General features: G+C 45.6%; 3 protein-coding genes across 4 annotated transcripts; 2 read left to right on the top strand and 1 right to left on the bottom strand.

The window, feature by feature from the left end:
- Nucleotides 1-14,541: 14,541 nt before the first annotated feature.
- LOC103225268 (dnaJ homolog subfamily C member 8) lies at nt 14,542-44,245 on the bottom strand. 2 transcript variants are annotated; one of them, XM_073007628.1, is made up of 10 exons: nt 44,123-44,245; nt 39,855-39,956; nt 30,221-30,277; nt 25,551-25,617; nt 24,957-25,051; nt 23,298-23,369; nt 19,604-19,695; nt 17,764-17,839; nt 15,962-16,043; nt 14,542-15,359 (listed from the first exon to the last, which is right to left on the bottom strand). In XM_073007628.1, exons 1-9 carry the CDS (start codon nt 44,198-44,200, stop codon nt 15,984-15,986), a joined length of 699 nt encoding a protein of 232 aa, XP_072863729.1. In that variant the 5' UTR covers nt 44,201-44,245; the 3' UTR covers nt 14,542-15,359; nt 15,962-15,983. The 2 variants fall into 2 exon arrangements, with proteins under 2 accessions (XP_072863729.1, XP_007977977.1); XM_007979786.3 differs by lacking the exon at nt 15,962-16,043.
- On the top strand, nt 41,512-41,875 carry LOC119620086 (small ribosomal subunit protein eS27-like). Its single transcript, XM_037986801.2, has one exon. The coding sequence runs from the start codon at nt 41,549-41,551 to the stop codon at nt 41,801-41,803; it is 255 nt and encodes an 84-aa protein (XP_037842729.1). The 5' UTR covers nt 41,512-41,548; the 3' UTR covers nt 41,804-41,875.
- A 4,747-nt stretch (nt 44,246-48,992) lies between the features above and the next one.
- On the top strand, nt 48,993-51,058 carry ATP5IF1 (ATP synthase inhibitory factor subunit 1). The gene is made up of 3 exons (XM_007979785.3): nt 48,993-49,195; nt 49,286-49,377; nt 50,795-51,058. The coding sequence occupies exons 1-3, from the start codon at nt 49,109-49,111 to the stop codon at nt 50,934-50,936; spliced, it is 321 nt and encodes a 106-aa protein (XP_007977976.1). The 5' UTR covers nt 48,993-49,108; the 3' UTR covers nt 50,937-51,058.
- Nucleotides 51,059-70,728: the final 19,670 nt, after the last annotated feature.

Genomic DNA, 70,728 nt, shown 5'->3' with positions numbered 1-70,728 from the left:
GCGCCAAAAGTAGCTGAGAAATTTTTGAAGAACAAGGGCATATATATGAACAACAAGGAAACCTGAAAGGACTTTTCATATTACATGTCAAGTCTTACTTTAAAGTCACAGTATTAAGACAGAGTGGGGCTGGGCGTGGTGGCACACACCTGTAATCCCAGCATTTTTGGTAGGCTGAGGCGGGCAGGTCGCCTGAGGTCAGTAGTTCAAGATCAGCCTGGGCAACATGGTGAAACCGTATCTCTAATAAAAATACAAAAATTAACCCAGGGTGGTGGCACGCACCTGTAATTCTTGCTTCTGCAGAGGCTGAGGCAGGAGGATTGCCTGAACCTGAGAGGCAGAGATTGCAGTGAGCTGAGATCGTGCCATTGCACTCCAGCCTGGGTGACAGAGGGAGACTCCATGTCAATCAATCAATAAATAAACAAATAATAAATAAAATACAGGGTGGTATTTTTTTCTTTTGTACAGACGGGGTCTCGCTATGTTGCCCAGGCTGGTCTTGAACTCCTGAGTTCAAGTGATCTGCCCGCCTCGGCCTCCCAAAGTGCTGGGATTACACGCGTGAGCCACCTCGCCTGGCCCTCAGAGTGATATTATCATAGCAATTCCAAAACCCATGCTCTTTTCCCTGTGGTATTCTTCCACCCACACTATCCCCCATTTACTAATGAGAAAAGGGCTACTCACTGAAGTAAGGAGGAATAAACAGAGCAAAGGAACAAAACAGAGATCCCGTAAATAAAGAGCTCATCTATGGAAACTTGACAGACAGAGTTGCCATTACAGATCAAGAAGAGTAGATATTAGCTACTAATAGCCACTAATAGTGCAAGTTATTAGCCATCCATTAAGGAAAAAATAATAATAAAATTAGATCTCTCATATCATATCCAGAATTAAATTCCAAATGGAATAACAACCCATGAAAAACAAAATATGCAAAGTGTTGGAAGAAAATAGAGTTGAATATCTTTATGATCTAGGGGTGAGAGAAAAAAAATTTTTTTTTTTTTGAGACGGAGTCTCACTCTGTCACCCAGGCTAGAGTGCAGTGGCGCTATCTCAGCTCACTGTAAGCTCCGCCTCCTGGCTTCACGTCATTCTCCTGCCTCAGCCTCCCGAGTGGCTGGGACTATAGGTGCTTGCCACCATACCCGGCTAATTTTTTCTATTTTTAGTAGAGACGGGGTTTCACTGTGTTCAGCAGGATGGTCTCAATCTCCTGACCTTGTGATCCGCCCGCCTCGGCCTCCCAAAGTGCTGGGATTAGAAGTGTGAACCACCATGCCCGGCCCCCCAATTTTTTTTTTTTAAGACAGAGTCCCGCTCATCACCCAGGCTGGAGTGAAGTGGTGCAGTCTCAGCTGACTGCAACCTCTGTCTCTGGGTTCAAGCGATCCTCCCACTTCAGCCTCCTGAGTAGCTAGGACTAGAGGCACCATGTATTTTTTGTAAAGGTGGGGTTTCGCCATGTTGCTCAAGCTGGTCTCAAACTCCTGGCCTCAAGTGATCTGTCCACCTCGGTCTCCCAAAGAGCTGGGATTACAGGCGTGAAGCACCATGCCCAGCCAAGAAAACTTCTTAAATTAAGACATGGAAATTATACATAATAAAGAAAAGCTGGACAAATTTGACCATAGAAATTTGAAAACTGTTTACATTAAAAGACACTGTAAAACATGAAAGCCAGGTGCAGTGGCTCACACCTGTAATCCCAGCACTTTGGGAGGCTGAGGCAGGCAGATCAATTGAGGCCAGGAGTTCAAAACCAGCCTGGGCAACATAGCAAGACTCCATCTCTACTAAAAATACAAAAATGGCCAGGAGCGAGGCTCACACCTGTAATCCCAGCACTTTGGGAGGATGAGGCGGGCAGGTCGCTTGAACTCAGGGGTTCGAGACCAACTTGGACAACATATCGAGACCCCGTCTCTACTGAAAATACAAAAACTAGCCTGGTGTGGTGGAGCATGCCTGTAATCCCAGCTACCTAAGAGGCTGAGACATGAGAATCACTTGAGCCCAGGAGGCAGAGGTTGCACTGAGCCAAGATTTTGCCACTGCACACCAGCCTGGGTGACAGAGGGGGACTCTGTCTCAAAAAACAAACAGTCTGGGCACGGTGGCTCATGCCTGCATGCCAGCACTTTGGGAGGCCAAGGCATGTGGATCACCTGAGGTCAGGAGTTAAAGACCAGCACAGCCAACGTGGTGAAACTCTACTAAAATACAAAAAATTAGCTGGGCGTGGTGGCAGGCCCCTGTAATCCCAGCTATTCGGCAGGCTGAGGCAGGAGAATCACTTGAATCCTAGAGGTGGAAGACTCTGGGAGATCGCGCCTTTGCACTCCAGCCTGGGCAACAAGAGCTAAACTCCATCTAAAAAAAAAACAAAAAACAAAAACTGATGAGGAGTCACAAAACAGGAGAAGATATTTGCAACACATGCAACAAAGAATTTTCAGGTGTTATATAATGTAAATTTTATAAGTCAACTGAAGAAAAACCCAATAGAAAAATGAGTCAAGAAAGGAATAGGCAATTCACAGAAGGAAAAGCCCAAATGACCAAGAAATATAAAAATATAGTCAACATTTCAGGAAATCAGGAGCCTAAGTTAAAACAATCACCACCCACCTGAATGGAAGAAATTCAAGTCTGGCAATTCCAAATACTGGAGAGCATACAGAACAATGGAAACTCTTACTACCCTGCCAAAAGACAGTGCAACTGCCACTACTGTTTTGGAAGTTACTTTCATAATAAATGCTTGCCAGATGACATGCCAATTAAAAGAAAAATAAAATAATAAAAAATAATAATTGTATAATAAAGTTGAAAATGTGCACATTTTTCATAGGTATTTACCAAAAATATTAAACACAGAAATAAGGAAACAGACATTTGTATGGTTCTTCATACAATACATATATTAAAATGAAAATATATATTAAAATGAAATATATTTTAAAATGAACATATATTAAAATGAAAAGAGCTGTACATATATTAAAATGAAAAGAGCTGCATATAATAACAAGGATAATAAACATAATGCGGCCAGGCACAGTGGCTCACGCTTGTAATCTCAGTACTTTGGGAGGCCGAGGCAGGCAGATCACAAGGTCAGGAGTTCGAGATCAGCCTGTTCAATATGGTAAAACCCCGTCTCTACTTTTTAAAACAAAAATTAGCCAGGCATGGCGGCACACTCCTGTAGTCCCAGCTACTCAGGAGGCTGAGGCAGGAGAATCGCTTGAACCCAGGAGGTAGAGGTTGCAGTGAGCCAAGACGGTGCCCCTGTAATCCAACCTGGGCAACAGAGTGAGATTCCATTTTAAATAAATAAATAAATATACATAAACATAATGCGATACTAAAAAAGCATATTGCAGAGGATAAATTATATTTTTTGATACAAGTTCATGTATTTGAGACAAGCTCATGGACTTCAGGCTGGAGTGCAGTGGCATGATCTCGGTTCACTACAACCTCCACCTCCTGGGCTCAAGGCATCCTCCCACCTCAGCCTCCTGAGTAGCAAAGACCACAGGCGCACACCACTGAGATGGAGTTTCACTCTGTCGCCCAGGCTGGAGTGCAGTTGCATAATCTCGGCTCACCACAACCTCCGCCTCCCAGGTTCAAGCGATTCTCCTGCCTCAGCCTCCCAGGTAGCTAGGATTACGGTCATGCACCACCACACCTGGCTAATTTTGTATTTTTAGTAGAGATGGGGTTTCTCCATGTTGGTCATGCTGGTCTCAAACTCCCAACCTCAGGTGATCTGCCCGCCTCGGCCTGAAAGTGCTGGGATTATAGGCATGAGCCACTGTGCCTGGCCAGATAACATTTCTTAACACATTATTATGTTGGAGAATGCAATACACATGCATCCATATATAAAGACAAATTCAGGATATGATTACCTCTGAGAAAGGGGGTGGAATGAGTGTGGATACACAGGAGGCTTCTTCTTTTCTTTTTTTTTTTTTTGAGACGGAGTCTCGCTCTGTCTCCCAGGCTGGAGTACAGTGGCGCGATCTCAGCTCACTGCAAGCTCCGCCTCCCTGGTTCGTGCCATTCTCCTGCCTCAGCCTCCCGAGTAGCTGGGACTACAGGTGCCCGTCACCATGCCTGGCTAATTTTTTTTTTTTTTGTATTTTTAGTAGAGACGGGGTTTCACCCTATTAGCCAGGATGGTCTCGATCTCCTGACCTCGTGATCCACCCACCCTGGCCTCCCAAAGTGCTGGGATTACAGGCGTGAGCCACCGCGCCCGGCCAGGAGGCTTCTATTATATCTGTAATATTTAACACTGCAGTGGATACACAACTGTTTTGTAATATTATTCTACAGACTATATTTATCTTGTATTCTATAAGATAAATACATAAGCCTGAGATTGGCAAAGAGAATCTGGAGAATGAGAAAGTGAAAAGTCCAGGAATATACCACATCATCTATCAGGCCTGCCATTAAGTTGTAATAGTTAAGAAGGGGTTGTATAGACAATACCAAGGACAGACAATAGTGCAAAAGAACAGAATAGAGAAAGAGTCACGAGAGGAAGGGGACTGCTCTAAAACCAGAGGTCTCTGAGAGCCCAAAAGTTACTTAGGCAGCAAGTTCCCAGGGAGACTGCTGGGGATGGACAGCCCCGAATCTTCTCTTCCTCCTCACCACAACCTCAGCTTCTCTCTTGGGCTCTCTCTCCCTCTCTCTCACATCTTTCCTCAAACTCTAGGAGTTTAAATCTCACCTCTGCCACTTCACAACGGTGTCACCTTGGACAAGTCCCTGGGCCTCCCTGAGCCTCAGAGCCTTCATCTGTGAAGCCCCGCCATCCTCACAATGGGATTAGGCCAGTAAAGGACAACGCCTGGCCACTATCATTCTCGTCTCTCTTCTCCTCTCCTCTTCCTCTTCCTCTCCCTCATCCTTTCCCTCCCTTGCTCAGGGCTGAGTCCTGCTGGCCCTCCCTCTTCAGCTCGGGAGCAAAGCAAGAACTGCTCCGCTCCCTGTCTTGTAAGAAAGGTCGCCTTGGCATGCACCGTATCCTGAGAGGAAGCCTCAGAGATGTGGCCAGGCCTCGCGGGGGAGGCCTGACAGGAAGAACAATCCAGACCAGGAAATTCAAAGGAAGAGAGGTCCCTAGAGGTTTAGGGCAGCAGAGGACTTAAGTTGGAAGAAGCCTAATTGAGGCCACTGGCTTTGCCTGGGCAGGGGAGGGCCTGGGAAAGCCCACAGAGCCTGGGCACTCTTTATAGACTAGAAAGCTATGACATTGGTATGAAATGTAACTGTCATAACCAACTAACTCAGTGGTTAAAAGAAAGGTCTCCAGCCGGGCGCAGTGGTGTACTCCCATAGTCCAAGCATTTTGGGAGGCCAGGGCCGGTGGACCACTTGAGCCCAGGAGTTTGAGACTAGCCTGGGCAACATAGTGAGACCTCATCTCTACAAAAAGAAAAAAGAAAAAAAAGAGAGAGAGAGAGACAGACAGAGAGAGAGAGAGGTCTTCTAGAGTAACTCAGGCTTCCTCCAAGAGGGAGACAGGGTGGTTGGAGAACAAGGATAGGAGAGTATCTTTTCTCTATGTACTTTTTTATATCTATTGAACTTTTAACTTGCTAATTTGTTACCTCTCATTTTTTTTTTTTTTTAATTAAAAAAAAGAAGCACGAGGCCAGGTGCGGCGGCTCATGCCTGCTGCAATCCCAGCACTCTGAGAGGCCAAGGCAAGAAGATTGCTTGAGTTCAGGAGTTCAAAACCAGCCTAGGCAACATGACGAAACCTTGTCTCTACAGAAAAATATAAAAATTAGCTGGTCATAGTGGTGCGTGCCTGTGGTCACAGTTACTCATGAAGGGACTGAGGCGGGAGGATCATTTGAGCCTGGAATGTCCAGGCTGCCGTGAGCTGAGATCGTGCCGCCGCTGCCCTCCAACCTGGATGACAGAGTAAGATTGTGTCTCAATAAATAAATAGTAAAACATTTAAAAAAAAGAAAGGTGGACTCTGGGACCAGACTCACCTAAGTTTAAATTTCATTACAGCCTCTTAGCTGCGGTGCATTAGGCAAGTTTCTTAACCTTTCTGAGCCTATTTCCATAGCTGTAAAATGAAGATAATAATACCTACTTCATAAAGGTTTTACACAACTGCATAAGGTAATACTTATGGCCAAGCATGGTGGCTCACGCCTGTAATCCCAGCACTTTGGGATACTGAGGCGGGCGGATCACCTGAAGTCAGGAGTTCGAGACCAGCCTAACCAACGCGGAGAAACCCCATCTCTGCAAAAATACAAAATTAGGCAGGCATGGTGGCACGTGCCTGTAATCCCAGCTACTTGGAAGTCTGAGGCAGGAGAATCGCTTGAACCTGGGAGGCGGAGGTTGCAGTGAGCCAAGATCGTACCATTGCACTCCGACCTAGGCAATGAAAGCAAAACTCCGTCTCAAAAAAAAAAAAAAAGATAATGCTTGTAAAAGCCTTGAGCATGGTGTTTGGCTCCCAGGAGGCATGTAGTAAATGCTGGTAGCTGGGGGTTTTTTTGTTTTTGTTTTTGAGACAGAGTCTCCCTCTGTGCCCAGGCTGGAGTACAGTGCTGGGATCTCAGCTCACTGTAACCTCCGCCTCCTGGGTTGAAGTGATTCTCCTGCCTCAGCCTCCTGAGTAGCTGGGATTACAGGCACCTGCCACCACGCCCGGCTAATTTTTGTGTTTTTAGTAGAAACAAGGTTTCACCATGTTGGCCAGACTGGTCTTGAACTCCTGACCTCAGGTGATCCACCCATGTTTTTATTATCAGTGTGCTCTAAGTCCTAGGGCTATAGGAAGCAGCACTGAAACAGCTGGGAGCGCTAGCGTCTCCTGTCATGCTCTTTGGTGCGACTGGGACCCCTGGCTCAGCTCTGCCCTTCTTGCTCCGCTGTGTGGCCCTGGCTGCCAGTGCATGAGCTCGAGAGGGTGAGAAGTGGGAATGGGATTACTGACCGACTGACTGAACAGTAGGGCGGGCGCATCTGGGGGAAGGGGAGTTCTGTGATATGTACAGGTGGTTGCATTGCTCTCTCTCTCTCTCTCTCTGTGTGTGTGTGTGTGTGTGTGTGTGTGTGTGTATGTGTAGGAAGATATTTGTGAGACCTTGCGGAGTGAGTTTGTTTGCAGTGAGTGGGTGGAGGGTCTTCCGGGTTGGGGTGTGCGTCTGTCCGTGCGGTTGTGCATGTTGTGTGTCTGTAAGGATGTTTTCTCCTGGGTTAGGATCTGCATCACGTGAAGCAATATTGTCCATTGGTGCCGTTCGTGTATATGTATAGGGAGGGTCATGGGTTGTATCTGTGGATGATGAGGGTCTGTTGTGTGTGGTGAAGGGGTTCTGCGGGTGACGCGGATGTATTTTGTGTGGTGAGTGAAGGGTGCCGCGTCTGTTGGTGAGTGTGTGTAAATGACCCTGAGGGGTGGGAGGCTTGTGCTGTGTCTGTGGGCAACAAAGACGGGCCATGTGTCGAGGCGGTGCCAACAGGAGGGAAACCAGACATTACCTAGCTCTGCGGACCCTTCCAGAATCTGAGCAGCCTTGAGGATTCTGCAGGGCAGCTAGACAAAGCGGCCGAAACTGAGCCCTTCCCTTAGATCACCAGCCTCTTACCTGAGAAACAGCAGGGATGGTGGTCCAGGCGGTGACAAAGAGGCTGAAGCAGATGGGGGGGCGCCTGAGAGCATGTTTCCTGGACGGCTTCTCGGGGAGCTCCTGGATGACTTCTCAGGGAGCTCAGGAAGCAGGTAATGAGAGGAGAGGAGGCAGAGGACGGGCCCAGACGCAGGTGTGTGACTCACTCTGCTCTACCCTCCAATGAGCAGCAGCAGGACGAAGGATTAGGAAAGGCCTGCCCCCGGACTCTGCTGGGTGGGCAGGGCAGCTGAGACCAGGAAGCCAGCTCCTGAGGTGCGGCCCCAACACCAAAGTTATCGGGAATACCCACATCCAGCCAGGCACACCAGTTCATCCCACAGTACTGGGCTGGACCCCTCTGACGCTGCGCCCCTCTGGGAGGAAGGGCTGGGCTTGGGCTGGTAGAGGAGAGAGGAACTGGGTCCTTTGACTGAGGAGGAGATGAGCCCTGACCTAGAGAAGGTCCCTGCCCTGTCCTCAGGAGTCCCCAGCCTGGGGAGATGGGGCACAGCCCTGTCCTCAGGAGTCCCCAGCCTGGGGAGATGGGGCACAGCCCTGTCCTCAGGAGCCCAGGCTTCAGTGGGTCCAGCCCCGAATCCAGTGAGCCCCAAGTTGATGAAAAAGACCCAAAGCTGCTTTCAGGGGTGAAGGCACCCCTGTCTGAGGGGACACACAGCCAGTTTGCCCACAGGAGGCCAGTACAATGGGTGTGACAAAGCCCTGCCTACAGGTGCCCTCAACAGAAAAGGAGACAGACCTGCCTTCAGAAATGCCCAGCCTCTATAAAAGAGAAGATTCTGCCTTCTGAAGCCATATCCGGCTAAGAGGGAGACAAAACTATCCCTGTCTCGATAGCCACCAGGCTGAGGGAGAAGACAAACCCTTGCACTGAGAAGTCCCTTGTCTGACCAAGGCAAAGGACCAGAGTTCTGGCAAAAACCTCTAGGACTGCACCCGGGGCTCCAGCTTTGCACGTTCTGCACTGAAAGTCACTCTATTTCTATTAATACCTCTCCCCACCACCCCCCACCACAACCAAAATATTGGGCTTAGCAGGGAGCAGAGGTGTCAGGCCACAGAGGAAAGCAAACTGGGCCAAGGCATAGGTGGACATTCTCAAATACCAACTCTAAGAATCTGCCAGATCAGGGTTTAATCATCACCTCTGGTCCTCAGCTTGAGCCCTGCAGTGAATGTTCTCTGAGCCTGTTTCCTGAGTCTGTAACAGCGACACATACTCCCTACCTCACACTTAGCATGATGAGTGGTACATACCAGGAGTTCAGTAAATGAAAATCACTTTATTTACCCAAGCTCCTGTCGAGTGTCCCAGGGTTAGAGGTCAGTTCCTTTCCTCACATCAGACTCAGTTGGAGAACTTGTTAAAAATAAAGTTTTAGCTGGGCACAGCTCACGCCCGTAATCCCAGCACTTTGGGAGGCTGAGGTGGGCGGATCACCCGAGGTCAGGAGTTCAAGATCAGCCTGGTCAACATGGTGAAACCCCATCTGTACTAAAAATACAAAAATTAGCCAGGTGTGGTGGCAAGTGCCTGTAATCCCAGCTACTTGGGAGGCTGAGGCAGGAGAATCGCTTGAACCCAGGAGGCTGAAGTTGCAGTGAGCTGAGATCACACCATTGCACTCCAGCCTGGGTGACAAGAGTGAGACTCCATCTCAAAAAAAAAACTAAAATTAATTAATTAAATAAAGGTAGGCCAGGCGTGGTGGTGTATGTCTGTAATCTCATCATTGTAGGAGGCTGCGGCAGAGGATCACTTGAGACCAGGAGTTTGAGACCAGCCTGGACAACAAATCCAGACTCCATCTCTACCAAGAAAAAAAATTAGCCAGGTGTGGTGGTTCGCACCTGCAGTCCCAGCTGTTTGGGAGATTGAGGTAGGAGGATCGCTCAGGCCCAGGAGATTGAGGCTGCAGTGGGCCATGATCTCACAACTGCACTCCAGCCTCGGTGACAGAGCAAGAACCCGTCTCAAAAAAAAAAAAAAAAAAAAAAGATTCTGATACAGCAGGGCTGGTGATGGGGCCAGGAAGTGAAATTTAACAAGCACCAAGGTGACTGCAAGGTAGCAGCCCATAGAGCAATACAGGCTTGGAGGGACTCTGGAGGAAGCCAAGGAAAGGAGAGTCCAATTCTTCAGAGGCTGTTTCTAGCTACACTTGCCTATCTCCCACCAGGGGACTGGCAGCCCTGCTAAGCCACAGGTGTGTGGTTAGAATAATGGCATCACTGACAGAACCCTAAGCTCTACCCACCTCTCCACCTCTTGGAGGACTGGCTGTCCCTGCCTGATGGCTCCAGCCCTGGCTAGGTTAAGTTGGGAGATTGTTAAAGATCCAGCTGTCTGTCTCCCTACCACACACACACATACCCTACCCTGAATCGGAATCTTCTGGGAGATCAGAAAATGTTTTTGTAGGCCAGGTGCAGTGGCTTATGCCTATAATCCTAGCACCGTAGGAGGCTGAGGTGGGAGGATTCCTTGAACTCAGGAGTTTGAGACCAGCCTGAGCAACATAGACCTCGTCTCTACAAAAAATAAATTAAAACATTAGTGAGGCATGGTGGTGCACACCTGTGGTCACAGCTACTCAGGAGGCTGAGGCAGGATAGTTTGAGCCCGGGAGGTTGAGGCAGCAGTGAGCCATGATCATCGTGCCACTGCACTGCCACCTGGGCAACAAAGAAAGACCCTGTCTCAAAAAAAAAAAAAAAAGGAAATGTCTTTTTAACAAGCTTCCCAGGTGTGTCCTCAATCTTCAGCTCTTTCATCCCTTTATTAAAGCAGGGAACAACCAGCAGGAGTGGGGCAGGGAGGAATAGCCACTGTGCACCCCGCCGTGCTGGGCACCTGGCTTCCCTGACCTCAACCTTCAGGATATAACACACACAATAGAGTCAGGATTCAAACTCCAGTCTGTCTGACGCCAAATGCAGGCATATTGTCTCCATTTGGAAGGTTTGCCTCCTTTTGCTTTTTATCATGAACAGAATCTCACTGGTTTGCAGAACAGGAATGGAGAAGGTGTTTTTACCCTTATTTTACCAGACGAGGCAGCTAAAGTCCAGAGAGGGGAAATGACTTGCCAGAGACACAATGCTAATGAGTGGCAGAGCAGAAAACTCAAGGAGGTGGGTGACTTCATGTCCCTTTTACACTCATTTCACAGTGCCCTTGTCGAGCTCTGAGCCCCCATTTCTAATGTGAGAAGCACTGATAACCTCCAGCAAGGGGCAGATGATCCAGATGTGCTAGGTTGAGGCTGGGGAGAGGGGAAAGGAAATGGAGAGGGGCAAATCCTGTTTCCTTGAGGTTCCACCCTCAGAGCAGGCCCAGACCCATCCACAACGTCCCACACACTTCCTCCTACTGCCACTGGGGCCCCAGGGAAGCGGGAGGGGCCAGAAAGTGAAGCTGGCTGTGGCTGCTCCAGGAAGCAGCTGAGAAGCCACAGCCATAGGGTGTGGGGGTTCAGGTGCCTGGAATGCCAAAGGCAACAGCTGATGCTTTCTTTCAGTGGTTACAATTCTTTTTTTTTTTTTTTTTTTTTGAGACGTAGTCTCTCTCTGTCGCCCAGGCTGGAGTGCAGTGGCACAAGATCTTGGCTCACTGCAACCTCCACCACCCGGGTTAAAGTGATTCTCCTGCCTCAGTTTTCCAAATAGCTGGGACACAGGCACGTGCCACCACACCTGTGCCACCATGCCCAGCTAATTTTTATATTTTTAGTAGAAACGAGGTTTCACTATGTTGGCCAGGGTGGTCTCAAAATCCTGACCTCTAGTGATCCGCCTGCCTCGGCCTCTCAAAGTGCCCGGATTACAGGCGTGAACTACCGTGCCCAGCCTACACTTCATTTTAAAGGTGCAATTCCCACTTTACATACTAGGATGCTGAGGCTCAGAGTTGATGTTACCGGCCCACATGCTGGGTTTCTAACCATACCTGGCTGGCTCCTTCCACCTCACCTCTGTCCACAAAGGTCCTCTTGCCAGCCAACTCCACAGCTGGGGAGCCTATCTGCTCCATTATTTACAGAAAACAAGAAAAGTGGCTCATCCAGCTTTTCATTTTTCTCTGGGCCCTGGCACTCCTCCAGCAAGCCTTCCCTACTAGTGAGTGCCCCTTAACCTATTCATGGATGAAGGGGTGGGAGAGGATGGCACTGCCATAGCCACAGCCCTGCCTTGGAGGCCAGTCTTGACTGTACTGCCTCAAGTCAACACCCAGCACACACCCCTCTCCCCAGCCAGGTCATCACAGAGATTGCTCCAAGCAGGGTTATGAGAATGGGCTGGGACCATTGCTGATCTGTCCAGTGGGTCTGTCACTAAAATGCGCCAGAAAGGAAGTAGGAAAACTTTGGTCCATCTAGGAAAATAGGATGTACTGACCGAAACCCAAATTCCTCAATATGCCATTATGATCTCCCTGGTCTCATCTCACCTCACGTCTGTGCTCCAGGCATAACAAATGTTGTTCAGTCCCATGAATGGGCTATTCTCTTACCCTCTGGGCCTTTGCACACGCCATTCCCTGACTGAAACACCTTTCCCTCAAGTCCCACCCCTTCTGTGCCAGACACTGTTCATTGTTTCCAGCAGGCATTCTTTTTTTTTTTCGAGGCGGAATTTCACTCTGTCGCCCAGGCTGGAGTGCAGTGGTGCGATCTTGGCTCACTGCAAGCTCCGCCTCCCGGGTTTACGCCATTCTCCCGCCTCAGCCTCCCGAGTAGCTGGGACTACAGGCGCCTGCTACCATGTCTGGCTAATTTTTTGTATTTTTAGTAGATACAGGGTTTCACCGTGTTAGCCAGGATGTCTCGATCTCCTGACCTCGTGATCTGCCCGCCTTGGCCTCCCAGAGTGCTGGGATTACAGGTATGAACCACTGCGCTCGGCCTTTCCAGCAGGAATTGTTTCATCTTTGCCAACTTTTATCGGAAACACGTGCCCAGTCCCAAGGAGGAAGGCTTGGTGTATTGCCTGTCTGTTCTTCACAGCTCTCCCAGCCAAACTTACCAAGAGGTGTCCATGTGACCCATTTTCTAACCAGTGACATCTTCTGGGAAAAATTTTGCTTCCTGGATGATTTATTTCTGTTTGGTAGTTGTTATAAGACGTGGTGCTAGAACCTTCTTGCAACTGTGAGATGCCTCCAGAGAGGACGGAGAAGCATAGCAAGAGCCTGTTTCCTTGGAGGTATTACTGAACGAATGATTCCACCATGAACAATACCTGAAACCCCGTCTCCACTTATGGAAGTAAAATATTCCTCTTTTTGCCCGTTGTTCCTTACAGCCAAAACATTCCTAACTGATGCATCAGCCCCTGGGTTCCAGCTTTTAAAATGGCCACTTTCTCCAGGAAACATTCCCTGGCTGCTAAAAATGAGATCAAGGTCCCCCTTCTCAGAGCAGTGGACACAGTCTCCTTGCCCGTGTGCCCCAGCTGTGAGGCAGGCAACAGGGGTCCTGCGGTGTTCACCATTTTATTTCTAAACCAGCACATTTGTTCAATGAATAAACACACCTGACATGATTTGGATTTGTGTCCCCGCCCCAATCTCATGCCCAGTTGTAATCCCCCATGTTGGAGGAGGGACCTGATAAGAGGTGATTGGATCATAAGGACCGCCCCCTTTGCTGTTCTTGTGATAGTGAGTCCTCCTTGTCTATCAGTATCTCGTGATAGTGAGATCTGGTTGTTTAAAAGTGTATAGCACCTCTCCCTGCGCTCTCTTCCTCCTGCTCTGGCCAGGTAAGACGTGCCTCCTTCCTCTTCACCTTCTGCCACAACTCTTAAGTTTCCTGAGGCCTCCCCAGCCATGCTTCCTGTACAGCCTGCGAAACCATGAGTCAATTAAACCTCTTTTCTTTATAAACTACCCAGTCTCAGGTAGTTCTTCATAGCAGTGTGAGAACTAACACCCATAGCTAATTGCTGGCACAGCCTCCTTGAGGGTAAAGGTAAGTTTGTAGATGGCTGAACTGAACCACCACCTCTTAATCTCTAAGGAAGGGGTGTGTGCACCCACATCCTGGACTGAAACGGGGGTCGCTTTGCTTTGCCTGGCTAGAAAAGATAATCACTGCCCCCCTTGGCAGGACAGCCTGCATTACCTCACGGCATGTATCACTTTTGCAGGGCAACTAAACATTTCCTTCCTCTGCCTTGGTCCAGTTTAGCCAGAGGAACACCTACCCACCCACCCACCCACCCTCCTCTGTGCTCTACTTCATGTGTGGTTTGGACGTGCTCAGCTGTTCCTGGAAGGACAGTAAGACACCCAAGCCTCTGTCCTCTCCCACAGAGAAAGGAAAGTTGCACTTCTCATGGTACTAAAAGACACGGTGCCTTTCGTAGTCATGGTGCCTGTTTACTCATCTACAAGACATTGCAAAAAGCAAAGTCTAGTTTTGAGTCACCTAGTTTCCTTTATCTTCACATTTCAAGTGTCACCTTCCCACTTCTCACTTTAGGCCCCTCCCAAGGGCTGATTCCGTCCCTGAAAGCAAGTAGGACGTCTAGGCATAGACTATGAGCTGGACGCTTTCATATATTACTTCATTTAATCCTCAAAACAATCAGTATCTTCATTTTACACAGAAATAATACTATATTGGCAATACCCAAGGAGCACTGTGGCAGCTACCTTGTATATGCCATGGCAAATCCTCCCTAAAAGCTGCCACAGTAATTTATATTCCCATTTTGTAGATGAAGAAACTAAGGTTCAGCCAGGTCTGTCCAACCCCAAAGCATTTTGGGGTTGGGCCAAGCCAGATAAGGGACCCACAAGGGAGAGTACAAGGAAGAGTACATCAATGGCTTGGGTATAAAAATTTATTATACATAAAGAATATTACCACTAACAAATGCAGACAGGCTAGGACATGGTACTGGGTGGAGGACGGCTAGCTCTTTGGAAAGTGAAAGGTTTGGGTGGCGTGGACCTCATGCCACGCTGATTGGTCAGTAGACGGGGGCACATGCCAAACACTGCAGGGCATCAGGGCATCAGATGCCACCGTGTGCCCACAAGTGTTCCCTGTCTCATCTGGGCCTTCAAAGGGAGCACACCCAGAAGCAAGCAACTGAAGTGAAGGGGCTTCCTAAGGTGCCCCTTCCAGGCTTGTCTCTGAAGTCACAGCAACACCATTTTAAGCAGTATGTTTAATCGGATGATTTCCACAAACTATCCACGAAGTTTCTAACCATCACAATTCAGTGAAGTACAAAACACTGAGTTACAGGCTGTGGGAAGAGAAGGCAGCACCAATGGTGGCACCTTCTAATCCTGGTTGTTCTAGGGGCAGGGAGAGGGGAAGGTCTTTTTTTAAACCAAGCCCCTCATTTCAATGTACAAAAGAATTACTCTGATCAATATTAAATTGTATTGAAAACAAAATGGACTAAAAAGCAAATTCTACTCTATGTTGGGGTGGAAGTGGGAGGAAATAATGAGTCCTTCGAAGCAGGAAGGGAGATAGCAGGGGGAAGGTTCTGTGCCTGTGACCTGGGTGGTCACTCACGCTGCTCCATTTTTACTTTTGGTGGTCTCAGGAAGGTCCGATTTTTCTTCTCTTTCTTCCCCTTTGTATTGGCTTGGAAGTTTCGCCAGCTGTCCACACGACCATCTCGACTTTCCTAAGTACAAAAGAAGTTTGAGGTGAGGAGACCACTTAACGAGTGGAAAGGCCTAAACCTGCTCTGCCATCCATCCACCCTCCTGTAGCCCAGCTCAGTTCAGTCCCCTGGAATAATCCAAGAGTAGAATAGAGCTGGCCAGGCGCAGTGGCTCATACCTATAATCCCAGCACTTTGGGAGGCCGAGGCGGGCAGATCACCTGAGGTCAGGAGTTCAAGACCAGCCTGGCCAACATGGTGAAACCCTGTCTCTAATAAAAATACAAAAATTAGCCGGGCATGGTGGCAGGTGCCTGTAATCCCAGCTACTCAGGAGGCTGAGGCAGGAGAATCGCTTGAACCTGGGAGGCAGAGGTTGCAGTGGGCCAAGACCAGGCCACTGCACTCCAGCCTGGACAACAAGAGCGAGACTTCATATCAAAAAAAAAGAAAGAAAAAAAAAAAAAGAGTAGCATAGGCTGGGCATGGTGGCTCACACGGCAGGTGGATCACCTGAGGTTGGGAGTTTGAGACCAGCTTGACCAACATGGAGAAACCCCATCTCTACTAAAAATATAAAAACTTAGCCAGGCACAGTGGCGCATGCCTGTAATCCCAGTTACTTGGGAGGCTGAGGCAGGAGAATCACTTGAATCCAGGAGGCGGAGGTTGCAGTGAGCCGAGATCACACCATTGCACTTCAGCCTGAGCAACAAGAACGAAACTCCGTCTCACAAAAAAAAAAAAAAAGAGTAGAATAGAGCTTTCTTCCCACTCCCATGAGCCCAAGAAAGTGTCACAGCACCCCTAGAAAGCAGGATGAGTTGCAGGATGAGAGGAGGACAAAATGAGTAATAATCATCACAACACCGAGGCCCTATTTCTTGGGACCTCAAGGATAGACGTTTAGCATATGGTATTTCTTTTTTTGCTTTTTTTTTTTTTTTTTTTTTTTTGGTGAGATGGTGAGATGAAGTCTTGCTCTGTCACCCAGGCTGGAGTGCAGTGGCGCAACCTCAGCTCACTGCAACCTCCACCTCCCAGCTTCATCCCATTCTCCTGCCTCAGCCTCCCGAGTAGCTGGGACTACAGGCGCCCGCCACAAGGCCTGGCTAATTTTTTATATTTTTAGTAGAGACAGGGTTTCACCATATTAGCCAGGATGGTTTCGATCTCCGGACCTCGTGATCCACCCGCCTCGGCCTACCAAAGTGCTGGGATTTCAGGCGTAAGCCACCGTGCCTGGACAGCATATGGTATTTCTAATCTTCCCCAAACCCGACTATGGTATGTACTGCTACCAGTGCTTCACAAATAACACTGAGGCTCAAAAAGGTTAAATGATTTTCTCAAAGCCATAGAGCTAGCTAGCAGTACAGCTACTCTTTCCACTACATCTTTCTGCTGCCCCCCAAAACTTGGATGGCTGCTCCAAAGCCAGTACAATGCCTAGCCAGTTGTGTAGGGATGGCCACTAGGACCTCTACCTCATTACCATTTTTTCTCCTTCCATACATAAAGTGGAACAGAAACAAAGTCATCAACTCTGATTAGCCAGCCCCTAACCATGAGTCCTAAATCCTATAGAAGAAAAGACCAAATGTTGCCACAATCCTTCTGGCCAGCCACCTGAAGGATATAACCAGGGTGTCAAAGAAGAGTCAAGTTCAAAAGTTCTAACTCTCTCTGTAGGCAGGACACTGGGGCCACAAGAACTTCAGCGTCTACTAACAAATCTCCAAGCAGGGCAATACTCTATGTTTACCCCCTAAATTAAAAGTGCAATCCATTTTTCTTGAGCCCACTGGGCAGCTGTGCCTACTACAATCTAAAAAACCATTCAGGGTCAAACTGTTAGTGTGCTGTAAAAATAAATTAAACAATAATTTTAAAAAATAATTTTTTAGGCTGGGCGCGGTGGCTCACGCCTGTAATCCCAGCACTTTGGGAGGCAGAGGCGGGCTGATCACGAAGTCAGGAGATCAAGACCATCCTGGCTAACGTGGTGAAACCCTGTCTCTACTAAAAAAACAAAAAAATTAGCCGGGCGTGGTGGCGGGCGCCTGTAGTCCCAGCTACTCAGGAGGTTGAGGCAGGAGAATGGCGTGAACCCGGGAGGCGGAGATTGCAGTGAGCCGAGATAGCGCCACTGCACTCCAGCCTGGGCAACAGAGCGAGACTCTTGTCTCAAAAAAAAAAAAAAATAGTAATAATTTTTTAAAAAGTCATTCTGGGATCCTCATTGCCCTGGCCAAGGCTACAGAGCTTACAGGAGGCTGAGCCAAGACCAACCTCATTCTTCACAGCTCCCACTCTTCCCCACGTATCCCACTTCCCTCTGACTACCCAACTCAGTCCTGGAGTGCCGCAGGCACCAAGTTGCCTTATTCTGGAATTAGAATCCCTGGCCACCTTAGAAATTTACCTCAAAGTTTTTCTGCCACTCTCTTTCCCGTTTGGCTTTTTCTTGAGCTTCAATCTCTTCTTCCCTTTGTCGTTTCCTAGGAGGAAAACCAGATCATATTATTTATATGATACTTATAGACTGAATTAACCATACAAGATGGCATCTCCCCACAGAAGCAAGCATATATAGTAAATCAGTTCCCCTAGAAGTCTACAAAGATGGCTGTCTGGAAAGGGCCCAAAGCATTTTCATGAATGTCTCATTCTAAAACACGCAGATCAGACTGTGGGCATGGCTGTGGGGAAAGACATAAATATCTCTGTTACACAGATAAAGTAACCAAAGCCCAGTCAAGAGCAATGTGAGGTTTTGGGCTGTTTCAGTGACAAAGCTATGTCGAGAACACAGGCCACCTTACTTCAGCAGAATGACCATTATAAACCCAAAGTTCTCAAGATCTCTGGACAAAACCCTATCCCAAAACAAAGACATTTCACACAACCTCAACTAGCAAATTTTAGTTACTGGTACATACCAAACAACAATATAAGATACATAGAGAAACAAAACTCGGCCGGACATAGTGGCTCACACCTGTAAGCCCAGCACTTTGAGAGGCTGGGGTGGGTGGATCACGTGAGGTCAGGAGTTCGAGGCCAGCCTGACGAACATGGTGAAACCCCCTCTCTATTAAAAATGTAAAAATTAGCTGGGCAGGAGAATTCAGGCAGGAGAATCATGTGAACCCAGGAGGTAAAGGTTGCAGTGAGCTGAGATTGCACCACTGCACTCCAGCTTGGGCAACAAGAGCAAAACTCTAACATTTCTGATGTTCAAGAGAAATCATATTTTAGAACATTAAACATTTTGTTACCGATGACACTGTACAGTACTATACACTCACCAAAGCTGCAGCCACTAGTCCCACAAAAGGTTCTGGCCTCAGTAACAGTGGCCTTAACAGCTGCTTATTTCACTCCAGGACGTCAGGAAGAACACACATAAGGCTCTTGATTATAAATAATCTCCCTGAGAGTGTGCGGTGGCTCACGCCTGTAACCCTAGCACTTTAGGAGGCCAAGGCAGGTGGATCACAAGGTCAGGAGATCGAGACCATCCTGGCCAACATGGTAAAACCCCATCTCTACTAAAATACAAAAAATTAGCCGGGCATGGTGGCGTACACCTGTAGTCCCAGCTACTTGGGAGGCTGAGGCAGGGGAACTGCTAGAACCTAGGAGGTGGAGATTGCAGTGAGCCAAGACTGCCCCACTGCATTTCAGCCTGGCGACAGAGCAAGACTGTATCAAAAATAAAATAAAAAATACACTCCCTAAGGACAGAGCTATTCAATAATTCCCAAAAGTCAAAGGAAAAAAAACTTATTACCCTGGTGATTCAAAGGCTTGATTGTGGCCAGGCACAGTGGCTCAAGCCTGTAATCCCAGCACTTTGGGAGGCCGAGACGGGCAGATCACGAGGTCAGGAGATCGAGACCATCCTGGCTAACCCGGTGAAACTCTGTCTCTACTAAAAAAAATACAAAAAAACTAGTCCTTGCTACTGTAGGGACTGCTACTCTGGAGGCTGAGGCAGGAGAATGGCGTGAACCCGGGAGGCAGAGCTTGCAGTGAGCCGAGATCACGCCACTGCAGTCCAGCCTGGGTGACAGAGCAAGACTCCATCTCAAAACAAAAAACAAAAAAAATAACAAAAGCCTGATTGTTTTTTGGTAACTATTTTTATAGTCTCTTAAATGATATGCCACATAATTCCTTCATTAGGAAAATCACCAAAGACCAATGTTAGTTAATCTAGGGATTTAAATATGGTTTAAAATGAATATACTGATATGTACCTTTCATGCATCTCTTTGGCTTCTCTCTCTTTCCTTTTAATTTCCAGCTCAGCAAAGAGTTTCATTGTCTGTTTATATACAGCTTGTTTGAACTACAAGAAAATCAAGAACAAAAGAAAATCAGAGTAAATATTTTTACCAGCAATTTGAACCATGTACTTTCACTGGGAGCCCAAGATAAAGCAGATTAAAACCTGGCACAGGCTGGGCACAGTGGCTCACACCCGTAATTCCAACACTTTGGGAGGCCAAGGGAGGACAATTGCTTGAGGCTAACAGCTTGACTAGCCTGGGCAACATAGTGAAACTCTATCGCTACAAAAAAAAAATTATTTAAACTAGTGCGCAGGCCAGGAGTGGTGGCTCACACCTATAATCCCAGCACTCTGGGAGGCCAAGGAGGGCAGATCACCTGAGGTCAAGAGTTCAAGACCAGCCTGGCCTGAACATGGAGAAACTCTGTCTCTACTAAAAATACAACAATTAGCCAGGCATGGTGGTGTGTGCCTGTAATCCCAACTACTCGGGAGACTTAGGCAGGAGAATCACTTGAACCTAGGAGGCGAAGGTTGCAGCGAGCCAAGATCATGCCATTGCACTCCAGCCTGGGCAACAAGCGCGAAACTCCCATCTCAAAATCAAACAAAAATTAGCAGGGCATGGTGGTGCACATTTGTAGATCTGGCGTTTCAACAGGGGGAGGCAGGAGGATCACTTAACTCCTCGTGAACAACATAGTGAGATCCCATCTCTACAAAAAATATTAAAAATAAAACATTAACCAGGTATGGCTGCACACACTTGTAGTCCCAGCTACTCAGGAGGCTGAGGTGGGAGGACTGCTTGAGCTCAGGAGGTCAAGGCTGTAGTGAGCCATGACTATGCCACTGCACTCCAGCCTGGACAACAGAGCAAGACTCTATCTCTTTAAAAAAAAAAAAAAGTGTATTACATGGTAGTCTTACAAAGATAGGAACAGAAGCTATTATTAATTATTATTATTGTTTTTGTCTCAATCTGTCACCCAGGCTAGAGTGCAGTGGTGTGATCATAGCTCACTACAGCCTCAAACTCCTAGGCTGAAAAGATCCGCCCACTTCAGCCCCCAAAGCACTCGGATTATAGGTATGTGCCACCAGAGGTTATTATTAGAATGCATAATATCCACTAAGGTGGGAGGATCACTTGTGCCCAGGAGATCGAGGCTGCTGTGAGTTAAGATCACGCCACTATACTCCAGCTGGGGTGACAAAGAGAGACCCTAGCTCTAAAAAAAATTACCAAAAAATAAATGAAGGTAAATGTCACACCAAGTTAATGAAATTATAATCCCCTCCCTACCAGTTTTTAATCCTTTATTTTCAAGAGTTCTTAAGAACAGAGCTTATGTTATTCTACCTTTAAATATTTTTCTCCAGATATAATATATTTTAAATAGACATGTAAGTACAAAAGTCATCTGCCATGTAGATTGAATAGTGCCTAAATTCTAAAATCAGACACTGGAGCAAAGAGTGATATATGCAGAGAAAGGAAAATAAAGAAGTCCCTAAATTTCTGTGACTTTTCTTTTATCCTGTTACCTACTAGACACTGCTCACTAAAAGAAATGCTTCAAACTCCAGTCCCTAATAAAGACAAACATCAAAGCTATAAAGGAGTCTGTAATGAATAGCTCAATATCTTTAAAAGCTCCAAACACTGGATAGACAGACACTGGTGATTTTACATTTTTTATATTTCTCTGCTTTTTCCAAATTTTCTATCATTAGCATGTGTTCTTTTATAATCAGGAAAAAAAAAACAACTGAAGAAAGTTGGGCCAGGTGCGGTGGCCCACACCTGTAATCTCAGCACTTTGGGAGGCCAAGGCAGGCAGATTACTTGAGGTGAGGAGTTTGAGATCAGCCTGAGCAACATGGTGACATCCCGTCTCTACTAAAAATACAAAAATTAGCCAGGCTTGATGGTGGGCATCTGTAATCGCAGCTACTCAGGAGGCTAAGGCAGGAGAATCACTTGAACCTGGGAGGCAGAGGTTGCAGTGAGCTGAGATCGCACCACTGCTCTCTAGCCTGGGCAACAGAGTAAGATCCTGTCTCAAATACATAAATAAATGTATATTTATACATTTTAAGTTCAAATAAAATGTTTGTTGTTGTTGTTATTGTTTTGAGACAGAGTCTTGTTATGTTGCCAGGCTGGGGTACAGTGGTGCGATCTTGGCCTACTGCAACTTCTGCCTCCCGGGTTCAAGCGATTCTCCTGCCTCAGCCTCCCAAGTAGCTGGGATTACAGGCATGCGCCACCATGCCCAGCTAATTTCTGTATTTTTAGTAGAGACGGGGTTTCACCATGTTGGCCAGGATGGTCTCGATCTCCTGACCTAGGGATCCGCCCGCCTCAGCCTCCCAAAGTGCTGGGCTCACAGGCGTGAGCCACTGCACCCAGCCAAATAAAATGTTTTTTAAAAAAATTAAAATGAGGCCAGGCACGGTGGCTCACGCCTGTAATACCAGCACTTTGGGAGGCCGAGGCGGGTGGATCACCCAAGGTCAGAAGTTCAAGACCAGCCTGGCCAACATGATGAAACCCCGTCTCTACTAAAAATATAAAAAAATTAGCCAGAGGCTGGGCGCGGTGGCTCATGCCTGTAGCCTGTAATCCCAGCACTTTGGGAAGCCAAGGCAGGCGGATCATCTGAGGTCGGGAGTTCGAGACCAGCCTGAAAAACATGGAGAAACCCCGTCTCTACTAAAAATACAAAATTAGCCGGGCATGGTGATGCATGCCAGTAATCCCAGCTACTTGGGAGGCTGAGGCAGGAGAATCGCTTGAACCCAGGAGACGGAGGTTGCGATGAGTCGAGATCACACCATTGCACTCCAGCCTGGGCAACAAGAGTGTAACTCCTTCTCAAAAAATTAATTAATTAATTAATTAAAATTAAAATTAAAAATATGTGACAGCTAGGTACAGTAGATCACATTTGTAATCCCAGCACTTTGGGAGGCCAAGGCGGACAGATCACCTGAGGTCAGGAGTTTGAGACCAACATAGAGAAACCCCATCTCTACTAAAAATACAAAATTAGTTGGGTGTGGTGGTGCATGCCTGTAATCCCAACTACTCAGGATGCTGAGGCAGAATCACTTGAACCCAGGAGGCAGAGGTTGCGGTGAGCCGAGATTATACCATTGCACTCTAGCCTGGGCAACAAGAGTAAAAGTTCATCTCAAAAACTAAAAAATAAAAAAATAAGGCCGGGTGTGGTGGCTCATGCCTATAATCCCAACACTTTGGGAGGCAGAGGCGGGCAGATAACCTGAGGTCAGGAGTTTGAGACCAGCCTGACCAATATGATAAAACCTCATCTCTACTAAAAATACAAAAACTAGCCGGGGGTGGAGGCATGCACCTATAATTCTAGGTACTTGAGAGGCTGAAACAGGAGAATTGCTTGAACCTGGGAGGCAGAGGTTGCAGTGAGCTGAGATTGCGCCACTGCACTCCAGCCTGGCAACAAGAGTGAAACTCAGTCTCAAAAATAATTAATAAATAAATAAATAAATAAATAAATAAATAAATGTGAAATAGCATATAGTCATCATTCTTTTGGCTTCTGTCTCTGTAACTCACCAATTCGTAGACTCAGTCACACAAGATACAGTGGCGTTTCCCATATTTAACTCACCAGTTCAGGATCATCCTCCTCTACAATTGTAGGTTTTCCTTCCTTCTTTAACTGTTTTTTTCGCTCTTTCACCTAAAAAGAATTTTTTTTTCATCAAAAGACGAGCACCTGTGCTTTGAGAATATCCACTGAGCTGTACACATACAATACATGTAACTTTCTGTAGGCACAGGTATAGCAAAAAGTTTCCATTAAAAAAAAAATGAGCCCCTTCCCTCCCTCCTCAAAAGAACAATGGAATCAAGGAAAATTAGGAACCACAAGTCCTTTTTCTAATCTCATCTAAAATCCAATCTACCAGGAAGAACGAAAGATGAAAGGGGACCAACGGGAGGTTGTCCCCAACTCATCAGATCCAAAATGTTTTTGATGAAATAAACAGACTACTAATTTACCTTTCTTGGCTTGTGGTTATGTGTTTAGAGCAAAGAAAATATATTTGTCAAGTTTTAGAAGAAGCTACAGAATTTGTGGCATTATGTCCAAGTAGTTTTTCTGATGTTTCTATAACTACATTCTTGATCATTTTCACCGTGGAACCTCCCTAAACCACACATCATATTAACTGATACTTTTATCACTTTGGTCACTACTGAGATTTAAAAAAAAAAAAAAAAAAATTTAATATACCCATTCATACAAGAATGACACTACTCCATGAACTAACCAGTCTATTATACCAGCAAAAGCCAAGTGTCCTCTAAGCTCAGAAAGGCCCTACTGCCACCCTGTGGTCAGGAAGCCTAAGGATGACATTCTTACAGGTAAAAGACATAGGAAGGGTAACTACCACAATGATTTAAGGAGAAACTGTCAGGCACTTTTCCTATTTCTACAAGGATAGGGCCTACAAGTGCCATTTCCAACACATGACCGGTAGGACATAGTTATGGGCCCTTTATCTCCTCTTCTTATCCATTTTCCTCACCTAAACTGGATTCATTATTATGGTTATAAAGTTCGGTTTCACATTTCAAAGCTCTTCATGTGAAAAGTCATATCCAATCACAATTGAAACAGCTCTTATAAATGGCCTCAAGATTCTTGCCCCAGCAAGTAAAAAGTTAAAAGACCTTTCTTACCTCAGGAAAGCCATACTGACATTTCCCACCACATGGGAGATTTATGTAGGCCCTCAAGAGCAAACAAAAATAACACCAGCTACAACTCAGTTTCCTTCAATTGAGTTCTTCCCAACTCTGTTATTAAGATGGGCATAAACCTCCTCATATTTTAAAAAAAGTTTACCCCTATCCTCTTGCTAGCCTTAGACAAGCCTTGTTCCAAACCCTTCACCAGGGACAAGAATAAAAATCAAGAGTCAAGGGTCACAGGCTGCTCCATATTTCTACTCTAAGAATGGAGTAAGTGGCAATATGTGATGAGAGGGAGAGAACGACCCTTTCTCCCCAACACAGGACTGGCAGAGAAACAGGTAGGAGCAGTGTCCTAGCTACTCCTCATCTGAGTTCTTCTCTTAGGGGTGAATTACAGCTTTAGGCACACACTATTCATGACCACCACAGCAAAGTGGTGGAGAGCACATAAGCATCCACAAGTTGTGCCAGTAGGCATTACTATGTTAATATGTACCCTCCTACAAGGTGCCCAAGGCTTGCTGATACTTCCTGTAAACACAGCAGCACTATAAATACTTACAGTGTGTTCCACGTATTCTTTTCCTGCCTGAATTACATCCAGGGCCCTCTTCTTTTGCTCCTGATCCAGTAGCAACTTGTAAGCTTTGTCCACAGCTAATGCAAAACATTGAAATTAACTGTTTCTGCAAACACCCTCTGAAAGTCTGAACTATACTCAGGCAGTGTAAATGGACTTGTGCTGTCTAAAGCATTCCCTACTTTAATTATTTACTATTGTTAAACTAATTTAAAAAAAAAAACATTCAACTATAGCAATGACTTTCCTTGAGAGCCTTGGAAAAAATTAAATATATACTCAAGGCACCACATCTGGATTTAATTCAGTGATAAAATTCTTTATGTTCAAAGAAAAAAAATGATCCTAGGCAATAACAGTCTTTGTTGTCATATAAAAGTTTTAACAAAGCAAAGTTAAAGTCTACTTCTTAAACAAAACATTCTGCTTTGAAATGGCAACTGCTCTACTGAAAACCACAGCTTCTTGGTGACCAGAAGACAAAACTACAACAGTCTCTGCTTGATCTAGGACAAGGAATAGTTAGGCCCTGCCATTCACAATCTAATACTCAGAAGCAGGTAAATTTACAAATACCTTCAAAAGCCTTTTGTGCTCTGTCAGCATCATCTTGATTTTTGTCAGGATGCACCAAGATGGATAACTACAATAAGAGAAAAGTTGGGGTTGTCAATAAGAGAAACATTTACTAACTTTCAGCCTGCCCTGTCTCATTACAACCAAAAGCTCTAAGGTCCTATGGCAAAAAGAGACCCTTAGCAAGAAGCATTTTAAAAAATTAACAAATCTCTGTAAATGCCCAGAAATACTGATATTTAACAAAATTCAAGCACCAAAAGGTAAAGGTACAACTAGGAAACATCTCCGGTTTTAATCACAAAGTTGAGAACAAACATGCAAGGCACAGAGGCTCACGCCTGTCATCCCACCACTTTGGGAGGCTGAGGTGAGAGGATTACTTAAGTCCAGGACTTCGAGACCAGTCTGAGCAACATAGCAAGACGCTACCTCTACAAAAAAAAATTTTTTTAATTAGTCAGACGTGGTCATGGTCGCCTGTAGTCCCAGCTATTTAGAGGCTAACGTGGGAGAATCACTTGAGCCTGGGAGGTTGAGATTGTGCCACTGCGCTCCAGCCTGGGCAACAAAGTGAGACCCTGTCTCCAGGAAAAAAAAACAAAAACAAATGGAAGCCTAGCACTATGAAGATGTTGTAATAATTTGGGGGAGGAGGGAGACTGAAAAGTATCAAGGTCCTATTATGTTCCTTATGCAGGTTGAGCACTCAAAATCCAAAATGCTCAAAAATCTGAAACTTTTTGAGTGCTGACATGATGCTCCAAGGAAACGCTCATTGGAACATTTTGAATTTTCGGATTAGGGATTCTCGATCATTATGCATTCTGCAAATATTCCAAAATCTGAAAAAAATTGAAATCTGAAATACTTCTAGTCTCAAGCATTTCAGATAAAGGATACTCAACCTGTACTGAGCACTACGGTGGCTAAAGTAGGTATGAGACATCATCTCCCTCCTAAAAGAACTTCTAATCTAAAGTAGTTTCTCATTCTGGCTGTGCTCCAACCCTGTGAAGGTTCTGAAAAAAAAAGCATTCTAATTTCCACACTCAGACCTTCTGAGTCAGTCTTTGGCATCTGCACTTTGTAAACCTCTATTAGACTGGGTTTCAGATGATCGGAGGGAATTAGCCCTTATTTTGTTGGGTGGGATAAGTGGCTATGCAAGAAAATGTCCTTTATTTGGGAAGGGTACGTGCTGAAGTATTTAGGGGTAAAGCCTCACGGTTTATTGCAATTTACTTTACAATGATCCAGCCAAAAATATATAGTTAAATATATAGTCAATGTCAGCCAGGAGTGGTGGCTCCCACCTGTAATCCCAGCACTTTGGAAGGCTGAGGCTGGCAGATCACTTGAGGTCAGGAGTTCAAGACTAGCCTGGCCAACACGGTGAAACTCCGTCTCTACTAAAAATACAAAAATTAGGCAGTCATGGTGGCACACATCTGTAATACCAGCTACTCAGGAGGCTGAGGCAGGAGAATCACTTGAACTCAGGAGGTGAAGGCTGCAGTGAGCCGAGATCGCAAACTGTACTGCAACCTGGGTGACAGACCCAGACTCTGTCTCAATAAATAAATAAATACTACATGTATTTTAATGAAATTAATTGTTCAGTATAGATGGTGGATATATGAATATTCATTGTTCCATTCTTTTTTTTTTTTTTGAGACAGAGTTTTGCTCTATCATCCAGGCTGGAGTGCAATGGTGCTATCCCAGCTCACTGCAGCCTCAGTCTCCTGGACTCAAGTGATCTTCCCACCTCAGCCTTCCGAGTAGCTGGGACTACAGGCACGCATCATCACGCCCGGCTAATTTTTGGTTTTTGTTGTTGTTGTTTCCGGTTTTTTGTAGAGACGGGGTTTCACCATATTGCCCACGCTGGTTGCGAACTCCTGAGCTCAAGCAATCTGCCCGCCTCAACGTCCCAAAGTGCCAGGATTACAGGCATGAGCCACCGTGCTAGTCCATTCTTTTTTCTATATAAAATTTTTATAATAAACCAGCTAAAAAAAAAAAGAACTTCCATAGGTAATTCAGATACTCACAGTTAAAAACCATGACATACTGTCACTGACAGAAACCAACTAGTTGGAACCCAGGGACCTATGTTGGGGAATGACAACAATGGGAATCTAACGCTACGTTCAGCATTACTGGAACCATTATGCTGGGCTCTTTTTTTTTTTTTTTTTTTTTGAGACGGAGTCTCGCTCTGTCGCCCAGGCTGGAGTGCAGTGGCCAGATCTTAGCTCACTGCAAGCTCCGCCTCCCGGGTTTACGCCATTCTCCTGCCTCAGCCTCCCAAGAAGCTGGGACTACAGGCGCCCGCCGCCTCGCCCGGCTAGTTTTTTTGTATTTTTTAGTAGAGATGGGGTTTCACCATGTTCGCCAGGATGGTCTCGATCTCCTGACCTCGTGATCCACCCGTCTCGGCCTCCCAAAGTGCTGGGATTACAGGCTTGAGCCACCGCGCCCGGCCCCTATGCTGGGTTCTAATTCCAACTTCAATCACCCACTAGCTATGAAACCTCGAGCAACTCACTTAACCTAACTCTACCTCAGCTTCCTGCTCTGTAAATGAGACAATACTAGGTACCTATATCTAATTGGGCTGTTGTAAGAATGAAACAAACAATGCAAGTAAAAAAATTAGCAGACTAACACATGCTGACAATAGTTAGCATATAGTGAGGATACATTACGTACCAAGACTTACTCTAAATGCCTTCTGTATAATACATCATTTAAATCCTTACAACAAACTCATGGGATAGACACCATAATTACATTTTATAAATGGGGTAACAGACACGGAAAGGTTGAATGTAACTTGCTCAAGTTTACACTGCTTGTTAAGTGGTACAGTAAAGATTTAAACTAGTTATATAGCTCCAATATGCACACTCTTAACTATCAGTCCATATTAATGATTTATTAAGAGTTCTTAACTCTTATTAAGTTCTTTATGTAGCTACATAAAAAGTTGTTTTGACTGTGAACTTAAATGCTTACTAATATGGGAATGATTAGTAATGATTATATTAGAAAATTTGAAATTTTAGAAAAAGGAAAAAAGCTAAATATAAGTATACAGTAGAGAGCTTAGGAAGGAAAAAAAGCTATAAAGTTATATAATGCGATATGATTACGTAGACCAAGATAAAAAACATCTTGTCTTAACTGCAGATCAGAAAATGACTATGAGTCAGCAATATGGGGAAAATTACTGTAGTGAAGAAACAAGCACACCATTGGATATTAACAAGTATCTCATGCAGAAGCTGAAAATTACATTCAGCACTGGTCAGACCCTATTAAAATATGAAGTAAATAAGAATATAAAGAAGCTAAGGAAAGTTTTTTTAAAAGACATGGAATATACAGAAAATCCAATTTGCAAAGACAAATTATAGGGACTATGATTATTAAACTCATAGAAAAAAAGGCAGCCAGGTGCGGTGGCTCATACCTGTAATCACGGCACTTTGAGAGGCCGAGGCCAGCGGATCGCTTGAGCCCAGAATTGAGACCAGCCTGGGCAAGAGGGCGAAACTCTGTCTCTACAAAAAACACAAAAATTAGCTGGGTATGGTGATGCACACCTGTAGTCCCAGCTATGGGGAGGTTAAGGAGGGAGGATTGCTTGAACTCAGGAGGCAGAGGTTGCAGTAAGCCAAGATCACACCACTGCACTCCAGCCTAGGTGACAGAGTGAGACCATGTCTCAAATAATAATAATAATAATTTTAAGAAAAAAAGGCTGGGGGAGGGTTACTCAGCTGTCAAAACTGGAAGGATTTTTTTTAAGTTTATTTTAAAACTTTGTAGTTCCAGTTATTAAATATAAGAAGGGGCAAGAATCAGAAGGTATAGATCTCCTTTCCTGGAGAACTTTCAAAAAGCACTCTTTATATTATACCAGTTAACTCTTGGGTATTCATTTAAGTTGGCAAAAGATAAAATTACAGACGGGTGCAGTGACTCATACCTGTAATCCCAGCATTTTGGGGGGGGCTGAGGCAGGCAGATCACTTGAGGTCAGGAGTTCAAGACCAGCCTGGACAACATGGTGAAACCCTGTCTCTACCAAAAACACAAAAATTAGCTGGGTGTGGTGGCACGCACTTGTAATCCCAGCTACTTGGAAGGCTGAGGCAGGAGAATCGCTTGAACCCAGGAGGTGGAGGTTGCAGTGACCCGAGATCACGCCATTGCACTCTAGCATGGGTGACAGAGCAAGACTCTGTCTCGAAAAATAAGAATAAAAATAAAAGATAAAATTACACATGAATGGGGTCTTAAAGATAAAAATGTGCTATGAATCATTTGACATGTTCCCTCCTAGAAAACAGAGGGTTTGGTAGTTATAACTCCATGCAAGCTCTATTATTCTCCTTTATACTTATCCCTCTTAATTAAGGAGCTGCAGAGATTCTATTTGGATATAAAATTCATTCTATTCATAGGTAAGCTATGGTCATTAATTTAAGGTTTTATATATTATTATAAATTTTATATATTTTTACAAAACGGTTACACAGCCTTAAAAAAAAAGTTAAATTTTGGCCCAAACATATCAAGTCAATAATAGCAAGTGGTAAAAGAATCACGTCCTTCATACATTTTCAAAAAGGTCAAACAGGGAAATAGTACTGTACCTGCCGAAACCTCTTTTTTATTTCCTCATCTGTAACTTCAGGATCTATCTGAAGAACCTGGAAGTATCAAAATCAAAACCACAAAAAAGGTGAAAATAAATTACATGTATATTTAAGAGGTGCTCAGTAATTATATATATTATAATCAGCATCTAGAATAGTACCTCATGTTCCAGAACACAGGTTGGCACACAGTTCTAGAAATTGCTAAAGAAATATGAATGATCAAATCAACAGAATAACAATTATATTGTCTTATGGTTCTCAATTAACATAACGCTTATTTTCTCTTCATCAGAAAAATAATAATTTATTTTACACCCAGAGACGTTTCTACATGAGAAAATTTTGCATTTCTCCTCCATTCATTAAAAAAGTTTTAACTCCTCCCTCCCTTTATTTTTGCAAATGTCGAGAAACCATAGTAACTCAAAAAGAAAAAAATTAGGCCAACGGACACTTTATAATTTACAAGGCCCAATGATTCTCAATCAGACTGAATATTAGAATCACCTGTGGAACCTGTGCATAACGGCTGGCCCACTCTAGGAAAGTCTGATTCCAACCCCGTAGAGCAAGGATAGAGTCAATAGCCGGAACAACTCTTTTTTTTTTTTTTTGACACAGTCTCACTCTTATTGCCCAGGCTGGAGTGCAATGGCACGATCTCGGCTCACCGCAACCTCCACCTCCCGGGTTCAAGCGATTCTCCTGCGTCAGCCTCCCAAGCAGCTGGGATTACAGGCATGCGCCACCACGCCCAGCTAATTTTTTGTATTTTTAGTAGAGATGGGGTTTCTCCATGTTGGTCAGGCTGGTCTCAAACTCCCAACCTCTGGTGATCTGCCCACCTCAGCCTCCCAGAGTGCTGGGATTACAAGCATAAGCCATTGCAATGACAATTGTTTTTTGTTGTTGTTGTTGTTGTTGTTTTTAAAACGGAGTTTCGTGCTTGTTGCCCAGGCTGGACGGCAATACCGCAACCTCCTCCTCCCAGGTTCAAGAGATTCTCCTGCCTCAGCCTCCTGAGTAGCTGGGATTACAGGCATGTGCCACCAAGCCCGGCTAATTTTGTATTTTTAGTAGAGACGGGGTTTCTCCATGTTGTCAGGCTGGTCTCGAACTCCCGACTTCACGTGATCCGCCCGCCTCGGCCTCCCAAAGTACTGGGATTACAGGCGTGAGCCACCACGCCTGGCCTTAAGCAACATTTCTTTAAACAAATAATTTTTTTTTTTTTTTGAGACAGTGTCTCACTTCATTGCCCAGGCTGGCGTACAGTGGCATAATCATAGGTCACTGCAGTCTCGAGCTCTGGGGCTCAAGTGGGCCTCTGGTCTCAGCCTCTTGAGCAACTAGGACTGTAAGCGCGTGGAGCACACAACCATGCCCGGTGACTTTTTAAAATTTTTTTAGAGATGGGTCCTCCCTGGCCAGGTGCAGTGGCTCACGCCTGTAATCCCAGTACTTTGGGAGGCCAAGGCAGGGAGACCACTTGAGGCTAGGCGTTTGAGACAAGCCTGGCCAACATGGAGAAACCCCGTCTCTGCTAAAAACACAAAATTAGCCAGGCGTGGTGGCGCAAGAAAATGAAAATTTTCAAGTCAGTGAGCTCCACTCTCACACCTTCCCAAGGGAGAAAGGAATTGGGAAAGTCACTCAATAGGAAAAGCCAAGTCCCATAAGATTTACAGACGAGGGGCGGTGACTGTTCATACAAAAATATTCATAAGAAAGCCACTAGTTCTGAGGAAAAGGAATCTCTAGGGGCAAACCAAAGTCCAAGGAATCCCAGAAGGCGCCCAAAATAAATGAAAAAGAACAGAATTTGTCCCACCCTCACAAAGAAAGCCTCTGATAAGGTTATAGCTTACAACTAATCACGCCAAATGTAATTCATAAACCCTGATTGATTTCTTTTTTAAAAATAAATTTTGCTGTGTGTATTTGGGGATTACAACATGATGTTATGGGATATATACAGATAGTAAAATGGTTACAGTGGTTCTTGAGTTTTAAAAAAAAAAACCTAAAATAGCCATCAAGGAGATTTTGAGGACAGCTGGGCCAATTTGCATGTGGACTGTATACTGGATAATGTTACTTAATGTTGTTTTCCTATGGCTAAAGTTTCCTAGGCTCTAACTTTATTAGAGACTTTTTTTGTGAAGATGGGATGATTTCTATTTTTTTTTTTTTTTGAGATGGAGTTTTGCTCTTGTTGCCCGGGCAGGAGGGCAATGGTGTGATCTTGGCTCACTGTAACCTCCACCTCCCAGGTTCAAGTGATTCTCCTGCTTCAGCCTCCCAAGTAGCTGGGATTACAGGCATGCGCCACCATGCCTGGCTAATTTTGTATTTTTAGTAGAGACGGGGTTTCTCCATATTGTCAGGCTGGTCTCGAATTCCCAACTTCAGGTGATCCGCCCGCCTCGGCCTCCCAAAGTACTGGGATTACAGGTGTGAGCCACCACACCTGGCCTTAAGCAACATTTCTTTAAACAAATAATATATATATATATTTTTTTTTTGAGACAGTGTCTCACTTCGTTGCCCAGGCTAGAATGCAGTGGCATAATCATAGGTCACTGCAATCTCGAGCTCTGGGGCTCAAGTGGGCCTCTGGTCTCAGCCTCTTGAGCAACTAGGACTGTAAGCGCGTGGAGCACACAACCATGCCCGGTGACTTTTTAAAACTTTTTTAGAGATGGGGTCTCCCTGGCCAGGTGCAGTGGCTCACGCCTGTAATCCCAGTACTTTGGGAGGCCAAGGCAGGGAGACCACTTGAGGCTAGGCGTTTGAGACAAGCCTGGCCAACATGGAGAAACCCCGTCTCTACTAAAAATACAAAATTAGCCAGGCGTGGTGGCGCATGAAAATGAAAATTTTCAAGTCAGTGAGCTCCACTCTCACACCTTCCCAAGGGAGAAAGGAATTGGGAAAGTCACTCAATAGGAAAAGCCAAGTCTCATAAGATTTACAGACGAGGGGCGGTGACTGTTCATACAAAAATATTCATAGGAAAGCCACTAGTTCTGAGGAAAAGGAATCTCTAGGGGCAAACCAAAGTCCAAGGAATCCCAGAAGGCGCCCAAAATAAATGAAAAAGAACAGAATTTGTCCCACCCTCACAAAGAAAGCCTCTGATAAGGTTATAGCTTACAACTAATCACGCCAAATGTAATTCATAAACCCTGACTGATTTCTTTTTTAAAAATAAATTTTGCTGTATTTGGGGATTACAACATGATGTTATGGGATATATACAGATAGTAAAATGGTTACAGTGGTTCTTGAGTTTAAACAAAAAAACTAAAATAGCGATAAAGGAGATTTTGGGGACAGCTGGGCCCATCTGCATGTCAACTGTATGCTGGATAAAGTTACTTAATGTTGTTTTCCTATGGCTAAAGTTTCCTAAGCTCTAATTTTATTAGAGGCTTTTTTTGTGAAGGTGGGACAATTTCAATTTTTTTTTTTTTTTTTTTTTTTTTGGAGACAGAGAGTTCTGTCAAGTGCAGTGGAGCAATCTTGGCTCACTGCAACCTCCGCCTCCTGGGTTCACGCAATTCTCCTGCCTCAGCCTCCTGAGTAGCTGGGACTCCAGGCACATGCCACCACATCCAGTTAATTTTTTGTATTTTAGTACAGATGGGGTTTTACCATGTTGGCCAGGCTGGTCTCAAACTCCTGAACTCAGGCAATCTGCCCACTTCAGCTTCCCAAAGTGCTAGGATTACGGGCGTGAGCCACTGTGCCCAGCCTTTCTATTCTTTCTTAGTGTTATCTTCCAATAGGTGATAGTGGTGTTGCGGTTACGTGGAAGTGTTCTTGTTTCAAGGAGATGCACGCTAAAGTATTTAGGCATTAACTGTTAACATCTGGAGCTTACTTTCACCACATGATTGGGCAAAACAGAAGACAGTATATATACCTACATACACATACAAACACACACTCCAAAAGTTATTTTTCCAAGAGTTATATCAGAACAAATATTCACTGAGTGCCTTCAAAGCCAATCCAACTCCTCTTTTGTCTTTAAGAGTTGGAGGTGTCACATGTGGCACAGTGAAGACAATGAACTTTTACCTGTGGCCGGTCCTCTTTGAAGCCAGCTTTATACACTCAGTACCAACTTTTAGACCACAAAAAGTTTCTAAGATAGCTAGATACTGTGCTCACTACTTTTCTTAGTCTGTTTTGTGTTGCCAGAACAGAATACCATAGACTGGGCAGTTTATAAAGAAAAGAAATGTATTTCTTATACTTCTGTAGGCTGGGAAGTTCAAGGTTGAGGGGCCGTCATCAGGTAAGGGCAAGAGGGGGCTAAACTCACGTATATAACAAGTCCATTCTTGAGATAACTAATCCACTCCCAAGCTGAGAACATTAATCCATTTGTGAGGGCAGAGTTCCTGTGATCTAATCACCTCTTATTAGGCCCCACCCCACAAAGCTGCTGTACTTGGATTAAGTTTCTAACACATGAATCTGGGGGACACATTCTAACCATAGCTCTACTGTCCTCACAGAATTTAAGAATTACTGTTCTCACAGTAGATAAGGGAGAGACAAGTAATAAGTATTTCTGACAAAAATGATAAATGCCTTATTACCAACATGGATGCAAGCACACAGGTCTGTTCAGATTCTTGGAAGGTTTTTCGGAACACCTGTTGTGTCTCAGGCTTTGAGGATATGGAGGGAGAGACCTATAGTCTTGGAACCTCAGGGAGCTAATTGATCATCACACAGAAACAAAAATGCTTAACTGTTGCATTCAGGTAAGTTCCTGAACTCAAAATATAACAGCAGTCTCCTTTAGGAGCTTCTGCTTGAAAAAGGAATCCAGTATTAGGTCACACCTGAACTCTCTGACCTATTAAAGATGTGCCAGTTCCAGAGTCCTGTGAGATAAGCACCTTTCCTTCCAAGGTGCTGAACAAAACAAACAGGAAAAGACTACAGTGCTCGCCTGACAGGGCCTACAAGTTAAATCAAAAGAAGAGGCCAGGCACGGTGGCTCATGCCTGTAATCCCAGCGCTTTGGGAGGCCAAGGCTGGAAGATCACTTGAGGTCAGGAGTTTGAGACGAGCCTGGCCAACAGGGCGAAACCTCGTCTCTACTAAAAATACAAAAAAAAAAATTAGCCAGGCATGGTGGCAGGTGCCTGTAATCCCAGCTACTTGGGAGGCTGAGTCAGGAGAATCACTGGAACCAGGGAGGGAGAGGTTGCAGTGAGCCAGTATCCTGCCACTGCGCTCCAGTCTGGGCGACAGAGTGAGACTCTGTCTCAAAACAAACAAACAAACAAACCAAAGAGCCAAACACAGTGGCTCACACCTTTAATCCCAATATTTTGAAAAACTGAGGTGGGAGGATCAATTGAGCCCAGAGCCCAGGAGTTCGGGGTTGCAGTGAGCTATGCAGTGAACTGAGCAACAGAGAGGCTCTGAAAAATATCTTTTTGGGACAATTAGTATAATCTGAATGGGGTCTGATGATTATATAGTAACAGTGTATTCAGAGAGGCCCTGAGAAAGATTTTTTTGGGACAATTAGTAAAATTTGAATGGGGTCTGATGATTTACAAAGTAACAATGTTTCAATGTTCATTTACTGATTTTGATAGTTTACATTGTGGTTCAGTAAGAGGATAGTTGTAGAAAAATCACATTAAAGTATATCAGAGTGATGGACCATCATTCTAACAATTTATTCTCAAAGAGTTCAAGGAAAAGTCTTCATATTGTATTTGAAATCTTTGTTAATCTGAGATTGTTTCAAAATGAAAAAATTCTTGAAAAATTACTCTTCAAAAAACAGAAAATCGATGAACCTTGAAAATATCATGCTAAGTGAAATAGGCCAGATACAAAGTAACAAATACAGTATGATTCCACTTACATGGGTTTCCTAGAAGAGGCAAATTCATAGACAAAGTAGATAGAGTAGAGGCTACCAGGGGTCAGGGAGAAAATGAGGACTTACTGTTTAGCAGATACAAAGTTTCTGGTTGGGGTGACGAAAAATTTCTGAATATGAATAGTGGTGATGGTTACACAACACTGTGAATGTACTTAATGCCACTAAATTGTAAAACTAAAAGTAATTTAAATGGTAATTTTTTTTTTTTTGGAGACAGTATTGTTCTGTCACCCAGGTTGGAAGTGCAGTAGCGCAATCTCGGCTCACTGCAACTTCCACCCCCTGGGTTTAAGTGATTCTTGGGCCTTAGCCTCCCAAGTAGCTGAGATTACAAGCATGCACCACCATGCCCAGCTAATTTTTGTATTATTTTTGTAGAGATGGGGTTCCGCCATGTTGGCCAGGCTGGTCTCGAACTCCTGGCCTCCAATGATCCTCCCACCTCGGCCTCCCAAAGTGCTGAGATTACAGGCATAAGCCACCACACCTGGCTAAAATGGCAAATTTTATGTTATGTATATTTTTCCACAATAAAAAAAAGTGAGGGGAGTTTTTTCTAAGTGCCCAATAAGTGTTGTTTCTATTATTTAACAGATACAAAAATATTCGCTTCAAAAGTATTTGTAAATGTGGACAATTAAAAAGTAGTTTAGGGAGTCTCTCTGAACCTATTCTGGTCCAGAGGGCTGCCTGTTAAAAAAAAATTTTAAAGAGCCAGGCATGATGGCTCACGCCTGTAATTGCAGCACTTTGGGAGGCCGAGGTAGACAGATCACAAGGTCAGGAGTTTGAGAAAAGCCTCGTTGGGCCGGGCGCGGTGGCTCAAGCCTGTAATCCCAGCGCTTTGGGAGGCCGAGGCGGGTGGATCACGAGGTCAGGAGATCGAGACCATCCTGGCTAACATGGTGAAACCCCGTCTCTACTAAAAAATACAAAAAACTAGCCGGGCGAGGTGGTGGGCGCCTGTCGTCCCAGCTACTGGGAGGCTGAGGCCGGAGAATGGCGTAAACCCGGGAGGCGGAGCTTGCAGTGAGCTGAGATCCGGCCACTGCACTCCAGCCTGGGTGACACAGCGAGACTCCGTCTCAAAAAAAAAAAAAAAAAAAAAAAGAGAAAAGCCTCGCCAATATGGTGAAACTCCATCTCTACTAAAAATACAAAAATTAGCCAGGCGTGGTGGCGCATGCCTGTAGTCCCAGCTACTCAGGAGGCTGAGGCAGGAGAATCGCTTGAACCCAGGAGGCGGAGGTTGCAGTGAGCTGAGATTACGCCACTGCACTCCGGCCTTGGCAACAGAGTGAGACGCCATCTCAAAAAAAAAAAAAATCTAGAAAGAAATAAACTAGCTAAACTATTCCACAATAAAGAAATGATTAAATAAATTATACAGAATTTTTTTTTACCCCCCAGGCTATTATTTTATAACCAGTTCATAAATAGTTTCTTGGGGGATGATATATTACTTACACATCTACCATGTAGTAAAAATGTATGTATATGTGTGTGTATCCAACTACTTCGTCGGAGTGATTCCTGTGGTTTGGAATTGCTGGGGCCAAGTTTATGCAAAAATCTACATTTTTGAGTAAACTCCTCATGACTAGAGTAAGTTTCCTGAGTATCTGAGAACTCTTCATTTCCTAAAGTTGTACAAACATCAGATATCAATATTTGTAAGCATTGATAATGTAATTTATAATGAAATTGCTTTCTCAACTATTAGTATTAACTATATGTCATCTTCATATAGCCTTATAACTCATTTGTGATATTCCATTTTCCTCTGTTCCTTTTATTTTCACTTCCCGTGTAATGTTAAGTCTCTTTGTACTGATTTCTGAAGAGTTCATTTATGATTAAAGATGTTAATATTTTGTCAAGAATTGCAAAAAATAAAAAGAAAAATTAATTTTTCTTTTTTTTTTTGGCCAGGCAGCGGCTCACACCTATAATCCTAGCACTTTGGGAGGCCGTGACAGGTGAATCACCTGAGCTCAGGAGTTCGAGACCAACCTGGACAATATGGCGAAACCCCGTCTCTACTAAAAATACAAAAATTAGTCAGGCATGATGGCAGGCACCTGTCATCCCAGCTACTCGGGAGGCTGAGGCAGGAGAATCACTTGAATCTGGGAGGTGGAGTTGCAGTAAGCCAAGATCGCATCATTATACTCCAGCCTAGGTGACAGAGTGAGGCTTCATCTCAAAAAGAAAGCATTTAAAACAGCACTGAGGCTGCACATGGTGGCGAATGGCTGTAATCCCAGCACTTTGGGAGCCCAAGGTAGGCAAATCATTTGAGCCCAGGAATTCAAGGGTGCAGTGAGCCATGACTGCACCACTGCACTCCAGTCTGGGTGACAATGAGACCCTGTCTCAAAAAAATAAAACAAAATAAACTAAAACCGTATTGAGCTGAGCCAGGCGTGGTGCCATAAGCCTATAGTCCCATCTACTCCAAAGGCTGAGCAGGTCAAGATCACTTAAGCCCACGAGTTCTAAGCCAGCCTGGGCAACATAATGAGGCCCCATCTCTTTAAAAAAAAAAAAAAAAAAGGACTAAGTGTATGATGCTCCCTGTTTTTAAGCAAAACAGTTTGAGTGCAAACATGAGTGGCTATTTCTCTTAGGTGGGATTATACATGATTATTCTTGCCTTCTGTACATTTACAACAAATATGATTTACTTTTATAACCAGGAAAAGTTTAAAGTTATAAAATTAAGAAAATCAAAAAGTATATTCACTTATCTAAAATCCTATGATCTTTGTTTTGTTGTTGTTGGGTTTTTGGTATTTATTATAGTGAAACAGAAAAGTTTTAACAAGTAGTTTAAATCAGGAATCCCAGGCCAGGAGCGGTGTCTCATGCCTGTAATCCCAGCACTTTGGGACGCTGAGGTGGGCGGATCACAAGGTCAGGAGTTTGAGACCAGCCTGGCCAACATGGTGAAACTCCATCTCTACTAAAAATACAAATATTAGCCAGGCGCAGTGGGGGGCACCTGTAATCCCACCTACTTGGGAGGCTGAGGCAGGAGAATTGCTTGAACCCGGGAGGAGGAGGTTGCAGTGAGTCAAGATCGCGCCACTGCACTCCAGCGTGGGGGATAGAGCATGACTCTGTCTCATAAAAAAGAAAAAAAAAAAGAATCCTAAATTTATCAGAGTTAGCCACCCCTTCACATCTGAAATTAAATCCTTATATATTTGGGTTGCTAAAAGATGATAAAAGGTATGTGACCATCTCACTTTTCTTAATATGCTGCCTCTCCAGTTCTGCTCAGTAAAACCAACCAAGTTTAAAGACAATCTACATACAGGTTACGTACCTCTAAATGCAAAAATGCAAAATCCAAAATGCTCCAAAATCTGAAACTTTTTGAGAGTCAACTGATGCTCAAAGAAAATGCTCATTAACATTCTGAATTTTCTAATTCGGGATGCTTCAACCAGCAAGTGAGTAGAATGGACATATATATTCCAAAATCCAAAAAAAAATCCAAAATCCAAAAAACTTCTGGTCCCAAGCATTTTGGATAAGGAATACTCAATTTGTACTAGACAGATTCCATCACTTTACTCCACCACTTTTCGCAATCCTAACTATGATATAAATTAGGTATGTATTCTGATGTAGGTATGCCTGCAGCTATGCAAATATCCTCCATTACAGAGGTCCTAGCAACACCAATCAGCTTACCTCAAATGGGTTCAAATTGAAGTAAGAGGAACCAGGACGGGTCAGTCTTTCAATCTGATTTTTCGATGTTAGAACCGAGTCTCTCTTCTCTATTTGTTTCACCTAAAATTATGAGGATTAAAAACTTCATTAATAGAATTCAATAACAAACTGAATTGTTTATCTTAACACAACGTTCACTGATATGTTCAACAAACATTTATTTGTGTGTTTACCATGTGCAAGACATTTTGATAAACGCTTTGAGAATTACAACTACCATTTGTTGAATTTTAATATAAAAACCTTACATGTATTTATTAATCTCAACAACCCTATGTGGTAGATACTGCTATTGTACCCATTTCACAGATAAGAATACTGAGGCTTAGAGAAGATAACTGACTTGTTCCCAATTACCCAACTTGTAAGCCAGAATTTTAACCCCAACAGTTTGACCCCACAGCGTGCATCAAAAGGATTCAAAGATAAATAAGTCACAGCCTTTAAAGAACTTCCACTTTAATGACAGAAGATGTGCTTGTGTGTGGTTATACTTCATTTACAGCTTTTAATTTTAAGGAAAAAAAAAAAAAAGGCTGGGCGCAGTGGCTCATGTCTGTAATCCCAGCACTTTGGGAGGCCAGGGTGGGCAGATCACGAGGTCAGGAGATGGAGTCCATCCTGGCCAACATGGTGAAACCCCATCTCTACTAAAACTACAAAATATTAGCCGGGCGTGGTGGCATGGCCTATAGTCCCAGATACTCAGGAGGCTGAGGCAGGAGAATCGCTTGAACCCCAGGGATAGGGGTTGCAGGGAGCCGAGATCACACCACTGGACTCCAGCAGCCTGGGTGACACCTCGAGACTCCATCTCAAAAAAAAAAAAAAAGAGATTTCTCTGTGGGGGAAAAAAAAAAGAAAAAAAATTTAAAGAGCAAAAAAAGGAAAAATACAATCACAGTAAGACATAAACTATGAGCAGCATTTAAAACTGTTGATGGGAGGGAACAAATAACTCCACCACCTAATTCTAATAGTGTTAGGAAAAATCCCTGACTTGGCCAGGCACAGTAGCTGTCACCTGTAATCCCAGCATTGTGGGAGGCTGAGGTGGGTGGATTGCTTGAGCTCAGGAGTTTGAGACAAGCCTGGGCAACACGGCGAAACCCCGTCTCTATTTTTAATTTTTAAAAAAAGAAAGAAAGAAAAAAGAAAAATCCCTGACCTGAAGACAATGCCAGGGAGAACAAGCACCAGGCAGTCCCAGGAAAACATTCTTGGTGTCACTGTCAGAGTTGGAATGCTAGTTGGAATGAATCTCTGGTATGCTATATGTCATCTTTATTCCTATGGCCAAAACAAGGTTGGAAAGAATTTCATTAACATAAAAAGTCATTCCTTCTAGACATCTTCTCTCTTCACTCTATGAAAACAGGATTTTTTTTCCTCTCTTGTTCACTACCATATCCCCAGCACCTAAATAGCACACTAGTATATTTCAAATGTTCAATAAACATATCTTAAATGAATGAGGCCAGTGTGGTGGCTTATGCCCGTAATCCCAGCACTTTGGGAATCTGAGGCAGGAGGATCACTTGAGCGCAGGAATTCAAGACCAACCTGAGCAACATGGCAAGACCCTGTCTCTATTTTTTTTTTAAATGACTGAAGCCTTTTTTCCGGCGGTGACGACCTACCCACACAAGAACATGCCAATCGCAAAGGATCTCCTTCATCCCTCCCCAGAAAAGGAGAAGAGGAAACACAAGAAGAAACGCCTGGTGCAGAGCCCCAATTCCTACTTCATGGATGTGAAATGCCCAGGATGCTATAAAATCACCACGGTCTTCAGCCATGCACAAACGGTAGTTTTGTGTGTTGGCTGTTCCACTGTCCTCTGCCAGCCTACAGAAGGAAAAGCAAGGCTTACAGAAGGATGTTCCTTTAGGAGGAAGCAGCACTAAAAGCACTCTGAATCAAGATGAGTGGGAAACCATCTCAATAAACACATTTTGGATTAAAAAAAAAAAAAAAAAGACTGAAGCATCCTTCCTTAGATATTTTTTCCCATCCAATTCAAACAAACAAAGATTGCTATTTGGTTGTTTGTTTGTTTTTGTTTTTTTGAGAAGGGGTCTTGCTCTGTCACCCAGGGTGTACTGCAGTGACAGAAGACAGATCATGGCTCACTGCAACCTCCACCTCCTGGGCTCAAGTGATCCTCCAATCCTCCCACCTCAGCCGTCAGAGCAGCTGAGACTACAGGTAGCGCCTGCCAGGTGTCTAAACCTAAATTTAGTACTTTGGAGAAACTACTATGTAACAAGCACTGTTACAAATGCAAGAAATAAAAGATGAATGTGATATGGTCCTTAACCCTGAATAGCTCACAGCCTGCTGGGGGGCAACTCCATATCTCAAACCCATACCAACCTAGAGATCCCATCTTCTGCCTTGTTGAACTCTGAGAAAGATGCTTCCGCTTTTTTTATGAAACGCTTTCTTATACAATAACTTTAGTACTCATGAAAATGTTTATTTTAAAATTAATTCTCTTGTCAAGCACAGTCGCTCACGCCTGTAATCCCAACACTTTGGGAGGCCAAGGCGGGAGGACTGCTTGAGCCCAGGAGTTTAAGACCAGCCTGGGCAACACAGAAAGATCCTGTCACTACAAAGAAACACAAAAATCAGCCAGGCATGGTGGCACGAGCTTGTAGTCCCAGCTACTGATGTGGGAGAATCACTTGAGCCCAGGAGGCTGAAGTTGTGCACTCCAGCTTGGGCAAGAGTGAGACTCTGCCTCAAAATAAACAAATAAAGAGTTTGAGGCAAGTCTGGGCAACATGGTGAAACCTTCGTCTCTACCAAAAATACAAAAATTAGCCAGGCATGGTGGCAGGCACCTGTAATCCCAGCTACTTGGGAGGCTGAGGCGGGAGAATTGCTTGAACCCGAGAGGCGGAGGTTGCAGTGGGCCAAGATCACGCCACGGCACTCCAGGCCTGGGCAACAAGAGCAAAACTCCGTCTCAAAAAAAAAAAAAAAAGAAGAAGAAGAAGAATTCAATCCCAGTCCAGTCAGGTTAACTATCTCCCAAGAATTTTTATTTTATTTTTTTAGACAGAGTCTCCCTCTGTCGCCCAGGTTGGAGTGCAGTGGTGCTATCTCGGCTCACTGCAAGCTCCGCCTCCCGGGTTCACGCCATTCTCCTGCCTCAGCCTCCCGAGTAGCTGGGACTACAGGCACCCGCCACCACGCCCGGCTAATTTTTTGTATTTTTAGTAGAGACGGGGTTTCACCGTGGTCTCAATCTCCTGACCTCGTGATCCGCCCGTCTCGGCCTCCCAAAGTGCTGGGATTACAGGCGTGAGCCACCCCGCCTGCCAAGAATTTTTTTTTTCTATCCTTTTTTTTTCTTCTTTTTAAAGAGACAGGGTCTCACTCTGTCGCCAAGGATGGAGTGCAGTGGTCCGATCATAGCTCACTGCAGCCTCGAGCTTTTGGGTTCCTCCCGCCTGGGCCTCCCAAAGTGCTGGGATTACAGATGTGAGCCACTGTGCCCAGCCCCTTGCAATAATTTAATCTGAGATTCTGACTCGGACAGGGTCTCCCTCTGAGGGACTCCAAAAGGCATGCTTTTATGTCATTTATTCATTCATTCACTCAACAAATATTTACTGAGCATCCACTAAATACTAGGCGCTGGAGATGCGATAGTAAAGGCGGCTCAGAACATGCCCACTGCTGTCCTAACATACCACCAAGCAAGCTGTAACCTACTGTAAGGCCCCAAACTATTTCACCTCCCTAAACCTCAGGTTCGTCATCTATAAAGGGGGGATAATATAATGCCTAACTGGCATGATGCACAGTGCCTGGCGTTAGTGAATGGCAGAAACAACCACTAAAACAACTCATTACAGAGGACTAAGAAACGTCTTGGGGAACAAGAAGGCTAAGTCACCCCCAGGAAGGGCCCAGCCTCTGCCAGCCCCCGACTCCGCGGACTTGGGGCACTCTGCCCGCGCGCCCGCACTACGTTGGACGCACTCGCCACCTCCCTCGATAGGTCGAACACCATCCCCTCTTTCGTTGCCCGGGGGATCTCCCAGCAGCCATCAGTGGGAGACGCTCACACACCCCCAGACCCCCGCCACCCCGAAGACTGGACTGAAGGAATCGCCCAACGGTCCAGGCCAGGCGACCACTGCCTTTGTCCACTGGGAAAGCAGATCTGGGAGAGGTCGCCCCGGTGCCACTACTCCTCACTCTGTGTTCACCTCACTGTAGAAGGTCATAAAGGCTTCCTCGGTGCTGCCTCCGCTGCCCGAAGTCCCGCTCTCTCCTGAAGCCGCCATTTCCCCGGCCCAGCCACCACGTGACCCGTCTGCGCAGGCGTCGCCCCACGTGATTCTTACAGGTCCGCCCCTCTAGCCCCGCCTCCCGCTTGAGAGGTTCTTAAAGGGCTCGCAGCCCAGCCAAGCACTTTAAACCTAGGTGGGCTTTTTAGTATTTAAATGAATTACGCATAACATATAATTAACCACTTTAAAGTAAATTATTTGCTTAATGTATTGTTGTTAGGTAAAAAAATAATAAAAGAAAAAGTGAATAATTCAGTGAGTTTATTTATTTATTTATTTATTTTTGAGACAGGATCTCTGTGGTCCAGGTTGGAGTCAAGTGGTGCAATCACAGCTCACTGCATCCTCGACCTCCCAAGCTCAAGCGATTCTCTCACTTCAGCCTTCAGTAGCTGGGACTGCAGGCACGCACCACCATGCCCGGCTAATTTTATGTACTTTCGTAGAGACGGGGTCTTGCCATGTTGCCCAGGAAGTGCAGGAATTACAGGCATGAGCCACTGCGCTCAGTGGTCTTTAGAACATTCACAATGTTCTGCAACCACCATGTCTATCTGGTTCCAAAATAGTTTCATCACCTCAAAAGGAGACTTAGTACCAAAGTTTTTTTTGTTTTGTTTTGTTTTGTTTTGAGACGGAGTCTCACTCTGTCACCCAGGCTGGAGTGCAGTGGCACGATCTTGGCTCACTGCAACCCCCGCCTCCCGGTTCCAGTGATTCTCCTGCCTTAGCTTCCCGAGTAGCTGGGATTACAAACACACACCACCATGCCCGGCTAATTTTTATATTTTTAGTAGAGACGGATTTTCACCATGTTGGCCAGGATGGTCTATGATCTCCTGACGTCGTAATCCGCTTGCCTTGGCCTCCCAAAGTGCTGGGATTACAGGCGTGAGCCACCGTGCCTGGCCAAGGAGACCTAGTACCTATTAAGCAGTTACTCCTATTCACCCCCTCTCCCCAGTCCCTGAAAACAAGCAATCTGTGTTTTATCTATATGGATTTACCTATTCCAGATATTTCACGTAAATGGAATTAAACAAAATACCAGGCAGGGCTGCTATTTTCTTAACTAAAATATGATCAATAAAGCCAGTTTTACTACTTCATACAAAACAAAGAAGGTTTGTTTTGTTTTGTTTTGTTTTTTTGAGACAGAGTCTTGCTCTGTTGCCCAGGCTGGAGTGCAGTGGCATGATCTTGGCTCACTGCAGCCTCCGCCTCCCAGGTTCAAGTGGTTCTCCTGCCTCAACCTCCTGAGTCGCTGAGATTACAGGCACGTGTCACCACACCCAGCTAATTTTTGTATTTTTAGTAGAGATGGAGTTAGTCAGGCTGGTCTCGAACTCCTGACCTCATGATCCACCCGCCTCAGCCTCCCAAAGTGCTGGGATTACAGGTATGAGCAACCACACCCAGCCCCAAAGAAGGTATTTTTATAATCATCAATCAGGTAGATAATCTGGCCCAATTCTCTCATCTAAAAAAGAAGAAACAGAGAAGAGAAAATGACTTAGAGAAGAGCTATAAACTTCACGAAAGTAAAGACTACTATTGTCTTGTTCACATTCATTAGATGGATGAAGGGAGGTCAAGGTTAAGCTTTCCCTAGACAGGATCCTACTTATTCTTTTTTTTTTTTTTTTTTTTGAGACAGTTTCCCTCTTGTTGCCCAGGCTGGAGTGCAATGGCGTGATCTTGGCTCACTGCAACCTCAGTCTCCTGGGTTCAAGCATTCTGCTGCCTCAGCCTCCCCAGTAGCTGGGATTACAGGCACGTGCCACTGCTCCCAGCTTATTTATTTATTTATTTATTTATTTATTTATTTATTTATTTATTTTGTGACAGTTTCTCTCTTGTTGATCAGGCTGGAGTGCAATGGCATGATCTTGGCTCACTGCAATCCCTGCCTCCCAGGTTCAAGCGATTCTCCTGCCTCAGCCTCCCGAGTAGCTGAGATTACAGACATGTGCCACCATGCCCGGCTAATTTTTTGTATTTTGTTTTAGTAGAGATGGGGTTTCTCCATGTTGGTCAGGCTGGTCTCGAACTCCCAACCTCAGGTGATCTGCCTGCCTCGGCCTCCCAAAGTGCTAGGATTACAGGTGTGAGCCACCGTGCCCAGTCTGCTCTTTTCTACTGCATTGCACCACATTGCCAAAAGTGCAGTTATTAAGCCCATTCAACAATATGTTGTTAACAAACAAACAAAAAAAACTAAAATATTTTTAAAAGGTTTATTCTGAGCCAATATGAGTAACCATAGCTTGGTGAAACACAGTCTTAAGAGGTCCTAGGAAATTGTGCCTGAGGTGGTCAAGTTATAATTTGGGTTTTCTTTCTTTTTTTTTTTTTTTTGAGACGGAGTCTCGCTTTGTCACCAGGCTGGAGTGCAGTGGCACGATCTCGGCTCGCTGCAACCTCCGCGTCCCAGGTTCAAGAGATTCTCCTGCACATGCCACCACACCCAGCTAATTTTTGTATTTTTAGTAGAGATGGAGTTATACCATGTTGGCCAGGATGGTCTCAATCTCTTGACCTCGGGATCTGCCTGCCTTGCCCTCCCAAAGTGCTGGGATTACAGACATCAGCCACCGCGTCCCACCTATAATTTGGTTTTTCTCGAGGGTTGCTTTTGTTTTGAGACAGAATCTTGCTCTGTTACCCAGCAGGCTGGAGTGCAGTGGTGCCATCATAGCTTATTATCATCTTGAACTCCTAGGCCCAAGATATCCTCCCAAGTAGCTAGGATTACAAGGCATGTACCACCATGCCAGGCTAATTTTGGGGGGAAAAGGGGCTAGAGATGATGTCTCACTACGTCACCCAGGGTGGTCTCAAACTCCTGGCATCAAGTGATCCTCCTGCCTTGGCCTCCCAAAATACTGGGATAACAGACATAAGCCACCGAGCCCATCCCACAGTTTGGTTTCATACGTTTTAGGGAGACAGGAGTTACAGACAAAGACATAAACAAATCCATGAAAGGTATACATTGATTTGGCCCCAAAAGGCAGGATACCTTGAAGCACGGGATCAGAGTTTATAGGTGGATTCAGAGATTCTTTAATTTGCAATTGGTTAAAGAAGTAAAGTTTAGTCTAAAAATTTGGAGTCAGCGGGCGGGGCGCAGTGCCTGTAATCCCAGGACTTTGGGAGGCCAAGGTGGACAGATCACAAGGTCAAGAGATTGAAACCATCCTGGCCAACATGATGAAACCCCATCTCTAATAAAAATACAAAAATTAGCCAGGCATGGTGCCGTGGGACTGTAGTCCCAGCTACTTGGGAGGCTGAGGCAGGAGAATCACTAACCCGGGAGGCCTAGGTTGCAGTGAGCGGAGATTGTGCCACTGCACTCCAACCAGGCAACAGAGCAAGACTCTGTCTCAAAAAAAAAAAAAAAAAAAAAGAAGAAGAAGAAAAGAAAAAAATTGGAGTCAGCAGAAAGAAATGTTTAAGATGTTGAAGGCAAGGAAGTCTGTTAGCCAACACATTGGGTTGGAGTGACCTCTAAAGGTGTGTGACTTAAGTGTCATATGACATAGCCTTAAGTCCTGTTTATAATTTGGTACCTTATTTACACAAAGAGTGCATTTTGCTAAGCTTATGCTCTTTATTTCAACATTAATGCTGGTCAGTTGTTGTGCTTAAACACCAAAAGGGAGGGGACATAACAAGATGTGCTTCTGACCTCCCTTACTGTCATGGCTGGAAATTCCGTTTTTTGGGTTTTGTTTGTTTGGGCTTTTTGTTTTGTTTTGTTTTTGAGACCAGTCTCACTCTGTTGCCCAGGCTGGAGTGTGGTGGCACGATCTCGGCTCACTACAAGCTCTGCCTCCCAGGTTGCAGCGATTCTCCTGCCTCAGCCTCCCAAGTGGCTGGGACTACAGGCACGTGCCACCACGCCTGGCTAATGTTTGTATTTTTTAGTAGAGACAGGGTTTCACTATATTGGCCAGGCTAGTCTCGAACTTCACCTTGTGATCCAACCGCCTCGGCCTCCCAAAGTGCTGGGATTACAGGCGTGAGCCACCGCACCCGGCCCAGTTTTTTGTTTTTGGGGTTTTTTTGAGACCAATATCACTCTGTCGCCCAGGCTGGAGTGCAGCGGTGGCGGGATCTTGGCTCACTGCAACCTCCGCCTCCCGAGTTCAGGCCGATTCTCCTGTTTCAGCCTCCTGAGTAGCTGGGATTACAGGCGCATGCCAACACACCCGGCTGATACTTGTTTTTTTAAGTAGAGACGGGGTTTCCCCATGTTGGCCAGGCTGGTCTCGAACTCCGGACCTCACGTGATCCACCCACCTCGGCCTCCCAAAGTATTGGGATTACAGGCGCGAACCACCGCGCCCGGCCAGAACACTGGCACTTCTCATAACAAATGAACGCGATTTATGTATATCTAAGACGCGGCACATTGGACGTCGGTATCCCGGACATCAGCATCCTGGACACAGCTCCCAAACCCCAAATTCCCCCATTTTATTGATGGTAGCAGGCCAGGGAAGGGAAAACTTCCTTTGGGCTTTGAATATTAACGACTTTAGGGTTGAAATCGTGGCCTGGAGGTGAACGCCACGCCTCATTCTGATGGGTCCAAGAGCCGAAATTTCGGCTTCTGGCATTCTCCTCACCCAGCTCTCTAAACTCCCCCATCATTCCTCTTTCCAGTCCTTTGGCCCTGAGCCCTGGCTAGTTGGCCAAGAATAAACTCGTCTCTTGCTCGGGATTCGCTGTGAGCTCCGGGAAGCCCGCCTCCGCTCTCCCGTGATTCGCTACTCCTGTGTTCATCCGCCACTCCGTCGACCAGATTGGGTGCTTGGCCGTCCCCGCGCCATTAGCGCGTAACGAGGTACAGCTTGCTGCGGCAGAGACGCCAGAGGTGCAGCTCCAGCAGCAATGGCAGTAACGGCGTTGGTGGCGCGGACGTGGCTTGGCGTGTGGGGCGTGAGGACCATGCAAGCCCGAGGCTTCGGCTCGGATCAGGTACGCTGCGGCAGTGTCCGCTGCTCCAGCCCCGAGGGTGGATCCCATCTTCGCTTCCCTACTTTTATCAGTGTCCCTGTCTCTCTGCAGTCCGAGAATGTCGACCGGGGCGCGGGCTCCATCCGGGAAGCCGGTGGGGCCTTCGGAAAGAGAGAGCAGGCTGAAGAGGAACGATATTTCCGGTGAGGCTCACCGGGTCCCAAGTCCAGCCCTAGATCTCCCAGGGCCTTCCAATCCTTAAACTGCCAGTCGCCCCACCCGTTTCCTTGGTGCCTTGGGCGCCCCATCCCCCAACAGAACTCCCGGGCCCCAATCTGGTATACCCTAACCCTTGATGTCCCAAGTTGCCACTTATAGGGCACTCCCAGTTCCCTGCACAACAGTTTCAGGCCCCCAAACCATTTCTACCGGCGGGTCTCCAAAACATCCCACGGCTCAACTCCTCCTTTATCATTACCATCTCCCGCGTGGAGTTCTTCTCGGGTGGTGTGAAACGCCCCCAGATTGTTCACACAGTATCTGGATCCGACCGTCTAACATTTGCCTCCCAGCCTGACTCCCTCGGCCCTCACCCACCTGTCACCCCCTCTACGCTCTCCTTCCTCCCCAGCACGCCCTAGCTTTGCAAGCCTGCATGCATTCAGGCTTCTCAGGTGTTTCTAGACCCCTGACTCCGCAAGAGTGAGGATCATGGGAGCTGGTCATGGGAGCTACTTAGGGTTGGACTACACCATCTCCTAAAGGCTTTTGCCCTACTCAGCCCAGCCTAGATCTGTGGATTTCCCTCTCCTGCTTAGGAGTATGGAGTGGGCTGGGCCTTCCTTTACCAGCCCTGAGTTATCTTTAACTGACTTCTGTCCACTCCGGAGAGCAGTGAGGAATTAATCTTGCTTTTGCTTGTCCTTTGGCCTTTCACTTCTGCCTTCTGTTGAGAATTATCACCATGACACCTGCCATACCGTATAGAGAGCCAAGGTACTGCTGTTAGAGACTATCTAATTGATCCCCTTCATTTTGTAGTTAAGGAAAATTGAGGCCTAAATGTGGGCAAACCAACATTGTAATCCAGTCCCTTCTTGGTACCTAAATTGAACTGCCAAATACTGCCCATGCAGGAGACCTTTTATTGGCCTTACAGCGGGCCATTCATTTCTATAGGCAAAGAAAGCTCTAGACAGATTGGAATAGGAAATGGATATTTGCCTTTTAAACCACACCCCTTTGTCCCTATTTTGTTCCTTTTTTTTTTTTTTTTCCTCTAAAGGGGTTCCCTGGGTTGTTCCCTTCATAAGGTATTAGGGACTTGTGTCACATCTCTCTGGAGTTTTCTCTTTTAAAAAGGAATCTGAAAGCAATAAGATCTTAATGATGGAATTTAAGCCACTAGCACCAGTGAAATCATTTTGGTCTTCTTAAGATGACTACACCTCAATTTAAGATGGGGTATTCTTTCACTAGTTGAGGAGTAGAGGAGGATGACCAGCCAGACTCCCATGGAACTGGGACTCCTATTCCTTGCTTAGACATTACGGGTTATGCTTAGAGATCTCTTTGGGGTGAAGGATTGAAATTAAACCCTGAGCCACCGTGTCCTTGTAGAGCACAGAATAGAGAACAACTGGCAGCTTTGAAAAAACACCATGAAGAAGAAATCGTTCATCATAAGAAGGAGATTGAGCGTCTGCAGAAAGAAATTGAGCGGCATAAACAGAAGATCAAAACGCTAAAACATGATGATTAAGTGCACACAGTTCCCCATAGAATGGCACATGTCACTGCCCACTTCTGTGTAGACATGGTTCTGGTTTAATTAATATTTGTCTGTGTGCTACTAACAGATTATAATAAATTGTCATCAGTGAACTGTGTTCGATGCCTTCTTCTATCTGGAAGAGATAGATGGAAAGACACTAATGGACTGCTGAAATGGATTAGAGGGGTCCCTGCATCCAGGAGCCCACAGAAACGCACAGTGTGATAAGTGCTATCACGAGTTGGGGGGATAGGTGTGACACAGACAAGGTACCCCCCCAGTCTAATTAGAGGTGTTCAGAGAAAACTTCTTGAAGGATAAATCCCAATCTAAAGCATAAAGATCAGGAGGAGCCCGGAGATCCAAAGGAGTCATTGCTTCAAAAGATACAATTGGGCCAGGCGCAGTGGCTCATGCCTGTAATCCCAGCACTTTGGGAGGCCAAGGTGGGCGGATCACCTGAGGTCAGGAGTTCAAGACCAGCCTGGCCAAAATAGTAAAACCCCATCTCTACTAAAAATACAAAAATTAGCCAGGTGTGGTGGCACGCACCTATAGTCCTAGCTACTCAGGAGGCTGAGGCAGGAAAATCAGTTGAACCTGGGAGGTGTAGGTTGCAGTGAGCTGAGACTGTGCCACTGCACTGCAGTCTGGGTGACAAAATGAGACTCCGTCTCAAAAAAAAAATACAATTGAAAGTACCATCAGTTAAAACTGCATTTTGCATGTTTAAAATGGTTTAGAGGAACCTAATATGAGCTAGTCATCCATGTTCTAATTTTGTAGATTGAGAGAACTAGAATTAGAAATCATGTGATTTATACAGTCACTCAGCACCTTGGCAGTAGGACTTGTGTCCAGGTTTTTTGACTCCTAAACCAAGTCTGTTATTAGCAGAAAATCAGAATTATTTCTTAGGTTATATTTTGCTTTGCCAAGTGTGTTTTTGTTTCAAATTAGACTTGAGGGCCTAGTATAACTAAATTATTATACAAACTAGTTGTGTAACTCCTCTAGGCAAAAAAATTTGAGGTGACATTTGGGCCATTAGCAAAACATTTTCAGTTCACCAGTTCAGTAGAGTATTTGCCCAGGATTGTAATGAGTTACTTGTTCTAAGACCCTATCTATCTCACAAGGGCCTCTAGGACCATTGTGTGATAAAAGCTTGGAGAAGTTGCATTGACCTTGTCCATACAGACAAAACACTAGATGATTTGACCTGCCCATGAAACTGAACACAGCCAGGTGTGGTGGTGTGTGCCTGTAGTTCAGCTACTTGGCAGTCTGAGGCAAGATGACTGCTTGAGCCCAGGAGTTCCAGACATGCCTGGGCAGCGTTTTAACCCCATCACTTTAAAAAAAAAAAAAAAGAAAGAAACTCTAAACTTTGATTTATAATGATTATAATGTTGCTGAATCTCAGTACTTACTGAGACCTCAGTAGTGCCTTCCAAGTGGCCAGCAACATAATAACTTGAAAAGATGAAGTTTAAGAAACAATCATACTAAATCAAATGCCTTTTATTTTAACATTATTAACAGTACAACACTTGAAAAGTTTAAAAATTGGAAACAAGTATTAGCAAACATCCTTCATTTTGCATATTTGTAACCAAAAAAAGGTATACAAAATCCCCTAATTTGTACATGATAGTGTTTTTTTGACTTATAATCAACAATTGCCTTCCTAAGAGTGATGTTCCTGAATTGTTTCTTCAGTAAAGGTGTACCATAGGCTGTGCGCGATGGCTCATGCCTATCATCCCAGCACTTTGAGAGGCTGAGGTGGGTGGATCACCTGAGGTCAGGAGTTCAAGACCAGCCTGGCCAACATGGCAAAACACCATCTCTACTAAAAATACAAAAATTAGCCGGGTGTGGTGGTGGGCACCTGTAATCCCTGCTGCTAGGGAGGCTGAGGCAGGAGAATCATGAACCTGAGAGGCAGAGGTTGCAGTGAGCTGAGATTGTGCCGCTGTACTCCAGCCTGGGAGACAGAGTGAAACTCCATCTCAACAACAACCAAAAAAAGATTAAATAGGCTAATTTAAATATATCTGAACTTTGTGAAAATGGTAACTCATGAACTTTTTGTTATGATATACCTGTGGTTAATTTTTCTATCATGCTGCAGTAAAAGCAAGATGTAAATACTGAGTAATGTCACAAACATGTTTGAATACTAAAAGAATTTATGTGACATGAGCCAGTAACCACAGAAAGAATAGCACAGGTCATAGGTGGTTCTTAGAATCAGGATAATTTGGAAAGCACTACAGCAGTGGTTCCATAAGCCAGCAGTGTCAGCATCACCTGGGAACTTGTTAGAAATGCAAATTCTCAGCGGGGCGTGGTGGCTCATGCCTCTAATCCCAGCACTTTGGGAGACCAAGGTGGGTGGGTCACAAGGTCAGGAGTTTGAGACCAGCCCGGCCAATATGGTAAAACCCCGTCTCTACTAAAAATCCAAAAATTAACTAGGCATGGTGGCGGGCGCCTGTAGTCTCAGCTACTCGGGAGGCTGAGGCAGAAGAATCTCTTGAACCCGGGAGGCAGAGGTTGCAGTGAGCGAAGATCATGCCATTGCACTCCAGTCTGGGTAACAGAGCGAGACTCTGTCTAAAAAAAAAAAAAAGAAAAAAAGAAATGCAAATTATCAGGCCCCACCACAAACCTGCTGAAACTGGGGGGTTTGACTCAGCAATCCTTTAACAAGCCCTCCAGTTGGTTCTGTTACGTATGCGCTGAAGTTTGACAATAATTGTACTACAGGTAGTTTCTCATGGAATCTGCTGGCATTTTTGGGTAAACACTTTTTTTTTTTTTTTTTTTTTGAGACGGAGTCGTCGCTCTGTCGCCCAGGCTGGAGTGCTGTGGCCGGATCTCAGCTCACTGCAAGCTCCGCCTCCCGGGTTTACGCCATTCTCCTGCCTCAGCCTCCCGAGAAGCTGGGACTACAGGCGCCCGCCACCTCGCCCGGCTAGTTTTTTGTATTTTTTAGTAGAGACGGGGTTTCACCGTGTTAGCCAGGATGGTCTCGATCTCCTGTCCTCGTGATCCGCCCGTCTCGGCCTCCCAAAGTGCTGGGATTACAGGCTTGAGCCACCGCGCCCGGCGGGTAAACACTTTTATAAAGACAGATTATTAGGTATAATAAAAGTAACTATATAGTTTAATGTAGTTCATAATATGATTGTGACTTTAGAATTTAGAAATAAATGGTTCTTGTATGGAGCTTGTTAACATTTGAGAACATAGCATTACAAAGAATACAACTTGGGAAATACTTCACTTGTATAATATATTTATTGCCTTAGTCAAAATTCTTTTTGTCCTCACCTCCTACTGCTTCACTTGACTAGCCTAAAAAAATAAAAAATAAAAAATAAAGGCCGGGCGCCGTGGCTCAATCCTGTAATCCCAGCACTTTGGGAGGCCAAGACGGGCGGATCACAAGGTCAGGAGATCGAGACCATCCTGGCTAACACGGTGAAACCCCGTCTCTACTAAAAAATACAAAAACCTAGCCGGGCGAGGTGGTGGGTGTCTGTAGTCCCAGCTACTCGGGAGGCTGAGCCAGGAGAATGGCGTGAACCTGGGAGGCGGAGCTTGCAGTGAGCTGAGATCCGGCCACTGCACTCCAGTCTGGGCGACAAAGCGAGACTGTCTCAACAAAAAAAATAAATAAATAAAAATAAAAAATAAAAAATAAAATCCTCTTTGTTTACATGTAACAGAAACCAGCAATGGCTGTCTAAAGGCGAAGAAAAAGAGTAATTTGGCCGGGCGCGGTGGCTCAAGCCTGTAATCCCAGCACTTTGGGAGGCCGAGACCATCCTGGCTAACACGGTGAAACCCCGTCTCTACTAAAAACACAAAAAACTAGCCGGGCGAGGTGGCGGGCGCCTGTAGTTCCCGCTACTCGGGAGGCTGAGGCAGGAGAATGGCGTGAACCTGGGAGGCGGAGCTTGCAGTGAGCTGAGATCCGGCCACTGCACTCCAGCCCGGGCGACAGAGCAAGACTCCGTCTCAAAAAAAAAAAAAAAAAGAAAAAGAAAAAGAGTAATTTACTGTAGGAAATAGGGGCTATTGTCTCACAGAATCTCAAGAAGACTTCAGCAAACTAGACTCAGGAAAGAAAGGGACTGCAGTAGTCAGAGGAGTTCTGTGAACTACAGGAGCAGGTCTGTCTAAAAATCTTCCAAACCCTCTGTGTCAGAATCGTGCTGTCTGGGCTGGATGCAGTGGCTCCCCCTCTAATCCTAGCACTTTGGGAGGCCAAGGCAGATGGATCACTTGAGCCCAGGAGCTTAAGACCAGCCTGGGCAACATGACCAAACCCCGTTTCTGCAGAAAATTAAAAAAACAAAAAACAAACAAACAAACAAAAGCCAGGAGTGGTGGCGCAGGCCTGCTGTCCTAGCTACCTGGGAGGCTGAGGTTGAAGTGAGCCATGATCATGGCACTGTACTCCAGCCTGGGCAACAGAGTGAGACCCTGTTTCCAAAAAAAGAAAAAAGAATCATTGGGGTGCTTTTTATATTTACATATATATATATTTGAAAGAGTTCTATAGGATTTTATGCAGTGAAGTTATTTAACAATCGAAGAATTAATGGAGCACTTTAAAATTATTTGCTTATTAAATCTCATATTTTTAGCAAATAAATCCATTCCATTAGTTTAATTTTATAACCAAAGTAACCGAAGCAGGGAATTGTGAAACAACTTTCACAAGGTCGTATGATCAGGTTTGCGCTGATCAAGGTCTTCACTTCAGTACTCTTGCTCCTACAACCTTGAGTTGCAGTTCCAATCCAGTGCTTCAGCTGCCTATTAGCTCCCTCCTCAATGTGGGGAAGTGGGAGGTACATGGCTACCAGGGGATGGGTAGTAAAGGCAAGGGCTCCTGGAAGTAAATATAGAAGTGCCAGTGGTTGGTGTTGGCATTAGCTTTTTGGCTGTGATATAAACTCCATCAGCATGTCCATGCATGCCTAGATGATGCAAACACATGTTTGCAATAGAGCCTAGTTTGAGATTTTCACGACAGTAAGTTTAAAGTTATAGTTCTCAGGCCGGGCACAATGTCTCATATGTATAATACCAGCACTTTGGGAGACCGAGGCAGGCGGATCACCTGAGGTCAGGAGTTTGAGAGCAACCTAGCCAGTGTGGTGAAACCCCATCTCTACTAAAAATACAAGAATTAGCCAGGCATGGTGGCATACACCTGTCCAGCTACTTGGGAGACTGAGGCAAAAGAATCACTTGAACCCAGGAGGTGGAGGTTGCAGTGAGCCGAGATTGCACCACTGCATTCCAGCTTGGGCGACAGGGAGACCCCAACTCAAAAACAAGTAAAACATAAAGTTGTAGTTCTCAGCACAGGTGCCACATTGACATATGTGGAAAGCTTTAAAACCTCCTCTGCAGCTGGGCATGGTGGCTTACGCCTGTAATCCCAGCACTTAGGGAGGCTGAGGCGGGCGGATCACGCGGTCAAGAGATCAAGACCATCTTGGCTAACATGGAGAAACCCCGTCTCTACTAAAAATACAAAAATTGGCCGGGCGCGGTGGCTCAAGCTTGTAATCCCAGCACTTTGGGAGGCCGAGACGGGCGGATCACGAGGTCAGGAGATCGAGACCATCCTGGCTAACATGATGCACGGTGAAACCCCGTCTCTACTAAAAAATACAAAAAAAAACTAGCCAGGCGAGGTGACAGGCGCCTGTAGTCCCAGCTACTCGGGAGGCTGAGGCAGGAGAATGGCATAAACCCGGGAGGCGGAGCTTGCAGTGAGCTGAGATCTGGCCACTGCACCACAGCCTGGGCGACAGAGCGAGACTCCGTCTCAAAAAAAAAAAAATACAAAAATACAAAAATTAGCCAGGCATGGTGGCACACACCTGTAGTCCCAGCTACTCGGGAAGCTGAGGCAGGAGAATTGTTGAAACCTGGGAGGCAGAGGTTGCAGTGAGCCAAGATCATGCCACTGCATTCCAGCCTGGGAGACAGAGTGAGACTGTCTCAAAAACAAAACAAAACAAAAACCTCTTCTGCTTCACAGAAATGTAAAAAATAAACAAAACCTCGAGAGCAACTAAATCCAAATCTCCAAGAGTGAGGCCTGGGCATTGGTGTGAACATACTTTGTTTCATAGTGCTTCATTTTATTGAGCTTCACAAATACTGCCTTTTATAAAATTGAAGGTTTGTGGCAGCCTTACATCGAGCAAGTCTATTGGTGCCATTTTTCTAACATTATATGCTCACTTCATGCCTCAATGTCATATTTTGGCAATTCTCTCAATATTTCAGACTTTCCCCCTATTATCTATTAGGGTGATTTGTGATCAGTGATTTTTGATGTTACTTTTGTAATTGTTTTGGGATCATGAACTTAATCGATAATTGTTTTTGTGTTCTGACTGTGACACCAACCTGCCATTTCCCTGTCTCTCTCCCTCTCCTTGGGCCTTCCTATTCCCTGAGACACAACAGTATTAGGCTAATTAATAACCCAACAACAGGCTCTGAGTGTTTAGATGAAAGGAGTCATTTGTCTCCCTCTTTTTTTTGTGCTCTCACTTCTAAGTCAAAACCTAGAAATGAGTAAGCATAGTGAGGAAGGCATGTTGAAAGCAGAACTAGGCCAGGCACAGTGGCTCATGCCTGTAATCCCTGCACTTTGGGAGGCCAAGGCAGGAGGATCACTTGAGACCAGGAGTTTGAGACCAGCCTGGGCAACAGAGCGAGACTTTGTCTCTACTAAAAAAAAAAGGAAAAAAAAAGGCCGGGCACGGTGACTCAAGCCTGTAATCCCAGCACTGTGGGAGGCTGAGGCGGGCGGATCACGAGGTCCGGAGATCGAGATCATCCTGGCTAACACGGTGAAACCCCGTCTCTACTAAAAATACAAAAACATCAGCTGGGCGTGGTGGCGGGCGCCGATAGTCCCAGCTACTCGGGAGGCTGAGGCAGGAGAATGGCGTGAACCCGGGAAGTGGAGCTGGCAGTGACCCGAGATCACGCCACCACTGCGCTCCAGCCTGGGCCACAGAGCGAGACTCTGTCTCAAAAGAAAAGAAAAAAGAAAGCAGAAACAGGCCAAAAGCTAGGCCTCTTGCACCAGTCAAGTTGTGAATACAAAGAAAAAGTTCTTGAAGGACATTAAAAGTGCTATTCCAATGAACATACAAATGATAAGAAAGCAAAACAACCTTATTGCTGATACGGAGAAAGTTTGAGTTACCTGGATAGATGATCAAGCCAGCCACAACATTCCCTTAAGGCAATACCTAATATGGAGAAAAGCCCTAAATCTCTTCAATTCTTACTAAGAAGGCTAAGAGAGGTGAGGAGGCTGCACAAGAAAAGTCTGAAGCTGACCAGGTACAGTGGCTCACGCCTGTAATGCCAATACTTCAGGAGACTAAGGCGGATCCCTTGAGCTCAGGAATTCAGTCATGCCACTGCACTCCAGCCTTTATTGCAGTAGCGTTTTTAATGCTACACGAATGATAAGAAAGCAAAACAGCCTTATTGCTGATAGGAAGAAAGTTTGAGTGATCTCAAACTTTGATAAAAGATCAAACCATCCACAATATTCCCTTAAGCCAAAACCTAACCCTGCGCTCAACTGAAACACCTGCCTCAGTCTCCCAAAGTGTTGGGATTACAGGTGTGAGCCTGTAATTTTTAACTTTTTTTTTTTTTTGAGACGGAGTTTCACTCTTGTTGCCCAGGCTGGAGTGCAATGGCGTGATCTCGGCTCACTGCAACCTCTGCCTCCCAAGTTCAAGTGATTCTCTTGCCTCAGCCTCCTAAGTAGCTGGGATTACAGGCATGCGCCAACACGCCCGGCTAATTTTGTATTTTCAGTAGAGACGGGGTTTCTTCATGTTGGTCAGGCTGTTCTTGAACTCTTGACCTCAAGTGATCCGCCTGCCTTGGCCTCGCAAAGTGCTGCGATTACAGGCGTGAGCCGCTGCGCCTGGCCTAAAAAAAAATTATTATTGTTATTATTTTTGAAACAGAGTCTCAGTCTCAGCTCACTGCAAGCTCTGCCTCCCGGGTTCATGCCATTCTCCGCCTCAGCCTCCTTGGTAGCTGGGACTACAGGCACCCGGCACCACGCCCGGCTAAGTTTTTTTGTAGTAGAGACGGAGTTTCACCGTGTTAGCCAGGATGGTCTCTATCTCCTGACCTCGTGATCCGCCCGCCTCAGCCTCCCAAAGTGCTGGGATTACAGGCATGAGCCACTGCGCCCGGCCTTAAAAAAATTTTTTTTAAGTAGCTAGACATGATGGCACTCATATGTGGTCCCAGCTACTCCAAAGGGTGAGGCAGGAGTATAACCTGAGCCCAGAAGTTTGAGGTTACAGTGAACTATGATTGCACAACTGCACACCAGCCTAGGCAACAAAGCAAGAACCTGTCTAAAATAAGAAATAAAAGAACAGCAAAGTGACCAGTATAGCTGGAGCAGAGTGAGCAAGGGGCAGAGACATAGGAAATAAGGTGCAAGAGGTGTATGTGAAGCTGCACACCCTGTAGCAAAATTTCTACTTACGGACATTCCATTCCATTTGGTTTGATCCAATTGGCTGACTTTGGCCTGGTCTTATCAAGAAAAATAAATGCCTCAAGTTAATGAGTGAAGAAGCAAATGTGTTAGTTAAGAGAGGCTGGATATTGAGATAAGAAATGCTGGTTGTAAGTCTCATTCTGCCACTGCCTTATACTTTTACCTTGAGGAAGTGTGTGTGTGAGCAAGGGTGAGCAAAAGTGGAAGGAAGCAAAGATGAAAGGGGGAAAGCACACGACTGTCATGGAGCTTTTTTTTTTTTTTTTTTTTTTTTTTTTTGAGACGGAGTCTTGCTCTATCCCCCAGGCTGGAGTGCAGTGGCATGATCTCGGCTCACTGCAAGCTCCGCCTCCTGGGTTCACGCCATTCTCCTATCTCAGCCTCCAGAGTAGCTGGGACTACAGGGGCCTGCCACCATGCCCAGCTAATTTTTTTGTATTTTTAGTAGAGACGGGGTTTCACCTTGTTAGCCAGGATGGTCTCGATCTCCTGACCTCGTGATCCACCCATCTTGGCCTCCCAAAGTGCTGGGATTACAGGCGTGAGCCATCGTACCTGGCCTTTTTCCTTTTTTTCTGAGACGGAGTCTCGCCCTGTCACCCAGGCTAGAGTGCAGTGGCACGATCTCAGCTCACTTCAACCTCCACCTCCTGGGTTCAAGCAATTCTCCTGCCTCAGCCTCCTGAATAGCTGGGACTACAGGCATCTGCCACCACGCCCAGCTAATTTTTTTGTATTTTGAGTAGAGAGGAGGTTTCACCATGTTGGCCAGGCTGATCTCGAAGCCCTGACATCAAGTGGTCCTCCCATCTCGGCCTCCCAAAGTGGTGGGATTACAGGTGTGAGCCACCGCACCTAGCCAGTCATGGAGCTTTGAATACCATGTTAAGGAATCTTGACCCTGTCCAAGAGTTTTGAACTCAAGTTGCTACAGGGACCAGGCAGGTAATGTGAATGATCAAGTCTTCCATTGGTTACTGTTACAGGAAGTGAGAAACCAAGTCTGGTTTATGGGACCCTCGAATGCAGTCTCAGTGTTGCCACATCTTCCTGTTTTCCAAGGGAAATGATAAATTGGAGATTTTAAAATCTTGGTAAATTCTTCAAACCCCGAGGACTGAATAATATATATTAAGTAAATCAAATTCTGACCCATCGCATGTCCAAGTACAACCAGGACAATGCAAGGCAGAAAGAGTTTTGTGCCTGGAAGTGTCTGGGTCAGAGTATTTTTGGATGTCTTTGCTTATCTGAGCTATTTATATTTGCCTCTCTTTGTCACCTGTCTGATCCTGGCAGCCAGATTTTGGCCACTACTCAACTCTGTTCTCACCCGCGCCACCACCCCCACAAGGATAGCACCAGGCCCATCTTAGGCATCAATAATGTTCACAGAAACAAACTTTTTTTTTCTTTTTTCTTTTTTTTTTTTGAGACCGAGTCTCGCTCTGTCCCCCAGGCTGGAGTGCAGTGGCCGGATCTCAGCTCACTGCAAGCTCGGCCTCCCGGGTTTATGCCATTCTCCTGCCTCAGCCTCCCGAGTAGCTGAGACTATAGGCGGCCGCCACCTCGCCCAGCTAGTTTTTTGTATTTTTTAGTAGAGATGGGGTTTCACCGTGTTAGCCAGGATGGTCTCGATCTCCTGACCTCATGATCCGCCTGTCTTGGCCTCCCAAAGTTCTGGGATTACAGGCTTGAGCCACCGTGCCCGGCTACAGAAACAAACTTTTAAAAGTTTTGGCCGGGCACGGTGGCTCACGCCTGTAATCCCAGCACTTTCGGAAGCTGAGGCGGGCGGATCACGAGGTCAGGAGATCAAGATCATCCTGGCTAACATGGTGAAACCCCTCACTACTAAAAATACAAAAAAATTAGCTTAGTGGCATGTGCCTGTAGTCCCAGCTACTCAGGAGGCTGAGGCAGGAGAATCACTAGAACTCGGGAGGTGGAGGTTGCAGTGAGCCGAGATCACACCACTGCACTCCAGCCTGGGTGACAGAGGGAGACTCCATCTCAAAAAAAAAAAGTTTTACAATTAGCATTAAGAGTCTTTTGTTGTCCGGACGCGGTGGCTCACGCCTGTAATCCCAGCACTTTGGGAGGCCGAGGCGGGCGGATCACGAGGTCAGAAGATGGAGACCATCCTGGCGAACACAGTGAAACCCCATCTCTACTAAAAATACAAAAAATTAGCTGGGCGTGGTGGCGGGTGCCTGTAGTCCCTGCTACTCTGGAGGCTGAGGCAGGAGTATGACGTGAATCCGGGAGGCGGAGCTTGCAGTGAGCCGAGATGGCGCCACTGCACTCCAGCCTCAGCAGCAGAGCAAGACTCTGTCCCCCCCCGCCAAAAAAAGTCTTTTGTGTTTTGTTTTTGTTTTGTTTTGTTTTGAGATGGAATTTTGCTCTTATAGACCAGGCTGTCTATAAGGTGATCCGCCCGCCTCAGCCTCCCAAAGTGTTAGGATTACAGGTGTGAGCCTCTGTGCCCAGCCCAAGAGTCTTAAATAAAGTCTGGCACAGTGGCCTGTTTTACGCTTTTTACAATACATCCATGAACAGCAGTAATGCCAGCTCAAGACAGAAAGCCTGAAAAACTTGAAAAACACAGAAAGGAAAACACACACACACACACACACACACACACACACACACACACAGAGGGGGAAATATAATTTTGGGTTATTTCACTTTCACCTTTATACTTTTTTATATTCCACATTTTTTGCAATAAATACAAATTTGGAAGTAAAAGCATAAAACGAAAACCAAACGATCGATCGATTCATTGATTGATTGACTGATTGATTGACTGAGATGGAGTTTCATTCTTGTCGTCCAGGCTGCGGTGCAGTGGTGCGATCTCGGCTCACTGCAACCTCCACCTCCCGGATTCAAGCGATTCTCCTGCCTCAGCCTCCCAACTGGCTGGGATTACTGGCGCCCGCCACCACGCCTGGCTAATTTCCAAACGTATATTTAAAAGAAAAAGGAAAAGCGGGGGGGGAAAAGAAAGAAATGAAAAGCAGATGGAGCAGTCCAGCCTCTTCTCGCGGAGGCGGGGCTAGGCGGAGTCAGGGGCGGGCCGCCACAGCCTGCACCAATCAGGACCCGGTTGATAGGCAGAGCCTGGAGACTTCTAAGACACACACACCCGTCAAAGAGCCACGGGGATTCGTTTCCGTATGCAACCTGGAAACCAGTCTAGGCCTATCCTGCCGCCGCTGCGGGCTACTATTGGCTGCCAAGAAACCCCATCCGTCTTCCTGCTCATTGGCCGGTGCGGTTTACGTCAGAGGAGCCTGTTGCTGAGCGAAAAGTCTGTTCTGCAGTTTTCGCTAAGGTGTTAACGCTGAAACCGCACTGGGCGTCCTGGGGTCAAAAAAAACAATACTAGCCACAGTTTGTTGTTGTTGTTGTTGTTTTTGAGACGGAGTCTCGCTCTGTCGCCCAGGCTGGAGTGCAGTAGCGTGATCTCGGCTCACTGCAACCTCCACCTCCTTGGTTCAAGTAATTCTCTGCCTCAGCCTCCCGAGTAGCTGAGATTACAGGCGCCCGCCACCACGCCCAGCTAATTTTTATATTTTTAGTAGAGACAGGGTTTCCCCATTTTGGCCAGCCTGGTCTTGAACTCCTGACCTCGTGATCCGCCCACCTCGGTCTCCCAAAGTGCTGGGATTACAGGCGTGAGCCACCGCACCTGGCCCGCCACAGTTTATTAAGCTGCTACTAAATGCCAGGCTATGTGCGCCAAACTTTTAATATTAATGGTTGTAGTCACCTTTCTTGAACACCCACCACTACCAGCCAGTCACTGAGCCAGATCCTTCAAAATAATAGTAAAAATGTAGATAATCTACAGTTTATTGAGCACTTCATCTGCATCAAGCCTTGTTAAGGGGTTTCCACGAGTAAGCTCTCATTCTCACAACAGAACGGTGGAGGTAAACTATTGCCCCATTTGACATTTAACACGCAGTCCTGTAGACCCAGCTATTCGGGAGGCTGAGGTGGGAGGACCCAGGAACTCCAAACTTAAATGAGTTACGATCGCGCCACTGCACTCCAGCCTGGGCAACAGAACGAGACCTGTCTCAAAAAAACAAACACATCATAAAACAAAACAATAAAACAGGAAACAGGTTCAGAGAAGTGAAGTGACTTACTGAGGTTCACAAAGAAAGGGTTGGAACTGGAACCTTCAACTCCGATATCCTGATTCCAAGTGTGGCCTTTTTAGGGAGGGGGTCGGGGTACAGAATTCCGCTGGGGATACGCAGAGGTAGGACAAGATGGGAGCGGGCCAGAGGCGTTGCTCCGGGGACAAGCCTCAGGGTGAGAATAGGAGGTATAGAGCCTCTAGGAGTGGAGGGTTGGGGAAGGAAGGGTGACCAGAGGAAAGGGAGAAGTTGTTCTTTCTGAAAATGTGAGGCTCCTCTCCTGGGGCAGCCTATTAAGGCGTAGGTAGCCCTGGACCTCGAGATTCTGGTCTCCACTCCGTGGTCAACTTTCTAGGGGACCTTGAGTAAATTCCTTCCTCTCTCTCGACCTGAGGCTTCCTGCCTTGTAGGAGAGGTAGTGAGTCAAAATAATGGGAAGTGCATTCGGGCTGTGAAGTATTTTAGGGCTCTGGTCCTTGCTGGCAGCAGGGGGAATATTCAGCAACCACAAGACCTTTACTTAGCTGTTGCCTGGCCTCTTTTCAAGACCTTCAGGAGGTTACATGGACCCTGACAATCCTATAAACTCAAAACGGTTTGGGCCAGCCCTTTCCCATTCCATTCTGACTGAGCTATAGCAGGATCTGGCCTGCAGGGGGCGTTGAGGAACCACTCGGCCGACAAAACTGAACTAAACTAAGCAATTTGCCCAAAAGCACCCAGTGCGTTACTTTTTGCATTTTATTTAAGAAGGGTAAACGTTTCCAAAGCTGAAGATTTCTGTCCTCAGTATGCAATCGAGGAAGACGAATTATATGCACTGCTAATTCTCTGTGGCACCAGTTCTCTCCATAGAGGCTCTGGAAGGTGTTAGAGCTAATTTCTATTTCTTTGTTTTACAGATAGTGAAACAGATTCTAAGAGCTGGAAAAAAAAATTCAGTTTGGGTTACTTGGCTAAAAGCTGGCACCTGGATTGCCTGACTCCTGGGAAGTGCTCTTAGGAGATAGTTGGCTTTGTTTCTGGGAGTCCGTGGTTGAGTACAACAAGCCTGCTAATGCACAACTCCACAGGACAATTTTGGTTGTGTAGCTTGGCAGCTCGGCACCTGTCAGCTCTGTGCAGGAAGGACCTCCCTCCCCACCTAGCATAATGCCTGCTTCATGAGTAATTGAATTAATGTGTGACTAAGCCTTGGAGGGTGGGTCTCCTTTGGCTTTATCAAAACAATTGGAGTGGACCTTCTTTCCTGAAAGTTCCCCCTGGGCAGGAATTGTATCTGACATTAGCCGGTGGGGGAGGAAAACAATAAGAAGAGCTCAGAAAATGACATCTGGTGTGATAAATCACAGCCCCCAGAATGGTCCCATCACAAGGTCATTATAGTAAAGTGATCTCAGAATTTGAGACTGGAAAACTGATTCAGGAAGAATGAATACAGAACAGATGAGAATCATATTAGGGTCATAATCTGAAAAAGGATCTAAGGTGAAGACATCTCAAAAACATTTCAAATCCAGTCTAGGCAGGTGTATCTCTGGGACTGGAAGGTGATTGAGGAATAAAAATAGCTGACCAATCAGTGGCCTCAACATAGCTGATGCAAGAGTTGAGAGTGTGGCAACAGAAGAAGAAGATCTTTACCCAACCAAAAATACAAGGCAGTGGGGAGGGGAGGAATGTGCCCAACCAGTGGCACCCTGCCATGGCCCTGCTGGGCTGCTAGCTTCACCACTGGATTTCCCAGAGCCAGGCACAGTGCCTGGTACAGAGAAGAAGGTAAATAAATATTTACTGAATGAAAGAGGGAAGGAAGGAAGGAACTGGAACCCCGACAAGCAGACACTTGCTGAGTAGAGCAGTTCAATAATTCATCTTTTCACTTGCTCAGATTCCAGCTGCCTTAGCCACCTTCAGATGATAAGTTTGGCTTTCAGTAAAGGCTCTACTACAAAGAGGAATGCCCTGGCCTCTCAATTACAGGTCGCTTGACAGTTATGTTTCTCACTCCCAATTAATATATCTGCTTTAAGCATCAGTTCCTTTTGCCAGCCTGCTTCTTACATATTCATGTGCTTGTCTCATCAATGGAGTGGTGGAGTTTCTGCATAGGAGTCATTCCTGCCTAGGTTGGAATCCTTACTCAGCATATTACTATGCTAGCTGACCTTGGCCCACACGTGTGACCTCTTGAGCCTCAGTTTTCTCATCAGTCAAATGGAGACACAATAGCCTATTTCACAACATTGTGGTGAGAATTACCGGAGACAGTGATGTATCCTGAATTCTTGCTGGAGCTCAGTAACTCTTAATGTCTGTGCTTCTTCCTGGCTTTTCTTTCTTGGAGACCAGGTCACAAAAGGTAATATCAAGGCTGGGCGTGGTGGCTCACACCTGTAATCCCAGCACTTTGGGAGGCCAAGATGGGCAGATTGCTTGAGCTCAGGAGTTCAATAGCAGCCTGGGCAACATGGTGAACCGCCCCCCCCCCCCACCCCCTACCTCGTCTCTACAAAAAAAAATACAAAAATTAGCCACGTGTAGTGGTGTGCACCTATAGTCCCAGCTACTTGGAAGGCTGAGGTGGGAGAATCACCTGAACCTGGGAAGTTGAAGCTGCAGTAAACAGTGATTGTTGGCCAGGCACGGTGGCTCACGCCTGTAATCCCAGCACTTTGGGAGGCCGAGGCGGGCGGATCATGAGGTCAGGAGATCAAAACCATCCTGGCTAACACAGTGAAACCCCGCCTCTACTAAAAAAATACAAATTAGCCGGGTGTGGTGGCAGACGCCTGTAGTCCCAGCTACTCGGGAGGCTGAGCCAGGAGAATGGTGTGAACCTGGGAGGCGGAGCTTGCAGTGAGCCGAGATAGTGCCACTGCACTCCAGCCTGGGCAACAGAGCAAGACTCTGTCTCAAAAAAAAAAAAAAAACAGTGATTGTACCATGTTAAAAAAAAAAAAAAAAAAAGCCAGGCACGGTGGCTCATGCCTATAATCCCAGCACTTTGGAATGCTGAGCCTGGGAGGTTGAGGCTGCAGTAAACAGTGATTGTGCCACTGTACTCCAGCCTGGGAGACAGACTAAGACTCTATGTTTAAAAAAAAAAAAAAAAAAAAAAAGCCGGGCACAGTGGCACATGCCTGTAATCCCAGCACTTTGGGTGGATTACCTGTGGTTAGGAATTCGAGACCAGCCTGGCCAACATGGTGAAACCCCGTCTCAACTAAAAATACAAAAATTAGCTGGGCCTGGTGGTGTGTGCCTGTAGTCCCAACTACTCAGGAGGCTGAGATAGGAGAATTGCTTGAATCCAGGAAGCAGTGGCTGCAGTGAGCCAAGATTGCGCCACTGCACTCCAGCCTGGGTGACAGAGCAAGACTCTGTCTCAAAAAAAAAAAAAAAATTAGAATTTTGGGTCAGGTTCAGTGGCTCACACCCGTAATCCCAGCACTTTAGGAAATTGAGACTGGGAGTTTGAGACCAGCCTGGGTAACATACTGAGACCCCTGTCTCTGCAAAAAATAAAAAGAAATTGGCTGGACAGCATAGTGCACACCTGTAGCTACTTGGGAGGAAAGTTTGAGCCCAAGAGTCTGAGGTTACAGTCAGCTATAATCACACCACTGCACTCCAGCCTGGGTGACAGAGTGAGTAGAGGGAGACTGTCTCAAAAAAGAAAAAAAAAATTCCAATAATTTTTTGCTTTTTCTTCTCACAAAGTTACTATGTAAGTGAAGCTTTGGGAATGATTTAGTGACTGCCTTAAAGATTCTAAGGAGTTATTCAACAGAGGAGAGTAACTGATACACATTCATTCAAAAATATTCACTAAAGGACTCACTACAGGTATATCTTGTTTTTTTGTCTTTTTGTTTTGAGACAGAGTCTTGCTCTGTCACCAGGCTGGAGTGCAGTGACACAATCTTGGCTCACTGCAACCTCAGACTCTCTGGTTCAAGCGATTCTCCTGCCTCAGCCTTCTGCGTAGCTGGGATTACAGGCATACGCCACCACGCCCAACTAATTTTTTTTTTGGATTTTTAGTAGAGACGGGGTTCACCATGTTGGCCAGGATGGTCTCGATCTCAACCTTGTGGTCCACCTGCCTCAGCCGGCCTCACAAAGTGCTGGGATTACAGGCGTGAGCCACTGCGCTTGGCCAGCATATCTTGTTTTATTGCGCTGCACTTTATCGTGCTTTGTAGATAGTGCATTTTTTTTTTTTTTTTTTTTTGAGACAGAGTCTTACTCTGTCTCCCAGACTGGAGTGCATTGCTCAAGCAATCAATCAAGCCCAGCCCACTTTATTTATTTATTTATTTTAGACAGAGTGTCACTCTGTCGCTCAGGCTGGAGTGCCTTCCTCAAGCAATCCTCCTGCTTCAGCTTTCCAAGTAGCTGGGATTACAGACATGCACCACCATGCCCAGCTAATTTTCTTTTTTTTTTTATGAGTCGGAGTCTTGCTCTGTCCCCCAGGGTGGAGTGCGATGGCATGATCTTCGGCTCACTGCAACCTCTGCTCCTGGGTTCAAGCAATTCTCCTGCCTCAGCCTCCCGAGTAGCTGAGATTACAGGAGCCCACCACCACACCCAGCTAATTTTTGTATTTTTAGTAGAGATGGGGTTTCATCAAATTTGCGAGGCTGGTCTCTTGGCCAGGCTGGTCTTGAACTCCTGTCCTCGTGATCCACCCTCCTCGGCCTCCCAAAGTGCTGGGATTACAGTTGTGAGCCACTGCACCCGGCCAATTTTCTTATTTTTTGTAGAGACAGAGTCTCGCTATGTCGCCCAGGCTGATCTCAAACTCCTGGGCTCAAGTGGTCCTCCTGCCGTGGCCCCTCAAAGTGTTGGGATTGTAGGCATAAGCCACTAAGCCCAACTACATGTCTTTCACTTTAAATCAAAACCTAGAAATCATTAAGCTTAGTGAAGAACGCATGCCGAAAGCCAACATAGGCCAAAAGCTAGGTCTCTTGAGCCAAATAGCCAAGTTGTGAATGCAAAGGAAACATTCTTAAAGAACAATTTTAAATGCTACTCCAGTAAACACACGAATGATAAGAAAGCAAACAGCCTTATTGTTGATGGGAAGAAAGTTTGAGCGGTCTCAAACTTTGATAGAAGATCAAACCATCCACAATATTCCCTTAAACCAAAACCTAATCCAGAGCAAGGCCCTACCTCTCCTCAATTCTCGGAAAGCTGAGAGACATGAGGAAGTTGCAGTACAAAAGTTTAAACCTAGCATAGTTTGCTTCATGAGGTTGAAAGAAAGAAACCTTCTCAATAACAGAAAAATGCAAGGCGAAGCAGCCATGCTTATGGAGAAGCTGCTGCAGTGAGTTATCTGGAAGAGCTAGCTAAGATAACTGATGAAGGTGGATACACTAAACAACAGATTTGCCATGTAGACAAACAGCCTTCTATTGGAAGAAGATGCCATCTAAGACTTTCATAGCTAAAGATAAACTTTTTTTTTTTTTTCATAGCTAAAGGGCCGGGCGCAGTGGCTCACGCCTGTAATCCCAGCACTTTGGGAGGCCAAGGCGGGTGGATCAGGAGGTCAGGAGATTGAGACCATCTTGGCTAACACAGTGAAACCCTATCTCTACTACAAAAATACAAAAAATTGGCCAGGCATGGTGGCGGGCACCTGTAGTCCCAGCTACTCGGGAGGCTGAGGTAGGAGAATGGCGTGAACCCAGGAGGCGGAGCTTGCAGTGAGCTGAGATCCGGCCACTGCACTCCAGCCTGGGCGACAGAGAGCGAGACTCCGTCTCAAAAAAAAAAAAAAAAAAGAAAAGCCAGGCCAGGAGCAGTGGCTTATGCCTGTTATCCCAGGACTTTGGGAGGCTAAGACACGCGGATCACAAGGTCAAGAGATCAAGACCATCCTGGCCAACATTGTGAAACCCCATCTCTACTAAAAATACAAAAATTAGCTGAGCGTGTTGCACGTGCCTGTAGTCCCAGCTACTCGGGAGGCTGAGGCAGGAGACTCGCTTGAACCCGGGAGGTGGAGGTTGCAGTGAGCTGAGATCATGCCACTGCACTCCAGCCTGGTGACAGAGCGAGACTTCATCTCAAAAAAAAAAAAAGAGAGAAGCCAATACCTGGTTTCCAAGTTTCAAAGCACAGACTGACTCTCTTGTTAGGGGCTAATGCAGCTGGTGACTGTAAGTTGAAGCCAGTGCTTATTGACTATTCTGAAAATCCTAGGGCCTTTAAGCATTATGCTAAATTTACTCTACCTGCGCTCACAAATGGAACAGGCCGGGAGTGGTAGCTCATGCCTGTAATCTCAGCACTTTGGGAGGCCGAGGTGGGTGGATTACTTGAGGTCAGGAGTTTAAGACCAGCCTGGCCAACATGGCAAAACCCCATCTCTACTAAAAATACAAAAATTAGCCAGGCGTGGTGGTGCACACCATTAATCCCAGCTACATGGGGAACTGAGGCAGGAGAATCACTTGAACCTGGGAGCCAGAGACTACAGTGAGCCAAGATCATGCCATTACACTCCAGCCTGGGCTACAGAGTGAGACTCTGCTTCAAAAAACAAACAAACAAACAAAAAATGTGATCCATAGAAGGAGGCAAAAAAATCAACATAAACAGGAGTTTGAAAGAAGCTGATTTCACTCTCATGGATGACTTTGAGGTGGTTCAAGACTTCAGTGTAGGAAGTAACTGTAGGTGTGTTCAAAACAGCAAGAGAACAACCTGGCCAACATAGCAAAACCCCGTCTCTACTAAAAATATAAAAATTAGCCAGGCATAGTAGCGCATCTCTGTAATCCTAGCTACTTGGGAGGCTGAGGCAGGAGAATCACTTGAACCTGGGAGGCAGGGGTTGCAGTGAGCCGAGATCTCACTACTGCACTCCAGCCTGGGCATCAGAGCAAGACTCTGTCTCCAAAAAGAAATAATAAGAGAAGTAGAATTAAAAATAAAGCCTGAAGATATGACTGAATTGTTGCAATCTCAGGATAAAACTCGAATGGATGAGGAGTTGCTTCTT

The sequence above is a fragment of the Chlorocebus sabaeus genome, chromosome 20 (genome assembly GCF_047675955.1).
Source record: "Chlorocebus sabaeus isolate Y175 chromosome 20, mChlSab1.0.hap1, whole genome shotgun sequence".
In the NCBI taxonomy this organism is placed as follows: domain Eukaryota; kingdom Metazoa; phylum Chordata; class Mammalia; order Primates; family Cercopithecidae; genus Chlorocebus; species Chlorocebus sabaeus.
This window is presented reverse-complemented; position numbering and strand designations above follow the sequence as displayed.

What these genes read in the sequence shown, in the direction of transcription:
- ATP5IF1 (XM_007979785.3), top strand. Translation starts at nt 49,109, where the DNA reads ATGGCAGTAACGGCGTTGGTGGCGCGGACGTGGCTTGGCGTGTGGGGC. An exon ending in GAGGCTTCGGCTCGGATCAG is followed by an intron (nt 49,196 to 49,285) that starts GTACGCTGCGGC and finishes GTCTCTCTGCAG; the next exon opens with TCCGAGAATGTCGACCGGGG. An exon ending in GAAGAGGAACGATATTTCCG is followed by an intron (nt 49,378 to 50,794) that starts GTGAGGCTCACC and finishes GTGTCCTTGTAG; the next exon opens with AGCACAGAATAGAGAACAAC.
- LOC119620086 (XM_037986801.2), top strand. Translation starts at nt 41,549, where the DNA reads ATGCCAATCGCAAAGGATCTCCTTCATCCCTCCCCAGAAAAGGAGAAG.
- LOC103225268 (XM_007979786.3), bottom strand. Translation starts at nt 44,200, where the DNA reads ATGGCGGCTTCAGGAGAGAGCGGGACTTCGGGCAGCGGAGGCAGCACC. An exon ending in TCAATTTGAACCCATTTGAG is followed by an intron (nt 30,278 to 39,854) that starts GTAAGCTGATTG and finishes TGATACTTCCAG; the next exon opens with GTTCTTCAGATAGATCCTGA. An exon ending in AGCACAAAAGGCTTTTGAAG is followed by an intron (nt 25,052 to 25,550) that starts GTATTTGTAAAT and finishes GTTTTGCATTAG; the next exon opens with CTGTGGACAAAGCTTACAAG.